Genomic DNA, 72,089 nt, shown 5'->3' with positions numbered 1-72,089 from the left:
ACAGGAGACCACAGCCACAGCTCCAGTAACATTACTTCCTCTCTCAGTTTCTCCCGTCGAGGGTGACAGTGGCTTCCTACTGTTAATCATCTCTGGGTTTTCTCTCCATCCCTTATTTGGTATCTCAGCTTTTCCATAACTAATTTTCTAAATTAAATTCCCTCCCGTTTTAAATACTTGGAGATATTTCTATTTTCCTGCTTGTACCGTGATAAATACAGTCTCTAACAGAACAGAATTTAGAGACATGGGTGGGGGTAGTAAAACTTTCAAGGTCAGAATGTGGTTTTCCTGATATATTTTCAAGTGAAAATTACATGTTTCCTTAAAGACTATCATGATTCTACATAATTCATTTCAATCATGTTGTCTGCAATTATTACTAGTAATCTGCGTACAAATTTAAATAACAAATGGGCATAGACATAATTAATGGACAAGATGGTTACAATTAGATGCACATAATCACCAGCATAGCTTCTTACTGTGTCAATTTGCCATCAGCTTTCAACTACAGAGCCAGTGTTAGCTCATAAATCTAGAAGCCTATCTTCATTTGTTACATGGAACCTAATTGTCATTACTTAGATGTTATTTTCCATGTTTGTAGCTATATTTAATATACCTGGCCCACATTTAATAGGTAGTTAATTCATTTTTAAAAATCAATAACATTCCTTGGAAATTGAAAAAAATCCTGTTCCATTACTTAAAAAACAAAAATTTGTTACTAAAAAGTTATCATGTTACAAAGCATGTTGTCTGTAACTGTGAGTTATTCTAAAGTATTGGGAGTTGGATAATAGCAATGACAGATTCATCAGAATTTCAACTACCAATAATACTTATCCAGCAAAACATTTATTGAATTTAGGTGACATCAATAATTAAATTCATTTTTCTTACAATGTTGGTCCTGTGAAATACAGTGAATAGGCATGTCTATATAAAATACATACTTCTTGTTAAGCTGGTAGGGTACAGTGAACATAATATACTCAATGTTCCTAATTTCTTAGTAATGACTAGCAATGTATTTTCGATCCTAGACAGCATTTGTAAAAGCACACACACACTCACAAACACACTCGTATATGTACAAGAGAAATCTTCCAAAGTCACAAACCAATCTTCCTTAGTTCCATATTAAATTATTCACCATTATGAAAAAGACTAAATTTACGTGCTATTGGTAATATACTTTGAAATATTGGGAGATTTGCAATAGTTTAAAGAAACTTTATATATTTTAATAATAAATAAATAAAGTACATTTTAGTAATATTCCCAAAATATAAAACTAGAAGAATTGACCCTGGATTGAACAGGAATGCAATTTAACCATCAGTTTTAGTTAAATGAATTAAAAGACCATGAAGCTTATTAGAGTATCATTGCATGAAAAATTTTCCTCATACTTTCAAACCAATGCCCTCAGTTTAAAGTTTGGTACCATGAAGCATGGAAAAAAAGAGGATTTTTCCAGATAAAACCCCAAGTGTTTACAAGATAAAACAATATGAACAGGACGTGGGAGAAGTTAATGTGCCAGGTACTCTGTGCAGGACCTCCATTTTCACACATTCTAGTAAGAATCTGACTTTTATGCCATTTTGAGGAATGTTTGTGATTATTGTCCTTCTAGTACTAAGTTTCTTTTTCTTTGGAGGAAATATCTATCTGTGGTGGTGTTGGCACTGCTGTTAAGTAAACGGAAAACGAAGACAAAGAGTGAGGAATAGAAAAGAAAGAAAATAAAATGGAGGGGAAAGTTTCTTCTCGCTAAGTTGAACTGCCTATGCGCTGATCGGGACATTGTTTTTCACATTTGTTTGTATCATCTCTTCCTAGAATACCTATTTCTCCCTTCCTAATTGGCTAAACCTTAGATTTATTTCAACGCTAACTGTAGTGCCATCTCTGGGAAACCTTCCTTGATCCCACCCACTGACATGAGCCTGAATTAAGCAGCCTTCCTTTGTGCTGACTGGACTGGGCTGGTCAGCAGCACTGGCAGTTTTTACCAACCTGTATAATAATCATGCACACACCTATTTCCCCCATTAAACTGAGAGCTCCCTGATTTCAAAGATGTTCTAACCCACTCCTTGTCACTCGCACCTGCCCCAGCACCATGTAGCACTAACATTAATTTTGTACATTAATTGAACAACAACAACAAATTGACCATCTACTATATATCAGGCACTATGACAGGCACTGATGACGCAACGTTGACCAATATCAGCCGCATGAGTGCCTACTACCATCATGACCTGTGCAGACTGAGGAAGGGCTCCTGGAAGCAATGACAAACACACGTAGCACCTACACCAGCAACACCACCGGGCGCAGTCGTGAAAAGGCATCTTCAGTTGGCTGCTATAGCCACGTAGAACATCACTAGTGAGTCTGATCTTCTATTATTTGGGCAAAAGTTTCCTTCCATTTTAGTAGCTCTTAATATGACAAATGACAGTGGCCCCAACCTGGAGTTCTGCAGTGAATCAATCATCCTGAAACTTAAAGCCCTTTCTCAGAGTACGAGTGAGGAGAATAAATTCATTTAGGGCAAATTTTCTGCTACATACAACTCATGTATAATTTTTAGATTTCAGAAATGGTCAATGATAAATGGAATAAATGCCAACCAAAGCTTTAAAACAATTATAACTAATGGTGTTCTTTGGAAACTTCACAAAGAAGAGAGAAGTCTGCCTGTCACTGGCAGCTCATCTTTACCAGAATCTGCCTGGGGCACGAGAGACGTGTTTTCAAAGTTATTTTCTGCCTCTCATCTCCTGGATGATATTCATGACCCAATGCAGTCTTAGAACCAGTGTTTACTCTGAGACTCACAAAATCCCTCTATGAATTATCTAGGAGGATTCTGTGAGTCTAACTTTGCCAAGTGTCTCTATCTTAGAAACAAAGTCCTTTCAAGGTTTCTCATACTAAGATGTCAATTCTTCTGAACTTTCTCCCTTTTCCCCAGAACTCTATTTCAGTTATTTGGAGATTTATTACTTTTAAAGCATTTATGAATGTATTGACACACTATTTATTGAGCACCTACTGTACACCAGGCACTCTTCTAGGCACTGAAACTACAACTTTGAGCAAAACTTCGTATTCCTGCTCAAATGGAGCTACGTTATGACAATAAAAAGTTTGTGAATTTTTCTAAGGGCTAAGTTACTGCTTATTATTATAAAGTTGACTTTCACATACATAAAAGTTAAGATGGACACAAGCACAGAAACAAACAACGTACAACAGGACAAACCTAATTTATCTGTGATATTTTATATTATCAAGAGCTGCAGAAATCTTTCTCTTTCACAGTACATATGAGAAAGTGCAGAGGCAACACACTAAAAATAAAATGCTTGATTTTACCCCAAACCTCATATCAAAAATGTTTATCATTAATAATTTGTCATGTGATTGCCTTTATACCTAGACATTACATTTATAGTAAGTTTATGTTAAGAAATCTTTATATTTCAATACAAACGTTGTGAAAGCTATAACCTAAAAAAATATTTCTCTGGTTCCTCAATCTCCTTTATTCCACTCTTAGTACAACAGGTAATTTTATAAATAATCCTTCGTTCATATTTTTGCCAACTGCTCCAAAAATATTACTATCAGGTAAGAGGATACAAAACATTTATCGGGTACAATCACTATAACTCTCCATAATGTTATCTTATTTCTTTAAAAATATGGAGGAGAAATCTATTTTCAACGTTCAGCAGGAGTTAGATCAGAGGTATTGTTCCAGCAGACACCAGTTAAATTGGGCAATTTCTCACCTTTCTGCTACCCAAAATAATTCTTTTGTGTATCATTACATGCTTTTACTTCCAGCATTTCTACTATGGAAATATCTTGAGAGCAGAAGCTTCCACTTACCCCGATTGTCTCTACGGGATTGAGTGGGTGTGTTTTATTTCACTTCATTATTTCTCTGTGATTATTTGACACTTAATCCTTGTAAAAATGCTAAAATGGAAAATCAGAATAGAAACTATTTTGGGATGCTAAAAAAGCAATCTGTGAATGACTAAGAGCCCAGTAAACATTCAATGCAGTTTGGATGAAGAGGATTCACTGGAGAATAGAGAAAAGATCTAGAATCTAGGGAAAATATCTTAAATTTCAGAAAAGGAAGAAGAGTGATCCAGCATTTCTAGAGTACCTATTTTGTACCATTCACTGCCCTGTGCAATGACAATATTTAACTGAACCACACTCACCACCCCGCAAAAAAACCTTTGGAAAGAGTATCTGACTTTTATTTTTTAAAGTGCAGAAATTGAGATCAAGATCAACTAATATTTCATCCAAGGTCACCTAGCAATCGGTTACACACTGATCTGGGATTTGAAACAGTTGTTTCTGACTCCAAAAGTAGCCTATTTGCTTTCCTTTTCTACCTTAATGAAATAGACAGTGGCAATGCCTAATCTCTGAAAGTTCAAACTGAGGAATATTCCTCTAAAAAGTTGGCTCTGGGAAGGTTTAATTATTTTTTTGTCAACTTACATCTGAAACATTAAGCCATAGCGCAATATTTCGTGCAAGATATTTTTGGTTTTGATTATTGTTTTACTGTTATTTTTTAATAGTAATAGCTAAAGTTTATTGAACAACAGTATTTTATATATATAATATATATAGTATATATTATAGTGGTTCCTGGAATATAACAGTATAATTGATTCTGGAATTAAATAAATTATATCTTTAATCCCAATACACACAGCCCTACAAGATAGTAAGGTAGGTATTATCTCCACGTGATGTATGAGGGAACCAAGGCTCAGAGAGATGAAGTGTTTTACCCAAGGTCACACAGCTGATGAGTGGAAAAGCCAGGTTCTGTGTGGTGTATCCTACTGACTTTTTTAAGTTTGTTTTTAGGTACCTCTCAGGATGCATAAGAGGTGGGCTGGGCACAGACCTAGTACGGTGCAGAGGCACCTGGACCTCTTCCCAGTATAATGCGCTGCCAGGGTGTTTTCACACAAGTGTTTTAACTCTCTAAAATCAGAGCCTTGCAATTTACACTTGACAAAAGTGAAAAGCGTGGACAGCAACTTATGTTTGTTTGGGGGTAAATCAATTTCAGACATAGTTAAAAGAGACTGAACTTCAGGATCAGAAAAATCTGTTTAAATATCAGTTCAACCACTTGCTAGCTAAACAATCCTGAGAAAGTTACTTGCCCTCTCTGAACTTTAGTTTCCACATGTATAACGCAGAAGAGCAGACTTTATACCGTGGGATTGTCTTGGAAACTGTAAGAAATAATGTACGTAAACCCCGAAGTATAGTGTCAGTTATAGTCCAAATAATTATTCGTGCAACGGCTTCTTCTCGTGGTCCTTCCAGCTTATTGCCTTGGCACATGTTTTCCTTCTGGGCTCAGCATATATTTTTACCTTTTCATCTTAAGCATCAACATTTTAATATCTACTTTAGGGAAATCTTTTCTTACTTTTCCTCCTTCCAATATTTTTTATTTCCTTTGATTGGAACAAAAAAAATAAAGGCCAAAGCAGGCAACAGAGTAGTTAGTAGACTGAGATTCTTTCCAGATTTGATGTTACCTTCTTCATTCATTCATTCATCAAACATCTAATGAGAAACTCCTGTTTTGCCAAACTTTGTACCAGATATACAAATCAGAAAGTGAATAAATATAAGCCCTAACCTCTAAGAGTTCACGGTCTAGTCAGAGAAGGCAGTTACACTATGGGGTGCTAATTATCTGGCTTGATAAGTAAACCAAGTACTCTGAGCAAATACAAGGCCCCATCCAAACCAAGGACATAGAGAGGAGCCGTGTAGAGGATAGCATAGAGCTATGTAATGAAACACCTTGAAACATGTGCTAAGGAAAGAAATAAATTTATGGGAAATAGAGGTCATATGAAATGACATGGAAATATGAGAATTAAAAAATAACGTATAGAGAATTCCTCGTAGGTCAATAGGACTGGTGTGTGAACAGAACAGGGAGGAGTGAGAAGTAAGAGGTGAAGCGGGCCAGGCAGGTGAATGTTCATTCATGGAGGGATTTATACAACAAAGTAAGGAGTCAATATTTTATTCTGAATGTGATGGTATTTAAATTTTCAAACACTACGCTGATGGCAGGGTTGGAAATGGATTTCAAGGGAATAAGAATGTTTAAAGGAAGACCATAGAAGGAGGTGTCCCAGCAATTCCACCGAGAAGCTGAATGCACATAAGCCAGCCTGAGAGCAACCTCTTGTCTCTTTTAGACTTGTCGTCTAAGTCTGCAGCTAAATCCACCAGGTAAATATTCTTTGAAGTGGATGTGTACCCGCCGGGGAGGAGCTGGCAGACACAGGTAGGTCAAATTCATTGCTATACCTAAAAAAAAAAAAGACATCACAACCCAAAAAGGACTTATTAAACTTTTTAAAAAGTTAATTAATATGATATCAGCTATAATTATATACAGAATCATTACCATGGGAGGGATGCAATTATTAAACAGGTTAAAATAAAACTTTATAGATATATCCACAAACTGAGAAGAATAAATCACTGTCACATATCATTTTGTTACTTCACTTCAAAAATTTATGTTGCTTTTCCTTCAATTCCTTTCAAAGTATTTTACACAGCCTGGGAAAATCCTTGCAGCCCTCTTGCAGAGTGATTTAGAAAAGGGGAATGAAACTAAAAATTACTGAGCATCTATTATATACTACATACTTAACGGGCCCTAAAAATCTTCTGTGTTCTGTCTATTCATCCCTCCCTCTCCCCTAACCCCTTAGCAATCACTGATCTTTTACTGTCTCCATAGTTTTGCCTTTTCCAGCATGTCACATACTTGGAATCATATGTTATTTAGCCTTTCAGACTAGCTTCTTTCACTTAGTAATGTACATTAAAGTTTCTCCGTGTCTTTTTATGGTTTGATAGCTCTTTTCTTCTTAGAGCTGAATTATATTCCATTTCTGGATATACCATCATTCGCTTCCTGAAAAACATCTTGGCTGCTCCCAAGTTTTGGTAATTATAAATAAAAGTGTTATAAACATCCATGTCCATGTTTTTATGTGGACATAAGTTTTCAATTCTTTTGGGTTAATGTTAAGAAGTGTGATTTAGGTTAATAGCAAGAATCACATAGTAAGAATATGTTTAGTTTTATAAGAAACCCCCAAACTGTCTTCCAAAGTGGCTGTACCATTTTGCATTCCCACCAGCAATGAATGAGAGTTTCCGTTGCTCCACATCCCTGCCAACATTTGGTGTTGTCAGTGTTTTGGCTTTCAGCCCTTCTAATAGGTGTATCTAGTGGTATCTCACTGCTGTTTAATTTTCAATTCCCTAATGACATATGATGTTGAGCATCTTTTCATATGCTTATTTATTACTATTTTTTAGTTACGATTTTTCTATTAGATTTTTCTCCATTTATTCTAGTCTCCTTAATCATGAATAACAAGAATAAGTAGGTTAGAATATAACCCACTTTTACATTCTAGATTAAATTTTCTTTTTCTTTTAATATACTTTTACCTCTTATTCATTTCCATTTATTTTTCCTCATTTCTTCAATCCTACATTCCATGTATTTGTGGGTGTTCATTTCTAAATTTAGCCTCCTCTAATGAAGATTTCATTTCTGAAGCTTTAAATTTTCTTTTACATTTTTTTTCCCAATTAATGATGAACCACTCATGTTTCACCACTACTTATTTTTTATAATCATTTCTTTTATATGAATTAAAATTAAAATAATTTTAAAAGTAAAGTCAAGCACACATCATAAAGATGAAAAATAAGTAAAAGTGTCTGTATTTTCAGATGACATGATTGTCACACACCTAGTGAAACTATGAAATAACCACTAGAAATAATAAGTAAATTTAATAAGAACATACAATATGAGGCGAATATTCAAGAATAAATTGTATATTTCTATATTACAAGCAAGCTATTAGAAAATGAATTTTAACAATTCATATTTACCATACTATCAAAAAGACAGAATTCATAGGAATAAATTTAATAATAAATATGCAGGAGTCTACACTGAAAACTGCAGAAGATTGCAGTTTAACGGAAATTAAAGAAGACATAAATAATGGATGAATGAGAAATAGTCATGTTATGGATTGTAAGACTCAATATTTTTAAAATGAGAATTTGCCCAATAAACATATAACACACACACCAAAATCTCATTTAAAGTCAGTAAGGTTTTTTTTTCGGTAGAAAAGTACAAATTGATTCTAAAATTTATATGGAAATACGAAAGACCTAGCCTAAATTTTCAAATCGATCATAAAATGAAAGACATTGGAGACTCACACTATCTGACTTTAAGACTCTCTAAAGTTTTAATCACGAAGAGGATGCTATGCTTGCATTAGGATGGATGGATGGATGGCTAGATCAAGGAAGAGCACACGGAACCCAGAAGAGATCCACACTTTAAAAGGCCAATTAATCTTTGACAATTGGCAGAGCAATTGATTGCTTATCAACATCCACCAATGAAAACATAAGTAAGCAATCCATAGACTGAGAAAAAATATTCACAATGTGTGTGTATGAATTTACACTCACATATGTTTCACAAACAATGTGTGGGTGTGTGTATGTGTGTTTGTGACAAAGAACTGGTATCCAGAATATATAATTTCTGTAATTTAATAAGTAAAAGACAACTACCGAACAAAAATATGGTCAAAAAGGGTTGAATACTTCATAAAGGAAGTTATACAAATGACTAAAAAGCACGTTAAAATACACTCGACCTCATTAGTCGTCAGTGACTTGCAACAATCCAACACCAACAATAGAAAGGCTTAAATTAAAAAGATTGACAACATCAAATGTCAGTATGGATATGGAGCAACAGGAAATTTCTCACATGGTTTGTGGGTGGGGGTACAAACTATTACAGCCACTTCGAAAACATTCTGGTAGTTTCTTATAAAACTAAACGTACGACTTCTCAGTGACTCATACTTGAAAAAATATGTATATCCACAAAGAGAAATCCATGAGAATGTTCATAAGAGCTTTATTCATGACAGCTGACAATTTTAAGGAGCAAAACAAACAAACCAACCTCTGTGGAGTTCTGATTTGGGAATCAATGTTAGTTGACAATATTGTGTACCACCCAAGGACATTCCTGGTAGCTTTCTAGCAAATAAAGCACATTATGTTTTTCAAAAGTTAGATATCTCAAGGAATCATTTTAAATGGCCACTTTTAGTTTTCGGTGTACAGATCTTTCACCTCTTTGGTTAAGTTTATTCCTAGGTTTTATTCTTTTTGTTGCAATTGTAAATGGGATGGTATTTTTAATATCTCTTTCTGCTACTTCGTTGTTAGTGTACAGAAATGCAACTGATTTTTGTATGTTGATTTTGTATCCTGCAACTTTACCATATTCGTTTATTACTTCTAAAAGTTTTCTGGTGGATTCTTTAGGGTTTTCTATATATAAAATCATGTCATCTGCAAATAGTGACAGTTTCACTTCTTCCTTTCCAATTTGGATCCCTTTTATTTCTTTCTCTTGCCTGATTGCTCTGGCTAGGACTTCCAATACTATGTTAAATAGGAGTGGTGACAGTGGGCATCCTTGTCTGGTTCCTGTTCTTAGAGGGATAGCTTTCAGTTTTTCACCATTGAGGATGATATTAGCTGTGGGTTTCTCATATATGGTCTTTATTATGTTGAGGTACTTTCCTTCTATACCCATTTTATTCAGAGTTTTTATCATAAATGGATGCTGGATCTTGTCAGATGCTTTCTCTGCATCTATTGAGATGATATGTGATTTTTGTTCTTCACTTTATTAATGTGGTGTATTACGTTGATTGATTTGCGAATGTTAAACCATCCCTGCATACCTGGAATGAATCCCGCTTGATCATGGTGTATAATCTTTTTAACGTATTGTTGTATGCGATTTGCTAGTATTTTGTTGAGGATTTTTGCATCGATGTTCATCAGTGATATTGGCCTGTAATTTTCTTTTTTTGTGTTGTCCTTGTCTGGTTTTGGTATCAGGGTAATGTCAGCTTCGTAGAATGAGTTAGGGAGCTTCCCCCCCTCCTCAATTTTTTGGAAGAGTTTGAGAAGGATAGGTATTAAGTCTTCTTTGAATGTTGGGTAGAATTCACCAGGGAAGTCGTCTGGTCCTGGACTTTTATTTTTGGGGAGGTTTTTGATTACTGTTTCGATCTCCTTACTGGTGATTGGTCTATTCAAATTCTCTACTTCTTCTTGATCCAGTTTTGGAAGGTTGTATGATTCTAAGAATTTATCCATTTCTTCCAGATTGTCGAATTGGTTGGCATATAGCTTTTCATAGTATTCTCTTATAATCTTTTGTATTTCTGAGGTGTCTGTTGTAACCTCTCCTCTTTCATTTCTGATTTTACTTATTTGTGTCTTCTCTCTTTTTTTCTTGGTGAGTCTAGCTAAAGGTTTGTCTATTTTGTTGATCTTTTCAAAGAACCAGCTCTTGGTTTTATTAATTTTTTCTATTGTTTTTTTGGTCTCTATTTCATTTATTTCTGCTCTGATTTTTATTATTTCCCTTCTTCTACTGATTTTGGGCTTTTCTGAAAGAAATTGAAGAAGACACAAAGAAATGGAAAGATATTCCGTGCTCTTGGATTGGAAGAATTAACATAGTTAAGATGTCCATACTTCCTAAAGCCATCTATAGATTCAATGCAATCCCTATCAAAGTTCCAACAACATTTTTCACAGAAATAGAACAAAGAATCCTAAAACTTATATGGAACAACAAAAGACCCCGAATAGCTAAAGGAATCCTGAGAAAAAAGAACCAAGCTGGAGGCATCACACTCCCTGATTTCAAAATATACTACAAAGCTATAGTAACCAAAACAGCATGGTACTGGCACAAAAACAGACACACAGATCAATGGAATAGAATCGAAAGCCCAGAAATAAACCCACACATCTAAGGACAGCTAATCTTTGACAAAGGAGCCAAGAACATACAATGGGGAAAAGAAAGTCTCTTCAACAAATGGTGTTGGGAAAACTGGATAGCCACATGCAAAAAAATGAAAGTAGACCCTTACCTTACACCATACACAAAAATTAACTCCAAATGGATTAAAGACTTGAATGTAAGACCTGAAACTATGAAACTTCTAGAAGAAAACATAGGCAGTACGCTCTTTGACATCGGTCTTAGCAACATCTTTTCAAACACCATGTCTGACCGGGCAAGAGAAACAATAGAAAAAATAAACAAATGGGACTACATCAAACTAAAAAGCTTCTGCACAGCAAAGGAAACCATCAACAAAACAAAAAGACAACCTAACAATTGGGAGAAGATATTTGCAAATCATACATCTGATAAGGGCTTCATCTCCAAAATATATAAAGAACTCATGCATCTCAACAACAAAAAAGCTAACAACCCAATTAAAAAATGGGCAAAAGACCTGAACAGACATTTCTCCAATGAAGATATACAGATGGCCAACAGACACATGAAAAGATGTTCAAAATCACTAACTATCAGGGAAATGCAAATCAAAACTACAATGAGATATCACCTCACGCCCGTCAGAATGGCTATAATTAACAAGCCAGGAAACAACATGTGTTGGAGAGGATGTGGAGAGAAGGGAACTCTCATACACTGCTGGTGGGAATGCAAACTGGTGCAGCCACTATGGAAAACAGTATGCAGATTTCTCAAAAAATCAAGGATAGAACTACCATATGATCCAGCTATTCCACTGTTGGGTATTTATCCAAAGAACTTGAAAACACCAATTTGCAAAGGTACATGCACCCCTGTGTTCATTGCAGCGTTATTCACAATAGCCAAGACTTGGAAGCAACCTAAGTGCCCATCAAGGGACGAATGGATAAAGAAGCTGTGGTATATATACACAATGAAATTCTACTCAGCCATAAGAAACGATGAAATCCAGTCATTTGTGACAACATGGATGGACATTGAGGGTATAATGCAAAGTGAAATAAGTCAGAGGGAGAAGTTCAAATACCGTATGATTTCCTTCATTAAGTAGTAGATAATAACAACAATAAACAAACACATAGAGACAGAGATTGGATTGGTGGTTACCAGAGGGGAAGGGGGGAGGGAGGAGGGTGAAAGGGATAATTCGGTAAATGTGTGTGGTGATGGGTTGTAATTAGTATTTTGGTGGTGAACATGATGTAATCTATGCAGAAATAGAAGTACAATGATGTACACCTGAAATTTTTACAATGTTATAAACCAATGTTACTGCAATAAACAAAAAATTAAAAAAAAAAAATAAATAAATAAAAAATAAATAAATAAAAAAATAAATGGCCACTTTTCCAGTTCAGAGTTTCATTAGTTAATGTATATCAGGCACTGACTCACAGTTTGTTTCCTGAAATTGTGATCAACGCTCTGTCTGCACCAGAATCACCTGGGTGCCTTTGAGAAATGAAGGTTGCTGCATGGCAGCGAAGTATGTTGAGAGATAGTGGAAGTGAAGTGATAGAGGCGGTATGGCACAGGGCTGAGGAAGAGCAAATAATTCAGGATATAGAGGGTCAGGGTGGCAGAAGATTAGATTAGACATTTAGATTGGGGGTCAACCAGTTGCGTCTGAAATACTAGCGTAATCAATTGTTACATTATTTGCAGGGCTTGGGGGTGGAGATTAAGGGTTTTGCATATTTTCAATCTAGTCATCGCTCGTCATATTCTGGGAAAGAGCAGTACACCCAGAGGCCACCATGCAGTCTTGTACCCTCTCTGTCCTCAAAGATATTTATTCCAGCCACTTGCCAAAGACAAGCACAACTTTGGTAACTCTTTCTACACTTCTGTTCAATCTCTTCTCTTTGACTGAAATCTTCTTCCTCTAAGTTTCTGCCTGGAAACTCCTATGCATTTTGAGATCCAGTTCAAATGTCACATATCTTTTTGTTGTTTTCCCTGAAACCTCTCTATTTGCATTTCTTTTAACTATATAACTAAATCTGCCCCATCTCTGTTATCAGGGTATTATATTAACTCTTGATTTTGGCATATTAGTTAAGGGAATGGGTCTAAAATACCTCATTCGTACAATGAGGTTTTTTACAGTGTCCATGCTCTACAAGTCTTGGGTAGATTAATTGGAATAATCTGTATAAAGTGTTAAAACAGTACCTGGCAGGTAGTAAGTGTTCTGTAAATACCAGCCATTAACTGCTACTCTATGGCACTTATTACCTTGAACTAACGGCATTGGTCTACATCTGCCTTGCTAACTAAACAGCAATTTTTTTTTTTTTTTTTTTGGTGAGGAAGATTGTCCCTGAGCTAACATCTGTGCCAATCTTCCTCTATTTTGTATGCAGGACACCACCACAACTTGGCTTAGTGAGCAGTGTGTAGGTCCACACCCGGGATCCAAACCTGCAAACCCTGGGCCACTAAAGCGGAGTGGGAGAACTTAACCACTACTCCACCTGGTCGTTCCCTAAACAGCAATTTTATAATGGAAGGAGACGGGCCTGAATATAAATGAAGAAAGTACCTAGAGCAGTAACTTGTGTGTAGTTGTTATTCAGCAAATGTTGGCTAGACTTGAAGTTAATAGTAGAGTAAAAATTCCAGAGCAATGCTTTATAGTCTAGAATTAATCAGTGATGTGAGGAATCAGTCATGATAAAGAAGAAGTTTTTTTGTGAAGGGGTCTTTCTAGTACCTACGCCACAGAGAAGTAGCTTTCTGTCTAAAGCTAGAACAGTTGCTGAATCTCGTATTTCATGCATATTTCATTAGGCTAACATATTATTTGGCTAGGGTTTCTGTAACAGAGCACCACAAACTGAGCAGTTTAAACAGAAATTTCTTGTCTCATAGTATTGGATGCTAGAAGTCCAAGATCAAGGTGTCAGCAGGGTTGGTTTCTTCTGAGGGCTGTGAGGAATCTGTTCCACGCCTCTCTCCTAGCTTCTGATGGTTGTTGGCAATCTTTGGTATTCCTTGGCTTGTAGAAACTTCCCCCTGATCTCTGCTTTCAGCTTCACATGGCCTTCTCCTGTTTGTGTGTGTCTGTGTCCAAATTTCCCCTTTTCAGAAGAGCACCGTTGATTTAGGGCCCACTGGAAGGGGCTCATCTTAACTAATTACAACTGCAACAACAAGATTTCCAAATAAGGTCACATTTTGGAGTTTAGGACTTCACATGTGAATTTGGGGGGGGGACTCCATTCAAGCTACAACAGATGGACTGGAAATTTTAACACAGGATATCCTACACGAATGATTGTCTCTTCACATAATGTTGCATTGGAAAAATACATCAACTTCCAAGACAATTTTACCCAAGAGTTATTAGAATTTCTCAGGTCTAGAAGAACATACCCAATTTTTCTGATGCATTTTCTCCTGAATCTTCATATTTTCGTGGTAGTTTTGAGTCTGATCTCTGCTTTAACGAGAAGACTTAATGGACACAGTTGGCTCTCAAGGAATTTTGCACAAGTATAATGTGAATATTTATTTGTGTATAATGAGAAAATTTATTTTCACAAAGCGGCATTAGTTTAACATAAACTCTGCTGAAGCCAAGAGAATTATTAAGTTGCTATAACATACCATGTATAGATAAAATTTAACTCACAATTTTTATCCAGGTAGCAAAAACATTTTTCTTAATAAACTTGGACGAAAGAAGAGAAAGCACACTGAAAGTATGTATTGTAGAAAGCCTTGATTTCGACATTTGATGTCTCTAGGGACACAATGCAGACCTGAGGAACATCAGATCAAAGTGCATTGCAGAAACTCTAGATAATTTCCAAGGAACACGGATGTCAGTAGCCACGTACTCAGCAGCTTTGACATGACTCATCTGTATGCAATCTTTCTTTATTTCTTTTTTCTTTTTTTCCTGTAAAGCACCAACTTTAACGAGTCTCTGAATACAGCTATACCATAGAAGACAAAGCTGGTTTGGTTGGAGATGTGAGCAATTATGGCATATTTGTTCTTGTGTTCCTTTTATAATATTCACAGGTGCAATCACAAAGATGAGAATTACAGTCAGTCTATTAAATTTAAGTTGAGTATTAAAATTATCCCCATTTTACAAATAAAGAAACAGAGGCGGAGAGAATTTATGTAAATTCCTCAAACATGTAAGTTGAATGAGTGACAAAGCCAGAACTTTGACTCCTGAACCCGTTCACTTAACCACTAAACTACACCAGTTTTTACTTGTACCAAGAGTTAATTTCTTTAATTTCATTTAATCTTTAACTATAATTTAACTAACATGTAAATTCTAATTTAGATGGGAAAAATAAACTTATCTGGAAATTTTAACCATGAACAATTAGAGGAGTTCATCAGTCATTCAACCATTGTTTACTGAGCATCTACCCTGTGCTGCACTCGGGTTATACCTGTGATGAGACAGACAGGAGATGAGCTCTCGGGGAGCTGGATCTGAGCTCAAGGAGGGAGAGGAGCAAGAAAAAGGAAACGAAGGAAAAAAACAAAACAAAACAAAACAACGTAGCTTCAGTGCTAAAAAGAAAGTAAAAGAGGGCACATGAAACAAAGTGCCTGGGCAGAGAGATAGCTTTAAATAGAGGCGCAGAAAGTTGTCTTCGACAAAGTGGCACATTTGGGGTGAAACTTTGGTTATAAAACGTTGGCTATGAGAGAGACCTAGGGGAAGAGTGCTCCAGGCAGCGAGAAAAGCTAGTAAAGAGGTAGCTTGCTTGGTGTTTGCAACACATGTTAGAGAACCCTGTGCTGCACCCAAGTCTCAGGATCAATTCCCAGAGATTTTACGATGGAGGACACAAGTTATCTCTGCTTGTTCTCCCAGTGCCATGACAAATCCCAACATGCATGAATGGATGGTCACCAGTTTGCTATTCCATATCAACTAGAATTTGGGGCTTGTAGGTCTCTGAGAGTAGAGGTCAAACTCCCCTTGAAAATCATTAAGATTATTTCTAAGAATTGATAAAGGATAATCTTTCTTATTTAAAAATATTTTAGATTTTTTCCGCTTATAAAGCAATGCATTATTATATGTAGTCACACAGTCTCTTTTTGCATATACCAATATATAACATAATTTTATGTTAAATAAACTGACATCTGCACTTTTAATCTTCCTTGTTCTGTTCTATTTATTATTTTTCTTATAACATTTATCACTTTCTAACATTCAATATAATTTGCATATTTTTGGCATTATTGTTTATAAATTTCCACCCTCTACAGAATGTGAGATTCACAAGTGCAGAGATTATCATCTATTTTGTTCAGTAGTGTAGAGCCCAGAAAAGTGCTTGATACATAGTAGGCACTTAATAGATATCAAATAAGTGAATGGATTAATGAATAAATGAATTTAAAATTGTTTTTAGTGGCTGCATATTCAAAATTCAAAATTATATATATTTTTTTCTTTTTTTCTGGAGGTTGTAGGACAACAGAAAGGATGAATATTTTAGAGAGAGTCCTATGGTTGAAACAGTTCACCTCTTAAGCTCTTTCAAACCTTGACAATCCATGATTCTATGTCACAACCATTTAGTTTAAAATCTACTTATGAACACACTAAATAAATACATATAAATACATACATATATGATACACTAAGTAGATATTTTGTGAATTATTTTTTAGTTTTATATTAAAATAGTATTTTTTCTTTTCCTGAATCTCTGAGATGTGTACAGGCAAAATGTCTGAGCTTTACCTCTTTGGCAGTGATTTCTTCTTTCAGATTTCTAAAATCCTATGGGAATTTAGACTTCTAAAAACTAGTTTAATTGGGTTGAATATATTCGCTTGTGAATATGCAAATATACACCCAGACACCCAACACGTGATTTAAGAAAGCCTGGTACAACAGAGGAAGAAGCAAGTCTTCAACATGTTTAAACTCAGAAACTTTAGTTTATAAGGTTTATAGCCAGTCTATGTAACTGTCCATATAAAACAAGACCGTTCTTGCCCTTCATAACAGTACACAAGATAAATTTTATTTATTTCAGAATTCAAATCACCCCTACTAATATCTGACATTCATAAACACTTTCATTTAAACTTAGCAGATTTTTTAAGTAAAGATAAATCATCTACAGTCAATGTGCTAAATCATTAACTTGGTGTGGGTCTGCACCCGGGAACCGAACCCTGGCTGCCAAAGTGGAGCTCGCCAAACTTAACCACTAAGCCACTGGGCTGGCCCCATCATTAACTTTTTAATGCAGCATAGAAATAGAGACTGAAACCTAAACCTCAATTCACACCTTTGGAATATTTTTTTTCCCTTTCTTAATTTTTCTATTTACAAAGATAATAAATTTATCTTAAAGAACTTTTACAGCATGCTTTACCCTCAGAATAAATGTTACCCCCCAGAAACACATATTATCATATTTGTAGATAACTTTCAATGACTCATGCTATTTTGAAAGGAAAAATATTCATAATTGAGAACATATTTTAGAAAAGTCCTTTCTAAAATAAAGATTTGGTTAAGATTGATTTATCATGATTGTAGTCAGCCTTATTTTTAGAGAGAAATTTTGAAAAAATAAAATACTTTTATAGAATCTTATTGATTCAGCAAGCAAAAGAAAAAGGCATAACTGTGACCTAATTCATGACAGTATATATGAATATCGTTGATAAAACAGAAACATGGACATGTTTATTTCAAACTGTGGTCCAATCTGAATTGTCCAAAATAACTTGAGGAAGGAATTAGCATAAGTTGAAGTTTTCTCTTGTCCAGTCCTATGCACAGACTTATGGCAGTTAGAGATTTTACATAGATCATTGCATTTAATCCTCAAGTTATCTGGTAAAGATAGCATAAAAACTTGAGTCTCACTAGTGACAAGATTGAGACTCAGGGAAAATGAACAAACTCTGCATAATTCCACAGTGAGAAATATAGGATGCAAAGTTTTGATTGACTCAGAGTTATTAATCCGACAGGCATTCTCCTTTGTGTGTCACTAGGGTGAGGTGGGGGCCAGGAGGAAGGAAGAGAACTTCGGTTATATAAAATTTTTGATTATGTGCATCTTTGACCTAAAATGTTGTTTTTATACAAACTTATAAATCCTTTAGAAATATCCTTTTCCCTTATAGAAATACAAGGTTCACAAAGTAAAGCAATCAATGAATATAATATTTATTTAATGGCTGGGGATTTTGCAGAGCCTTATGTGATTCTTTGAGACTATTAACTCTCACGTGTCAGCACGAGAAAACCACCAAAGTATTTCTGTTTAAAAATCTTTTTGTTCAGTTTATATATTTAGACTCCTTAGAGGCAAACAAACAAACATACCATTTAAAACACTGCCAGAAAGGAACCATGGGCAACCTTACTCATTTTAAGCCAAATAGATTTTGATACTAGTTTCCTAAGTCCAACGCCAAAAAACAGAGAGGTGATGGGTAAAATCCTGCTCTTACAGCAGAGTGATTAGAAGCACAGTTTCTGGAGCGGGACTCTCTGAATTTTAATTCCGGATCACTCATTTCATAGCTACACAATTTTAGGCAACTTAATATTCTTCTCAGTTTCCCCATCTGTAAAATGAAGTTAACAATAGTACCCACCTCTTGGTGTTTTGCTTGGGGTTAAATAAATTAAAGAAGGCTTCATTTAGAAACATACCCAGGCTTTCATGATCAGGATGCAGACCCAGAGAAAGTTTGTTAATTCATTTCCGTAATTCCAGACACACCCCTCAGTTCTCTGTTTTTGAGATTCTTGATCTGCAAAAAGAGAACACTCGGAACCCTCTTTTGAAGTGAGCTGATGATTCTCTCTCAACCAAAGCAGCTTTCAGGGGTCCAGTTCTTGTGCATTCAAATAGCTCTGGGGCAATATTAAAACTGGATTAAAAATATATAATACATAAAATATTTAATGATAAATGTACACACTACTGTGGTATTTTAAAAACTTTGGAAAGAGAATATACAAAGAACTGTGTGTCCCAATATCAGAGACAGGTATTCATATCTGAAGGAAAATCACCGAGGCTGTGAAAATTGCCATCATTACCAAATTAACCTCTCTAATAAGAAGAAAAGCTGGTGTTTTCTGTGATGTAGGGGATGGTGAGACATGCTCTTTAAACTATTTTATTTTATACCAGCTTGAATATAAGATATGGCTAAGCATGTTTCGGCCTATTCAGAAAAATCAATTCTCAAATAAGAATAACAGCATTATTTGAGACCTCATTTTTCTCTTTCTCTATAAAACCGAATGCTTATTACTCAAGAAGGCTGTCCACAATGACCCCCTTGAGACATATCTGTGCCAGAATAGAAAACCCCATTCCCTAAAAATACCAGTGGAAGCTATATGCTGTTACTGTTGGAAGTACAACAGATGTTATGCAGGAAGAAACAGTATCCATGACCAGGTGAAGTTGGAAAAGACAGCATCAGTCAAAATTAAGCAGGTCTCTTTACTGAAACACTTACCAGGACCTTCCGTACATGCAACTACAGTACACAGTGAATCCTGCATTCATGGGAAGAAGAAACATCTCACAGATGCGATCACACTGTGGAAGATGAGTACACAAAAAGCCATTTGGCTTTTTTGGAATATGCACAAGGTGGATTGAAGATCTGCTTCTTTCTCTTGTAACCATGGGCAAATTAACACTCTGAGCCTCCATTTTCTCATCTATAAATAAGAGAGATAGATACATACCTTGAAGTCCTTTGTCATCATTTTATCTCTTTTATGCAAGTGACTCACAAAGATATTGTTAACATTCAGAACAGACTTACAGAAGATATTTTATGAACTTTAAATAAACACTGCACCTGAATATATAGTCTAAGATGAGTTTTTAAAATTTCACCTGAGTTCTCTCCTCTCTGCATTTCTTGACTTTTTTCACAGTTTCTGGCACAAATTGATTCTCTCCATTTTTGCTTCTCTTCAGATGACTCATAAATCCACATCTAGAACTTTATCCACTCTCTCCATCCAGCCTCATATTTCTAGCAGTCTACTCCACATTTATTCCTAGATGTTTAGCTAAATCTCTAAATCATTTCAACTTTTTTATTTGTTGTGTATTTCACAACCTTCTGTAGATTGTAATTACTTTCAACACATCACATCTTCCCTGAGATTTATTTATTCTTTTAACACATATTTACTAAGAACCATGCTCAGCCATTAAAAAAACCCACTACTATTATAGGTAAGGTAAATTCAGTTAAATGGACTAAACAGATATGAAACAAAATATATGTCTATGTAAAGGGCATAACAGAGTGCTGAAGACATAGAAAGGAATAAATTGATATAAATCAATTAATATCAGTAATAAGTATACAAAAAGAATTAAAATGATTGGTGATCATTATTTATTAATATAGGATTTCATTAATTATAATTATGTTAACTGTATAACAATAAAAATGCTGTAGAACATTCAATGGGGAACTTAACATGGTCTGACCATCTCGTTGACTGTTTCCACTCTTTTTCTCTTCTAATATCTTCGTGCAACAAACAAAATCATTTAAAATATTTATATCTAATTCTGCTGCCCCTGCCTCACTGCTGAAAACTTTCCCGTAGCTCATCCTCATAATTCAAAATGCACACTCTTACAATAGATATGACCTGGACACTGCCTGTCTCTTGACTCCATCTTACACGTCTCTCTCAGTGGGTTTCTAACCTCCGGCTACCCTACCTCTTTCTGTTCCTGACGTTGCTCTTCCTTGAAAGCCTTTTCGTTTGTTGACTTTGCTTGTTTGGATGAATATGAGATTAATAATGCCATCATATTATAGTACTTTCAGCCTTCTAAATTGACACCCTGATTGCATCCAGGTATAGCTACATAATTTGCAAATCTCGGTGCAAAACGAAAATGTGAGACTTTTTATTCAAAAATTTTTTAAAAAGTTGTTTTTTTTAAAGCTTTTGCCTCTCTTCTGTGGTCTTTGTCTCCGCTTATAGGTAATCACAATGTTATAAGTGAATGGAATGGCAAGGAACAATAGACACACATATTGTACCTATCTCCCTGCTCACGTGCCTGGTCTATTTTCTCATCAGACTTCACTTACACAACAAAGTCAAAGACAAAATTATAAAGAATTTCAAGACAATGAAAGCAGAGCATTACACTAAGTATGGAGCCTTCTGAGAGCAAAGCTTTGTGCAATTATAAGAGCCCCATGGCCCTGAAGCTGGCCCCCCACCCAGCCATACTTCAGATTGTCACAATCTGAAGTGATTCCTTTAAAATATAATTCAGGTCATGGAATGACCTTCAATAACCTTCCGTAATCCTAAAAATATTTTGTTCACCTTTTTATTGCTAACATCCATAAGACTGGCCAGCATGATAAGAGTTTAATAAATATGTGATGAGTATTTTAAAAGATTACAAATCTGGATTAATATAACAGATGAGGTTAAATGAACCATACTTGTTGGGTTTATTTGGCCTCTGTATTGGTCGGAACTCCTGCTTACAAATGACAGAATCCAAACTTAAATTGACTTAAAGAAATAAAAATATTATTCACCCATGTAACTATGAAGTCATGGGCTAATTTGTTTGCAAGAATAGCTGGCTTAAAGGACCCAAATTACGTAATCAGAATAGGATCTCTTTCTCTTGAGTCTGCTTTCTATTGTGTTGGCTTCATGCTCAAGAAAGATATATCCACCGAATAGCCATGTTTGTTCCTGTTAGTTCCAGGTTTTCATCCTACCATTTTTTCCTCACTTAAATGAGAACTTTTCCATCTCAATCTTTTGAGCAGAACTAGTAAACCTAACTCTAGTTGTCCCAAATTAAATCACATGACCTGAACAAGTGACTTTGATTCTACTCGACTAAGTCTAGACCACCACAAGCGGAGAAGCGTTCCTTAAAAAGAAGTCTGGGCACTTTTCCAGAATAGTGATGGATATTGAGCAGGGAGTATGTGTATCTTCAACTTGCTAGATAAAGCCAAATTATTCTCGGTGATGGTTGTACCAATATATCACACTAGTAACTTAATTTGGGAAAGCTGTTAAACAAATTTTTATGAGTATATTTTAGTAAATATACATTACTACCTACCTCCTTAGGAAGCTATACATTTTAGTTATAGAGTTATTAAATTTCCATCATAAAAAAATAAGCTCCTTGCATTTGAGAATATCTGGAAAATCAGGGATATGTGACAATTATGTATATAGGCTACAAAGTCTGTCTTCATACATAACGGGAAAGTGGTAAACTAAGTGGCTGTTAGCTATTCAGTAAACAGGGACACTTGGTCTATTTCTCCAGATTTTTCCACTGGAGGAATATGGGTTTATTACAGAGTTTACAACTAACGTGATATAGAACAGGGAGTTGAAACTTGATTACTACAAACGATTTAATCATTTCATTGTCCCCAAAAAACTGAGATAATGATATTGGGCTTTGGGTTTAGCAAGTAACATTTAATAAATATTTACTATGTACCAAGCCATATGTTCATTCCTGTAATCTCCTCAACTCTATGAGATAACAATAGTAATCAGCCACAAATTATAGTCGAGAAACTTATCTCTTAGAGAAGTTAAGGAATTTAAGTTAGGTCAAATTAAGATAACTACAAAGATAAATACATGTATCTATCCTTTGCTTCCAGGATGATGATGAGGGTCATCTTATTTCCACCTTTAGAATTTGCCCAAGACAATGTTTATTTATTTATTTATTTATTTATTTAGTGAGGAAGAATAGCTCTGAGCTAACATCCGATGCCAATCCTCCTCTTTCTGCTGAGGAAGACTGGCCCTGGGCTAACATCCGTGCCCATCTTCCTCTACTTAATATGGGACGCCACCACAGTATGACTTGACAAGTGGTGTGTCAGTGCGCACCTGGGATCCGAGCCTGCAAACCCCAGGCTGCCACAGCAGAGCATGTGCACTTAACCGCTGCACCACCGGGCTGGCCCCAGGGACAACATTTAAAGTTGGCAGAAGATTGTATTTGAGGCTTGACATTTTTTTATAATGCTCATTCTAGAAGCTTCGTTTTCCCTTCTATTCCGCAGGCCTAGCATGCTCATGATGCCATGCCCACTCTCCTCGTTATACACACAGGAGGAAAAGTACACAGCGTGGTATTAGTATTCTCTGGTATGTTTGTGTTTAAAAATAGAGGATATCATAATTCAAAGGAAAAATTGCCAGTAGCAGAAATGGGACATCATACAAAGTCAGCAGGGAAGACATTTGGGTGGTATTAGGCCATACCCTGCAAGCTTCAACTTAAAGTTGGCTCTGCTCATCGGTACTTGGTAGCGTGGCTGATGATTTTTCCACAGAGAAAGGCTTTTCTGCCAAAAATGCCTTCTTTTGCCTTACATCTTTAACCTGCTTCAAGATGCCAGCTCATATCTTGTGACCATAGTGCACATGGGTGCATTCTACCCGTGTAAATGTCATTCAATGGTTTAAGTTGTTCCTACGAGGCTTTAGAGGAGAATATCTTTAATCATAGTTTACTACCTATGCTCCTATCTTAAGCAATGATTTTGAGTCTTAAACATTCATATACCTGATACTCAAACTCAAAACAAGTGTTAGAGTTGGGCTTTATAGTTAGAGGTTCTGTTTTCAAGGAAAGGCTTTACTACATACTGGCGTGGAATCATGTGTAAATCACGTAGTCTCCCTGAATCTCAGCTTCTTCTTCTGCAGTTAGGATGTCATCATAGCTGCCACTTAGGATCGTTATGAAAGTAAAATGTAAAGAAGACATGAACGTGCTGTGAACACTTTAAGGAGTTGGAGAAATGTTAGATGCCTTTCCTGAATTAGGGGCTATGTATTCTCAGGTTTTGTGTCTAGAATTTGGTATTGTGATTAAGAGATCCTCTAGGTTTTGGAGGCTGACTGCCTGAATTCAAGCTCCAGAAACATCATTTATATTCTATGATGGTGGGCAAACCAGTTTCATCTGTAAAAGAGATTAATAATAGCCCAGCGCATAGGCTTGTCATGTGGATCAAATGAAATATGTGGGTATAGCACTTAGCAAAAGGCCTGGGACATAATAAGTAGTAAATGGATGTTAGATGATGATGATGACGGATGAAACTGCTGAAAGATTTCTTTTCCAAGTTCTATGATCATCAAGTATTACTTTGTTAGTTATAGAACACTATTTCTAATAGTTATGAATCATTAGCCGTGCACAACAAATGCTTAGAGTATGAAAAATATTCCAACATTCTGCCAACTTTTATCTTTGAATCGTTCTTATTTAACTCCATGAAGATATACAAAAGTATCCCTTCTCTGCTAAGCAAAATACAAACCCCAAAGTCTCCGACATACAGCTAAGACCAAATACCTGGGGGCTCAATATGTTACAATGTATTGTGGCTGACTTGCTAAAGAGATGAGTTATGTTCATCACCAAAGATCTCATCTGTATTTAATCCAGATAATTAGAATTTTATGACATTTTGTTTTGTTTTAAAACTATTAGGTCAATTTCCCTTCCTTCTGGACTGACTTACCAGCAAAACTAATCTAAACTCCATTTCCTAAGCAGTAGGATAAGGAAATTAAAATCATGCTAAAAGGATTCACCACTTTTGCACTGACGTCAAACAGGTTTCAACTCATTAGTCGATCACAATTGGGACCGCCTGCCTGGATTGCTCTACTGCAAAGAAATCTGAAATCTCAGAGACATCGAGTGCCATGATTGAAGAGAGATGTCTGCCATGGGAACATGGAAATCACAAGTGGAACCATCTAATCAAAGATTTGTCATCTCTGATTTTTATAGCATAGAATGAATAAATGGAGGTTTAGAGCTTGTCATAACATATGGGAAAAATAGCTTCTTGATATCATCCACAGAGATACCCTCTATAAATGGGTTTTTCACAGTATTTGTCAATATTAAACTTATTTCCCAAGGAAGAACAGAAAGATGTAGAGATGCACATTCGACATTGGTAAATGGCTCTATTACAGGGAAATTCTAGCTGCGACTTTCAGTTTAGGAAAGTTTTTTTTGTGTCTTTTTGTTTTGTTTTTATTTTAAATAGACTTATTTTTTAGAGCAGTTTTAGGTTCACAGCAAAATTGAGAAGGTACAGAGATTTCTCATTTTCCATATACTCATGCTTCCCTCACACATTCTCCTACATTATCAACTTCCCACACCAGAGTGGTACCCATGTTACAAAACATGACCCTCCATTAATAAATCATTATCATCCAATGTCCATAGTTTACACACACATTAAGCTTCACTTTTAGTGAACTACAAAATTACACAATTTTTATTTTTCTGCTTCTACATACATATGTATTTTATTCACATCACAACATTGGAAACGCCGCACAAAACTATTTTGACTTTTCAAAAATCTGCATTTGGATTTGCACACATTCTACTAACTTGTTCTACTTTCTGCTCGCTAATAGGGAAGGAAGGACTGAAAAGAAAAAGAACTGCAAGTTGCCTTACTTTCTCTTTCCTTTTATGGCATCATTTTGAGCATAAGTGGTTTATCTTAGTCTGTTTGGGCTACTGTAACAAAAATACTATAGACTGTTCACGGCCTAAATACAGGCATAGCGGATTATTTATTTTCTGTGCCCTGTACACACAATCTTCATTTGTGTTTCTACGCCTTGTGTGTCACATGCTGCTCCTTCTACTGAAAATGCCTTGCCATTTTTTCTGAAAGAGAAATCAAGATAAAAATATTGAAAATAATGAATAGAACCTCAGGGATCTGTGAGACGATATCAAAACTTCTAACATATTAGTAACCGGAGTGCCAGAAGGAGAGACATGAGATTATGGAAAAAATGATATATGTTTGATGACATTATAGCTCAACACTTCCCCAATATGGAGAAAGGTATACACTCACAGGTTCTAGAAGACCTACAAACTATAAGAAGGATAAATATGAAGGAAACAATGTCTAGATGTGTTACAGTCAAAGTGCTGAAGATCAAAGACAAAGACAGAGCCTCATATTTCGTTTTGCACCGAGACTTGCAGATTACATAGCTATACCTGGATGCAATCAGGGTGTCAATTTAGAAGGCTAAAAGTACTGAAATATGATGGCATTATTAATCTCATATTCATCCAAACAAGCAAAGTCGACAAACAAAAAGGCTTTCAAGGAAGAACAACTTCAGGAGCAGAAAGAAGGCTAGTGTAGCTGGAGTTTAGAAATCCACTGAGAGAGACATGTAACACGGATTCAAGAGACAGGCAGTGTCCAGGTCACATCTATTGTAAGAGTGTGCATTTTGAATTATGATGATGAGCTATAGGAAAGTTTTCAGCAGTGAGGGAGGGGCAACAGAATTAGATATAAATATTTTAAATGATTTCGTTAGTTGCATGAAGATATTTGAAAAGAAAAAGAGTGGAAATAGTCAACCAGATGGTCAGACCATGTTAAGTTCCCCATTGAATGTTCTATAACATCTTTATTAATATATAGTTAACATAATTATAATTAATGAAATCCTATATTAATAAATAATGATCACTAATCATTTTAATTCTTTTTGCATACTTATTACTGATATTAATTGATTTATATCAATTTATTCCTTTCTATGTCTTCGGACCCTATCCAACCAGTCTGTTTTCACTTTCAGTATAGTATTCAATCAATTACGTGAGATATTCAATACTTTATTATAAAATAGGATTTGTGTTAGAGGATTTTGCCCAACTATAGGCTAATGTCAGTGTTCTGAGCACATTTAAGGTAGAAGAGGTTAAACTAGAATGTTCAGTAGGTACATTAAACGCATTTTCAACTTACAGTATTTTCAATTTACTGTGGATTTATTGGGCTATAACCCCATCATGAGTTGAAGAAGATCTGTAGTAACTGGTAGATCATATTGAGTAACAAATAGAATCATCTTGTCTCAACGACACATGATGGTATAAAAAATAAATCTACTTTCTCTAAAATAAATCACCTTTATTGCTAGAGGCAATATGTTTGCTATGTTACCTATTCTTATAGATAATCAGACCTGACAAATCTGTATTGTCCCTTCCAGTTTAGGTTAAGGAGGCTAAAGAATTAGTAATTCAAGCTAAAAATATATTTCTTTCCAAGAGCCACTGAGAACTTCTTAGGGAAAAGCAGATTTTGAAAAGGGAATAAATTTGACCTGTATACACTTTATACCTTTATAATATACTTTATACCTTTATAATATTGGCCACTGGCCCACCTGCCTATCTCGAGGCATGCTCTCTGACAGTATCTGATTATGATGGCAGTGGTTTTGGTGAGCAGAACCATGTTTCTGCTTTCTCTGATGAACTAGCAAGCCATTTACAGCACAGTGACACCTGGATGAGACCCTATTAAAATAGAATGTGTGTGTACCTGGGAATTCCGTGGTTGAGAAGCACGAGCACAATGGCTTCTCTACAGAGCATTTATTCCCTGGTGACCTAGTGCTTTTCTGTTCATGTGTGTAGAAGTCTGAATGTCATTAATGGATAAAATCAGGTTATAGGCCTCTTTACAAACAGCAGCTATTTGAGGATAATAAACTCCTGAGCTGGTCAGTTCAACTGATGAAGTCTTTTTATTTTGGACCCTAAAGAGGACTTTGGCTCAAATTCATCCTTCCTGAGGAGCATTGCAAAGCTATTTTCTCGTCATAGACATTTCACATCTGAACTTCAACATCAGCTTGTGACCTTGTCAAGACTATAACAACTACACTGTGAATTATAAAAAGAATAGACTGTTGGCAATAAAATTGAAGTTATTCTCCGGTTAAAATAGAGCAGTACTGAAGGTCTGTATACAAAATTAGACATTTTTGTGTTAAGCATTGAGAAGCTGCTGATAGAGCTGGTTTCATGAATACTTCTATAATTACTACTGCTGATAATGAGGCACTTAGGGTGGCCAATACTTCACAGTATATCAAGTAAATTTTAATCAGTTAACTAACTTAATGTTCACAACAAACTTCTAGAAACAAACTTGTTCCCATTGTATATTTAAGACTTTAACTTTATTAATGTTTTATCAGTTTATTAATTTTATTAACCATGCCTCAGTTTGTTAACTGTGCTTCCGTTCTTATTTCTATAGAATATATCCAAATTGGTTCATCATGAAGATTAAATGAATTGAAACTATGGCAGGCACAAAGTAATTGTTTAATAGATAATTATTATTATTTATTATTTTACTATTATTTATAAAGATAAGAAACAGATAAAAATAATTGGAAGGATTTTTTTTCATTCAAGGAGCTGAGTAGAGGTATATGAATCCAAAAATTTTGTCAGAATGGTAAAGTTACCTACCTTTGTCATCTGTATTGGAGGATTTTGATACTAATAGTACCTACTTAGTTTACTGTGAAGACTAAATAAAATGATACATATAAAGCAAATAAAAACTGTTTGTCACAGAGTAAGTATTCAAAAATTGTTGGCTATTGTTGTTGTGGTTAGTAGTATTGTCATCAACAAATGAAATATACTTTATAGCATCATTATATATAAAGAGGGTGTATATATAATGGACATATTTCAATTCACCAGGAAGATGTAGAATTCTAAACATGTTAATACTATATGAGTATGCTGGAATTTTCTGCAACATATAGTTGCTGAAATAAATATACTTTCAGCTGTTAGTATTCTCTAGAAATTGGTTTGTGACACCAATATGTTACATTGTAAAATTATTTCCTAAAGTTGAATTTTTACCTCCATTATACAGTGAGCAGAACCAGTATATGACATTAGTGACTTGGATCCAGGCCTTGAGTGGAAACAGACCTTAAATATATATATAAAGCCATCTTTAAAATTCACAACGTCTCACCTGCTTTCTGCATTCATATTAACAGAATACCTATTATTTAAAATGTTGTCATATACTTTAAGAACATAATGTATGTTCTTCACTCATAATAGCAAAAATGGTACCTATGTTTGTTTCTGAATCTTGTATTTTAACAAAATATTAAACTTTCCAGACTATTCACTTTAAAAAATAAATGAAACAGAGGAAATAAAATTATCTCTTGCATATCAAGTTTTTGCATCCAAAATTTTGACTACTATTAAATAATATCTTTCTCAGGAATAAATGCCCCCAACAAATGTTTGCCAAATATTCTTAAGGAAAAAAGACTGAAGAATCATGAAAGAATGGAGAATGAACACCAAAAATCTCAGAACTCTGAAGACGTGACACAAACGAAGTCCAATTGTTTGTTTATTGTTCTATTAATTCTGAAGTTTTATCTTATTCTTTCTAATTCTCTGACTGCAAGGTGTTTAATTTTTATAAACCTCATTTTATTTAATAGTAAAGCATGAGCAGTCATAGGTTTATAGTGAGGATTCAATATGATAATGCCCGTAAAACATTCAGTGTACTGGCTGTTATACAGGAATGGCTCAGTAAGTAGTAAATAAGCATGACAACAGCAAACACAGTATCAATAACAAGAAGCCGAGAAGAGGAGGCCAAGCAGGAGGAGAAGAATGGCAATTTTTGCCCATCCTGCATTGCTTGGTGAGTTCCTATTATATCCTTCGGAACTCAGTTTCGATACGCTATCCTTTGTGAAGTCCTCATCAAGTACACTGGAGAAAGCCAATCTTCACTTTAAGAACTACACTCTTCTCTGTGCATATTACCTATTTTGTTGTTTATTGATTTGTGTGTGTGTGTGTGAGGAACATTAGCCCTGAGCTAACATCTGATGCCAATCCTCTTTTTGCTGAGGAATATTGGCCCTGGGCTAACATCTGTGCCCATCTGCCTCTACTTTGTATGGGACACCGCCACAGCATGGCTTGACAAGCAGTGCCTCGGTTCGCACCTAGGATCCAAACCTGTGAACCCCAGGCCACTGAAGTGGAGCGTGGGCACTTAACCACTAGGCCATGGGGCCAGCCCCTGTTTATTGATCTTTTAAAAAATTTTTCACATTATCCTATGATTATTTGTAGATGTTTTAGTTTTATTCAATAGGCTAAATTATAGGAAGCTGGATACTTTTATTAAATAATGTTGGGGCCAGCCCTGTGGCACAAGCGGTTAAATAAGTGCACTCTACTGTGGCAGCCCGGGGTTCACCGGTTCAGATCCTGGGCACGTACCGACACATCGCTTGGCAAGCCATGCTGTGGCGGCATCCCATATAAAATGGAGGAAGATGGGCACGGATGTTAGCCCAGGGCCAGTCTTCCTCAGCAATAAAAGAGAAGGATTGGCAGATGTTAGCTCAGGGCTGATTTTCCTCACAAAAATAAATAAATAAATAAATTTAAAAAATGGATAAATAAATAATGTTTGATCTCCAACACATAGCATGTTGCCTATTACATTTAATGCCCAGTAAGTGTAGGTTTGTCCCCCTCTCTTCTTCTAGTGAGTTTCATTTGATTAAAAGGAAAATTACCATAAATAAAATAATTATCAAGGATAGTGCCATTGGATCAGACCAGTGTATGACTTTGGATCTGGAATATATTAAATGTAACGTTAGAGTTCAACTCACTTCTACTTGCATTTTGTCAAAGACTGAGAACAATAATGGAATAACTGGGAACAAAAGTATAACGAGGACTTGACTTGAGATGTGAAGTATTCTTCGTCTCCCAGGCCCGCCTCCACATCACACACCCCACCTCTCAGGTCAGTTATAGTCTGATACCTCCTTGAGTTATACTGAGCTCACATAATTTCGAAATCCAGGGTTGCCTTCATTTTGAACACTCTCCTCACTTTTACCTCTCAACATCCTTCATCTTCATGAAATGTGTCCTGGCACACCAGTTAAAATCACTAATAAGTGACATTTGTATAGCACTTTGCAGTTTATATACGTAATGTTTATTATTTGCATATATTATTTTACTTGATTCTCACTCTTACTGAAATAGACCAAAGATGTTACAATCATCCATACCTAATGGAAAAAGAAAAAGAAAAGTTCAGAGATAGTAAAAAAGAAAACACATACAACTTGCCTTACATCAGAAAAGAAGTAATCCTAGACCAAGTGCATCTGGTCTTCTGGAGCCAAATTTTATTTGTGTTTATGAATACCAGTTACTCTAGCTTCTATTTCCATGATAAATTTCACATATGGCATAACAATTAGGATGCTCTATTTTGTTTTATTATTGAATCATTCTTATGTTCAGCAAAGACATGTATCTTTAACTTATAAACAGTATGAGGAAAGGCATATGTTGTTTCCATCACAGTTGGTTGAATTAAAATTGTTGACTTCTTTTCAAGAGAACATTTTCATGCTCAAAAGCATTTAGTCATAATTGGTAACATATGATAAGCTTTATGAAGTTAAAAGATCAAAAACCATGTACAAGACACAGACTTCCCTTTAACAAACTGGGAAAAACACTTAAAACACACTTCGATAACAACTGCAGGAATTTATGGCTAACTGCAAAAAAAAATACTGTGATGGGAGTTCAGAAAAGCGAGACCACGGTATGCTGAAATACTTGAAATCATAGAAATGAACTAGAATCAAAGACGGTTAGAAAAGAATGGGGGAGACATTTTGTTTTGACTCAGAAGGATGGAAGAATTGATATGTGTTTTTGAACAGAAAAGATGGTTTTCTCTGATGAGTAATGTTCAAAGAAACTACTTAATGTCAGAATTTCCTTGATAATTAATTATAGAAGAATCTAATTGTGGAGATGTCTCAACACCTGCCAGAGAAGTTTGGAGACGTAACAGAGTTTGATCTGCACGTTTTTCAGTCCCACTATATCAAGGACTATAATTTTTTCTGTCCATTTATTGCATCTCTTCTGTGTCTTTGAAAAAAAATTTCACTATTAGATTTATCTCCACTAGAATCTAAATATATTCAGGCTTCTTCCATCTTAAAAAACAAAGCAAAACAAGCACAAATCTCTGACATCTGCCGTTGGATATCATGAGGCATTTTAGATTCAGCAGACTCAACGTTCGAAGGTACTTTTCTACCTCATCTTCTCAAACCTCTTCCTACAGTACTCATTTTTTTCAGTCAGTTTTACTAAAAACAACCAGTTGGTTAAACTAGAAATTTGAGTATCACCTTTGGACACTCTCTTTCCCTCAACAACTTCCTCTCTGTTCCACCAGTAACCAAATCCCCTCTCCTTTATCTATCGAATATTTATCAAATCCGTCTACTTTTCCCCATGTTCGCTGCTAGCACATTTGCACAAGCTCCATTGTTTCTCACCTGACTGCTGATGTAATCTCTTAATTGACATATTGCATGCATTTTTGCTTTCTCTGGTCTATTTGCCACATAGCTACTAGAGTGATATTGTAATATGCCAAGCTTATTTTAATTTTATCTTACTTTTGTGTCCATGATTTATCCATTTATTCCTCCTTTGCTTGGAGCGCTCATTTGTGCTTATTTATCCCATTTGCCAAGCTAACTCCTATTTATAATTCAGGACTTATTTTATATGCAACTTCTTCCAGAGAACAAATTCTAGTTTCTTAACACAATTAACAAAACATATCACTTGTTCAATGCCTGTTGTTTTGTTAGGATTGTCTATATATTGTGACAATATTTAATATCATCAAATTGCAGTGTCTGTAAAAACCACAGTTTATTTCTCACTCACGTTACATATTCATTGTGGCTTGAGGGAGTTAGAGTAGAGACCTGTTCCTGAAGATGAGTTAGAGACCCAGTGATGCAGACTCTACCATATTATGGAGGTAAAATTTGTAGCAAAAGTCCCTTAGGTCACCTTGGCAGGAAAAGCGAGAGCCTGTAGAATCGTTGAAGCTTATTCCTGCCTAAGAATACATGTGACACTTCCCTTTTGCTGCTATTTCCTTGGCCAAAACCAGTCACATATTTGATCTCACTTCAAAACCAATTGGGCAGTGCAGACTTCCAGGTGCCAGGAAGGGAGAAGACCTGATATTGTTGCATACTGGTAATGTCCACAGCTCCTTCCTTCTCTGTTAGATTGTAAGCTACATGAGGGCAGTGACCTGTCTATTTTACTCACTGCTATATCTGGTACAGTGCAATGTACCATAAGAGGTTAAACCATAAACATATGTTGGACAAATAAAAACAATATAATATGTTTCAGTTAATAGAATTGACTCTTGGTTCCAAACGCCAAGCCTATAACTTACCAGCTGAGTGACGAAGACAAAATTAATCTTTCTTTGTCTCAGCTTTCATCTATAAAATGGAGATAATTTAGTACCTACTTACGAGAGTTTTTATAATGGTACTGTGCTTAAAAGAGTGTATGGATTATTATAGGCTTATGTGTGTTAGCCATTGTTATTGTTTTTATTTTTTTAATTGAAATATAAATCATTAGTGTACAAATAAAGAAATATTCAAAATGTAAACATATCCAAGTAACCAACACTCTCCTTATCATTGGTATTTACCACTTTGAAACAATAATTTACATAGAATATTAGAACTGGTGCAAGCCTAATGTCTTTGTATTGCATATTGGGACACTAAAGCTAAAAGAAGTGCATTGATATTCCAGTGCTCACTCTACAAGTTAGTGGCAAGGCCCAAACAAATATTTAAATCCCTTTTCTCTTATTCTCAGTCTTCCTTTTTGGCGAGTCAGAAAGTCAAGGAATTCTTCTTCATCTCATGCTTTATGTTCGCTAGTAGCTTAATTGATAAATTTTTTCTGGAAATCCACAAATCTAAACAATTTTATTGTGGACAAATTGTTGAAGTGGCAAAGAAAAGTACTAAGAAAAATAATACAATTCTGATACATAATTATAAATACAAAAATTTAGTCAATGAGACTAGGATATTGAAATTTAAATTTATGCTCACTTTTAAATCAAGTATTCATTGTACCTATATTTTACTCAGGAGCATTGAGACACATGTGATCATCCTGGAATTAGATTTTGTTTACCACAGTTTAAAGAACCTTGAAAATTCTAACCCTCCTAAAAGTGGATTTCATCATGTTGTTTGTTTTCTTTATGAAATAGTTTTGCTATAGTTGATTCAGCAAAATAATCGCCCAGTGTCCGATCCTAAGCTTGCCCTAGCTCTAAACCAAGCCTAAAACAAAATGCTATCATCAAATATTGGTCGTCATTAATAGCTTTTTGTATTGTACACAATAAAACAGCACTCAATAACTTTCAAGTTTTGTTTTTTGGTGAGAAAGATTGGCCCTGAGCTAATATCTGTGTCAATCTTCCTCTATTTTGTATGTGGGTCGCTGCCACAGCTTGACTTGATAAGCAGCATATAGGTCCACACCAGGGATCTGGCCTGTGAACCCTGGGCTGCCAAAGTGGAGTACACAAACTTAACCACTATGACACAGGGCCAGCCCAACTTTCAAGTTTCAAAATAAATAAAGCATACTAATGGGCAAACAGCTCAGTGAAAATTGTCTTGATTATTTCCTTGGTGAGATAATTTTATATTTTCCATCTAATGTACTCATCAATGCCCTTCCAGAAACCTAGTACCCAATCTGTTCTATTAAGAATAACTATGTAAAAAAAAGAATAGGCAGCATTTTTAATCATTTTCATTCTACTTTTATGTTACTCTACATGGACAACGCAGAAGCAAACACAAGTCAGTTAATATAACCCAGAAGCTCAAATTGGTACTTAAGAAACTTTTAAAACATTACAGTCATAATATAAGACTATATTTTAACAGCAAAAAAAAAGAAATGACCAAACCTACTTTTCAGGTATATCATCATATTTGATTTGTTAATTTCTTTACCTCACTCAGAAATGGCCTAAGATAAATTTTCATGGTGATAGTCAAGCTGATCATAGCAGAAGAAAAAAAAGGGGGGAAATATTTTGAAGAACTACAGTTTCTACTAAAATATTTTTAGTTTTTAAAAAAACATACAAAGAAATCAAGATTAAAAGCAGATGACAGAAAGGGAAATCAACTCTTCACTTTGGTCTTGGATTACGCTTCTTAGGTGCATGATTGGTAAATTTAATCCAAACACATTATTACCTTAAGTTGTTTCTATAAAAAATATGACGACACAATTTTATAGATTTTGTTAGTGTTTGAGATTTTTTAAAAACTGAAATAAATAGCAAGATATGCTAATGGAACAAAAGGCCCAAGGCAATGTTTGCTTAGTGGTACTATATGGAAGCCAGAGAAGTCCACTGAATAATCCCTGAGTGGTGAAAATCCATACAAAATTTTTGGGGAGGAGATTTCCATGCAGAGAAAGTGGTGAGCGCCAGAGCCTAAGGCAGAGCTAAATTTGATATGCCTTAGATAGGAAAAGAAGGCCAATGGAACTGAACTCAGAAGCAAGTAGAGAATGTGTCAGGAGATAAGAGGTGACAGATAGGCAGATGCCATATTAATTAGGGTCTTGTAGGCCAAAATAAGGAAGGAGATTGCATTTTAAGTGCAATTGGAAGCCATTGTAAAGTTTAAAAACTGTACATGACATGAATAATTTAGATCGCTCAGATTGCCATGTGTAAGAAAGCCAATTCTAAAAGCTTGAGGAGTGTCCTCATAAACATTATAAATTATAAGTAAATTAAATAACTGAACATTATCCTAAACAATATGATCACACACCAGAAATTTTTAGGGAAAAAAGTTAAAAGGACTTGATTTTATTCCACTTGAATTCCATTTGTTCGTTCTATTGTGGGCCTAGCAGAATGCCTACTTCGGAATGGTGTCAAACAGCCACACAGTCTGTAGATAGGGGAAAGATAGATTTATTGCTCACAGGGAAAAACACCACCTCAGCAGAGCTTTGGTAGGATCTCTGAGCTGGAAAGTAAGATCTGAATTTATTGAGAATTTGAAGTTTGGTTTAAGGCAGGCCTTTCAGTATAGGGTTTGTGGGTGTTGAGCAGGAAAGGTGCAATGTGGGGGGTAGGAGGTGGCTGGAGCTAGATTAAGGTTGGGTAAGGATCATGATATAACAATGTCAAAGTCTTCCACACAAGGAAGAGCAAGAACAAATTATACAAGTTGGGTTGATTACTTGTTGAAGAGAGGTAGAATGCACATCACGGGGATCCAGGAGGCCTCTCAGTAACGGTATTAGGAATGATTGTTTTATAGGATTTGGGCTTGTGTTAGGTGATTTGAAGAAGGGTCCAAGGAAGAGTGGCTTTGCACTGGATTGGATGCTTTTGGGAAGTGGGAATAATTGTGTGATTGAGTATCTCAATAATCTTATCTAGAAAGGGGAAAGACTAGATTGAGGTTAAATTTGTAATTGGTAAAAGAATAGCAGTTATTAATTTTATCTGAAAGAGGGAAATATATGATACTTTGTAGTTTGAGCAATGTCCATGTTTTTGTCTCTCTACAGACTCATTACAAGTTGGTTCTATTTTGTCGTGATCCATCATGGTCACAGAATGGCCTTGTCTGAAATTGATCTGCTGTGAAGTTGCTTATGTTCAATAGGAGAACATCAAGTTCTAGCTGACAGTACCAGGACAGACTCTCAAGTTCAGCGGCTGCTTTTCTGTTTCTCAACAGATTAGGATCAGTGGAAACACCAAAGTGAGGCTTTTGAAGTGTTAGTTTCAGTAGAGTCTTAGGTCACCACTATCTGGTAAGGCTCCATTGAGGAATTATGGATCTTTTTTAGGATTCATCTTAATTTGGAGGAAAATTCTATAATGAGCAATCAAGACATTTACCTGGGCAGGAGTCTCCTGGAATGCTAAAGTTATGGTAATGAAGACAATGGGATATGAAAATCATCCTAATTTATACACTAAGCTGTATGAGGAGGGTTGGGGGAAGGAGTACCTAGTTTTCATCCTTAAGTGTTCAGTGATCGATACATATTAAATAGAGAAACACCTGTGCACTTACCTTATGGAATAGTTTTTATTTTACAAATGAAAAAGCCAAGCCTGGATTAGGTTATGTAATTGGTAGTGTGTATCATGGAGGAGGTGGGTGGAGTGGTAAGATAGCAGCCCCAAAGCCCTTTATGCCTCTGAGACTCTGGAAATGCCATACTACCAGAAGCTTTGTTATTTAAGTTTATTTTTTAATCAACCTGTGGTGTTAATAAAAATCAATCTTTAGTTATTTCCTTTGAGTAGAAAAGTAATGAATGGAAGACACAATAAAATAATTGGCCTGTGTCTTTTGTCTCAAGTATAGTTCCTCAGGGGCAGACTGCTAAAGAATTTGTATCTAGGGATACATAATCAAAGTTTCTCACTTAGCCAAAAGCAATGCAATCCTTCACAGGGTTTAAACAAAACAAAACAAAAATCATGAACATGTTTTTATTGTCTATCTCCAGCCAAGTCAATTTTTAGCTAAATTATACATACTAGAAATTATTAGGACCTATGCTTAACAACCAGACATATTTAACATGTTGGCACAGCAATTAAATCCTCTGAGTTTTCTGAGGAAAGTTCTGAAATGTAGATCCTTCTTTTGAGAGTGATTTCTCCAGCAGGTTCAAACCACACATCCAAATTTCTGTTCTTCAGATAAGTATCCCTTAGTCCCCAGCCGATGTCGGTTCTGTCAATAGCCTCCTTGCAAGGACTTGCAAGTCAGACATGTCTATATTTACCTCCCAATTCCACCAGCATGTTTTACCTGTAAAATATCATGCTAATTATATGCTCCCTCTGGTTGTGAATTTCTATATCTGTAAAATGGCTGTCTTGGAAGCTCCCTGATGCAAAACACAAAACAAAAAAAAATAAAAACAAAAAAAAAGGGGTTTTGGTTTTGTTCCAGCTTTTCCCATTGGTCTTTGGAAAAAATTGGTCTGCAGCAAGCTAATCCATCATTACTAGAAGTAAAACTTCTAGTAAATAATATTTTTAACGAGAATATACTCTCTCTGTGGGTACTAATAAAAGTGGTAAACTCAAAGTAAATTCTGTTAAAAAAGAAATTTTCAGTAATACATTTTATGCTAAAGGGTATAAATACTTAGTCCAAATATTTTCACAAGTACTACCATTTTGCATTCCCTTCAGAATATATTTTCTTCAGCAAATAACCTACAAAAACTTATGTTATTTATATTTATGATACTCTAAATGTTTTATAAAATTCAGCTGCTTCAAAATTGCAGGCATTCATTCTCCATTCTATTTAAGTCCATAAAACAAATTTAACCAATTAAAGTTGTCTCCTTAAAATACTGTTTTCCCAAGTCAAAACGTTCCAATGTGTAATAATGGAATTTCAAACTTCAATCTTGTGCTCTTGTTACCGAACCAAGCCGGCTTGCCTCCTGGTGAGTTAAATAAGACTACACCAGCGGAAGTTGTCTCACACAGTAAAGTGTATTTGCAGCAAATAGGAGGCCATAAGGAATCATTTCCAAAATCATGGCGTCCCTGAACAAAGGGAAGCAGGCACTTTTATTTGGTTGGGGAATGAACATTCAAAAGGGAGAGGCAGGTATTTGCTTGCACAGGCTCAGTTGGAGAACATGCTTCCACATAATGAGGCGTAAGCTCTTCCTGGAGAGATCTTTCTGTTAAAAATATGGCAAAGGTCATGGGCATAGTTCCTGTGGTGAGGCTTGGTGGGTTTCAGGATGGCCGGTGGTTACATCTCTTTAACACATAAAAGGTAAAGAAACAACATGGAAAAACAGTTTGTTGCTTCGAAACCCACCTTTGAGTTTCTCAAGGCGCCTAGTTGGTGACAGTATCTGAGAGAACCGGAGAGACAAGCTCGGGAATGGTGGGAACGGACTGAAACAAAGGTTGTTCCAGAAGCCTGGAAGGCAAGAATAAAATTAAAATCTTATAGCTGGAAAACAACGTGGGCAGTACCACCGACTGGAATGAATGTACCCAACCATTTGTAGGTGCTCCATACTGTGTTCAATACTCAAATTCCAGAGAAGGAGTGTCCAATTGACTTAGCTTGGTTCACATATCTGTAAGCTGAGAGGGCAAGACATGTATTATGCCAAATATACGTGGGATGCACCCGGCTTACCTCATGAGAAAGCAATAAGCCTCCGGAAAGGCACCAGTGACTGATGGGAAGGAAGAAGGAAAATGGCAATTATTATTTTTTTTAAAATTTCTAGCTCCTAGCATCATGTTATCACATAATTACTGTTAAATGTTTTTTTGACTCATATTGTGTGTAGTAAATTAAATCGCCACATTTTGCCCCTATTCTGCTATCCATAAAAACATTCATTTCCCTTTCATTCAGTATTTATTCTTCATTCTCCTCTTCTCCCTCCTCTAATGAATGATGAAAAGAAAAAAACACATTATATGCACATGTATTAGAGGCATAATATATGCAAGTTTTAGCAGACGCCATGGAGAGTAAGGCAAGATGTCTTCCCACCAGGAGTTGACAGCCTCCCATGAAAGACAGAGGGAAATGCCTGGGATCAAGTGACATGATTTAGAGCAGCGGCTTATAATATGCAGACAGATGCTCATCACAATATTAACTTTAATAATCAAAAACCTAGAAAGAGCCTAACACTTCAACCACTGAAGAAAAATTCTACATTTCTTGACAAATTTAATCAATAGAATATTGTTCAGAATCTTAAAATATAAATATATAACCCACAAAGCAACATGAAAAACATTTATGTGTATAAAAAATAGAATGTAAGAGAGTATAGTCATTGTAATTTTAATTGTGTAAAAAATGAACACATAACGATTTGGACAAGGAATTTGAGAACCCAGAGAAACAAAAATAACTAATGCTAAAATAATAGATGAGCTTTATTTTTAATTTCTTTTAATGCAGTTATGGTACTATTATACAATAAATATAATTTAAAGAAATTTCGGGCTATATATTCAGTTTTGTGGTAATTCAACAAGAATAAAACACGCTAAAATTGCTATCTTTCCTGTTAATGTGATTTAATTCCATTCTTTAACTTAGCCTCTTTATAGCTAGGTTTTGTTGTGAATGTCAGGAGAGATTGTTCTAGCATTAGTGTTTACCTAAGCTCCTTCAGTTTTTAGTCGCTGTATACCCTAGACGGACCTACAGTTTTTCAGCCATAGGAAAAAAAGCGTTGAAAGTTAAATACATTTTAGTTAGAATAATGCTTGCTTTTGACCCTTTCTCAGGCTCTGCTTTTTACTGCTATTTTTTCTGGAAGTTGCAAATGCTTTAAACTCTTTTTATTCAAACTGAACACATGCCCCTTTCCTTTTGTCTCTATTCTACTTGACTCTACCAAATTATGCAGGTTCTAACTTTTTTCCTCCAAATAAAAGAAATGTACTTTTGTCGCATCACCACTGTTGACACCTTAGTTCAGCCCTTTGATGTCCCAAGCTGATCTTAAGTAGCCCTTTAACTGGAGTTGCCCACCAGACTCTTTCCCATTCCCAGTCTTTATACTGACCACTGCCACACCATTCCGCCAGGGACATAACGATGATACTCCTCCTTTAAAAGGGTGTAAGTGGCTCGCCACGAATTATTGAATTTAAATACACACTCCTGGCTAAGTATTGGAACCTTCATCTTTCCTCTCAAGCATTATCTTCCCTGTCTACACTCCTTTGACCCTACAACCAGCCAAACTGACTGAGGTACTGTGTCTTGATTATAATTCCCACTGTCTCCCCTCCAGGTCTTTGCTCCTGTTATTTCATTCGCCTGCAATGCCCTCTCTCATTGTTGCCATAATCTGTCAAACGTCTTCCTATTCTTCAAAGTCCATCTCAAAAATATACTCCTTTCAAGTTGTCTTTTCTTCTTATTCCAAGCAGATTTGCTCTCAACCTTTTCAATCAAAACACAACTCTGCTTATTTCCCTTTTATAATATTTAATCTGCTTTATATTGGAGTCATTTGTGTAAGTAACAGATTTTGCAACCTCTCTGAGGACAAGGGCTGCTCATTTCTCGTCTTGTGTTCCACCGTTAGCATATCTCTCAGTGCGCTGGCCTGCGTGTCGGCTTAAAGGCCAACTCTAAAGCTTGATTTCCAGCTTAATCAGCTTAATTGTTTTCATGGTTCAGAGGGAATATTCAGAGTGGATAACAGAAAGCATAAACTCGCAGGAGGAGGACAAAAACAGAAAGAGTGAGAAAACGGAGGAAAAACAGTACACCTATTAGTACCCACAACTAAATGAAGCTTGGTTAAATGTAAAGGAAGAGGGATACTTTTCTTTCTTCCTTCTTTCCTTCCTTCCTGTCTTTCTTTCCTGCCAGGTGGGTAAGGTTAGCATATTTAGGTACAATTTTAGTGAAATGGGTGCCTTATTCTATGTGAAGCTCATAAGATGTCCTGCTTGCCACTACACTGTTCCTCTGATCCTGGAGTCTCTAACCATTTGTCTTCCTTTTCCCACCTGTCAGACTTCTCCTTTAATGGCATCTTACACTGCATTCAAAGACTGCAGTTGTGCTTTATGGAGATGGGTCTCCACCACCTTGTCCAGTCAGAAGTCCTCTAACAGAATTTTACCTACCTCTAAAGGTTCTCTTTTGCTTTTGATTGAAAGGAATTTGAGAACATGGCCTACAAAACTGTATTCCCTTCAGCCATCTACCAAAATACTTGTCATAGCAAATGTTTAATATTATTTATCAAATGGAATTACATATGTTTAAAGCTAGAGGGAATGTATATCTCAAAAAAATAATAATTTGAGTACAAATCTGAGACAAGAGGACATGTGACTGCCTCGAATCACTTGGTCAGGTAGTGGAGAATCAGCATGGAGACCCCGATTATTCTCTCTCAGTCTAAAACTCGTATTATTGGCTTTGTCAACTGGCCTCAGATTTATTGCTTTGATTCAGAATCTTATTTTCCCTTTGCAACTTGTTTCTCCCTATTGTGTTCCAACATCTGAGGATTTTTGAACAGCTAAATAGTCCTCAAGTGCCACTTTGTGATCAATGCAGCCAGTGGTGGGAGTGTCACAGATAAATTGTCCCAAAATGTACACATTTCTAAACTGCTTAGAACGAAATTGCACTTTTCTTCTCCTTGGTAATATTCTAGAAAAAAAAAATGCTTAATTTCGGCTTCTAGGCCCATCTATCTCTTAATTAAATAGGCAAGGGTTTTGGACTTTGTTTGGTCGTAGATAATTCTAGTTGCTACAGTTTCTGTTTGCCAGTTAGGCATTTGCTTTTGATTTTGCTTTGTTCTTTAGGAAATTTACTGAAAAAAGACTTAGGAGACTCAGTGTAATGAGCCTGTCTTGCGACAGAACCAAAGTAACACAGACTGAGAGCACAGGTACAAACTCAACCAAGACTTATCAATGAATTATTACAGAGCCTGAACCCCTTATTGACTTTACTTATGTTTTCTTCTCTTTTTAAATTCCATATAATTAAGTCATTGTCAGAAAAACAAGCAAGCAAACAAGAAATTCCATGCCTCATTTAAAAGCTTTTCAAAAACTAAGCAGCTAGCCTCAGTTACAGTGTTCCTTGGAAGATGTCCTTTTTCATACAAATTTGATTCAACAAAAATTTCCAAATGGGATCTCTGCATTGAAACCAAACATGTGCATATACAATAATGAAAAATTTCCAAATGGTGGATCAAATGGTCTAGTCTGACGATCTAATAGCTATGCTCTAGCCAATGTGATGACACCAAAAATAGCAAAATTAAAATAAATATTGCTGTTTTCACCTTCATAGGACACATATGTTTATTGTTAAGATACACACATTTCACAAAAGAAAAGAAGGCCGAGAAAAGAAGAGGAATGGCACAAACAAACAAAACTTAATTGAGTACCTACTGTGGGCAATATATTCTATTAGAAATCTGCGTATATTTTATTTAATCTAATCTTTCAACAACTTTAAATATGACTTGTTTTATCTGATTTACAGAAGAAGAATCAGAATATCAGTGAGATAAAGAAACTTTCCCAAGGTCATACAGCTAATAAGTAGTAAAGGAAATTGAACCTGGGGTGGGCAAACTTCACGCTTTTCACTACATTACGTTACCTCCAGAAATGGACCAAGAATTAACTCAGGTTTGTTTTGTACCTACTTTGCATTTCCCAGATGTGTGTTGCATCCATTATTATATTTTCAATCCATTGTCAACATTTTAAGAATATGCATCATTATATCCATTTTTACAAAGAGGAAAGAGACCAATAGAGATTAAGTCTGTATTTCCCAAATATTAATCCATAAAAAAGGAATAGTTTTATTAGTGTTGTCAAAAGCCCAAAGATATAGAAAAATAACCTGTAAGAATGAGAAAACAGTGCAAAACCTGTGACTTTTCCCTAAATGAACTTATTCTTTCTTAATTTAAAGTTTGCTAATTTATTTTGTCATTGGGTATTTCTTATGTTTTTGGTGTTAAGATGTAAAAGGTGGTAGTTGGATTTGTTTTTTGACTTATTTGTTTTAATGTCAAATTTTGCAGTTAGTAATCTCAATTTTTGTTATTGGTCTTAATTTCACTGTGTTATACAATACGAAATTTTAGGAATCCATATGTTTATTAACTGACTCATATTTTCATAGCTAGTCCTAGGTGGAGTTGGGACTCAAATCCAGATCAAAGCTTGTTCTCTCCTTCCTACCATGGAGTTCTGCTGATTATTTGGGAACACACCAGTATATCACCCATCCCGTCAGGGATAGTGTGCTGCTTGCATGCAAAGAGGTAAGTAATTAGGGAGATTCACTTACCTATCCAGTTTTGGTGTTATCTTGCACGCTTTTGTTGCTAGATTATCACGTTGCCAGATGGTAGTTTGTTATCAAACAGCACAGAAATAAACCGATTGTTGTGATAGTGTTGGTGGAGATTTGTATGTGAGAGCGATGATGTGTAACCACTTTAATAAAGATGCATTCGTAGCTCATCTCATTTCATAATTTACAGACTCAGCTGTGCTCCTCCCTGGGTCTTCTGTCTAATTAAATCGGCAAGCTACATATTGAAGCAGCTGAGTTTGTGCATGATTTCCTGATCAAACTGCATATTTTATTACTTGAGTTTCCAAAGGCAGGTACTTTTTCTAATCAGGCTGAATTTTTAATGAATTAAGATAATGTAAGTGTTTTGAAGACTTGTGCCTCGCCTTTCATTGGTCTCCTTTGTTCGATTCTTAACAATACTGCTTTCATTGTTTCCTTTAATATAGAAAGTGGCTCTTCCATAATTTTAGTCAATTATCTGCTATATCTCAATACATGTATATCCATTTCCAAATTATATTGCTTAATTTAATGTGGATGAAAAGAATTGAGATATGAAATTTTAATTTATTCAAGAAAGGTAATCTTTGATTCAAATTGATGCAAAATGTAGAGCCTATGTTCTTAAGGACTATACTGGTTTAAATATATTTATGAGTAAGTATATGGGTCACCTATACACAGATACTCTGTTTTTATAAATGCAGTGCTTCTTTTTAAAGTGACAGAAGAATTATGTCCCCGTGGGAATAATTTTTAAAAATGATAGCTGGACTGGTAGATTGAAAGGTACTAGTTTAAAAATAACTTAATTGTAAAAACATAAAATAAGAAAAAGAGCAGAAGGGAAAGAGGAAGGGAGGATTTAGAAATGAGAGAGAGATTGAACTATTAAATTATTAAATATTTGGTATTTTAAATGCGTATCTGGATAGATCATTTACAATAATTATGTGAGTCATATATTATTAGCCTGCTTTTTCTGAGGATGACAGATTGAGTACTTAGGTAGTTTTCCCAAGGTCATACATCATTAAGTAAGTAGCAGACCTGAAATTTAAGTCAGGTCTGCCTCATGTGAAAGCTCATATATTTACCCCACCCCAACTGATGCTGTATTTTCCCTAAGAGTATGGTCACTGCTGATGGGAAATAGCGCAAAATTTCAAGTCAGATCAATCCAGTTGAATTTTCATTCTAATACATATTAGAAGTTTGATCTGCTGCCTGCCTCCCTCCACATCTTGTATGATTATTCGAAAATATATCCATTAAGAAGAGTTTATTGTCCTTGACTTGTAGGTCTGTGATGAGTGATGAAGAGGAAACTTTCCAGTAGATGTTTTTCCAAAATGCAGAATTTCTATGTTGAGTGATCAATGCACATTCAGTTCAGTTCCCTCATCTCCCATTTAGCAGCATCCAAAGACCTGTGCTTCGTTTCATTGCATTCAGAAAGCTCATCTGCAGAAGCACAAAGATTCTCAATTATGAACGATTTCATTACATGTTCTTAGAAGTTTTGCAGAAATGATAAGCAGTAGAGGTTTCTACCTAAGAAACATCACCTCTAATCCCTCCTCCTAAATATAACTATATTAACAATTTCATCTTTTTATTTTGATCTTTTTATATGAACAGCTTGTTTTGCATAGCCATAATAATCATCTAAATAGTTTGCATTTTATCCTTTTACTATAAACATTTTTCACATTACTAAATATTCTTGAGAAATGCTATCTCCATGACTAAAAATATTCCACATTATTGTTGTACCATTATTTAATTAACTATCCTACTTATAGTCAACCATTTATTTGTCTTTATCTTTCTTACATAAAGTTTTTGGTACAATTGAAGATTATTTACTTCAAAGAGGAAATTCCAAAGCAAAAAAAAATTGGATCAATTTTTGATGCAATTGGATCTACATATTTAAGATATTTTTATCTTAAAATTGTGTCCAAAATGTCTTCATCAATTTATTATCAAAAACATTGAAAGAAAAATAACAGAATGATTTAATTTCATCATGTTCTGCCAGCAGTGAACATATTTGTTGTGTTTATTTGTTTGACAAGCAAAAGTATTGAGGATGGCATCAGATAGATATAAATGTGTCTGAAAAGATTAATGCAAAACTAAATTTCTTATGAATCAGGTGGGTCATAATAATCAAAATAAACGACTACCATTTAGTGAATACGTGTGTGTCTAAGGAAAACTGCTATAATAATGACAGTAGGTAAGGTTTATTGAGAATATAGCATGTTCCAGGTACCATGTAAGTACTTTACATTGTTACTTCATTTAATCCTTACATCAACCCCATGAAGTGAGTTCTATTTTATGTCCTTTCCTTCATAATGTTAGAAATGTGGACAATAAAGCACAAGACTCGAGGGAATTAAGTACCAGCCCAACGTTATACAGATAAGCAGTGGTAGCTTGCAATAAGCATTATCACACTAATTCTACACATAAGGAAACTCGAAACAAAATTCATGCCCAGGTCTTCCTATTCCAAAATCCACTGTGCTGAATTATTGTAAATCTCACTGGGTTCTTTTCAGATCTGAACTTCCATATCAGTTTTAGTTTATACCACACCAAATACTGTTTTTGAATCTTTCTCAATTTTACTATCTCTACTGATTTTCTTTGAGGAAAAGAGACATTTTATGCGTTCGTCATTTACCTATAATGTTTAACTCAATTATCAATTCTAAAATAGTGTTGATATCCATTTTACAGAGTTTTGGTTAGAATAATATATATAATGTGTATTAAATTGCCTAGCAGTTTGATTGTTGAATCTAAATCTCCTTTGTAATTACTTTCCTTATCATTTTTATTCGTTCGTTGTATAAGATAAATCACTTAAGAAATGTGAGTAGGATGTAATTTACTATACATGAACAAACCAAATTTCAACAACTTGATGCCAATATTTTTTCTTAACAAAGTATGATTATCAAATGTTGGGAGACACATTTGGGCTATGACACCCAGGAGATCCACATGGAAGTCTTGTTTTCTTTCATATCATTTCATGGGGTCTCAAAGTTAGGTCGGGGGATCTTAGATATGACTGAATCCAGCCCTGCATGAATCCAATGATATGATAGCCTTAGGAAGGAGCTATTCTGGTTTGGCATAAACAATTACAGAACCCAGGACTATAGTTTGCCTTAAGATAGTTCATTCCATTTGGGGATATATCTAAATTGAAGAAATGATTCTTTGGTATAGGTTTCACTCCAGCTCCTTTATATTGCTGGCTTCATTATTCCAGGTAAATCTATTGGGGAACACCTACTATGTCTATCCCTTCTTCCCTCATGACCACCACTTTAAACGTTTGAGATATTTTTCATGACATTGATAGCATTTTTGTGACTAGAATTGTCTAATATTAGCCAACTGTTTAAATGATAGTGACAAGAGATTTTCACATATTGAGGTATATGGGGTAGATATTTTAGTTTAAGACTGATTCAGCTTGAACTAAAGAAGCCTGTCTTATGGCCTATCAAACATGCATTATACATCTGCTTTATCCATTAAAGTAAAGAATGCATTAAACATTATCTCAAGGTAAAAGAAGGCACTCTCTTAAGATAAGAGTGCATACTTCCGCTCCTAAGACGCCAGTATTGGTAATACCCATATCAGTACTCCTGAAGATAAGTTCCCCTTCCTGGACATGAAGGTCATGTTGACCTGCAAATTTGCAACTGAATATCTCCTTGAAACTTTAATGCATATGTATCCTGGGTGTGTTTAATGTATGTTCTTTGTTCTAAAAATGTGTAAAACTGTACCGAAAACCGTGCTTCTTGGAACACTTTCTTCCTTTGTGGAGACTGTTTTCCTGGATTATAGTCCTCAGCCTGGCTCAAGTACAGGTCACCTTGCCTCTCTTTTCTATAGAATAGTTCAATAGCAATTATCTTCTACTTTCTATGAGAGATCATGATACCTTCAGACAAAACAGCAGCACTAACCAAATACCCAGGCCAGTAGAATTGTTCACTTTATTTTATAAATAAGAAAAGGAGAGAAAGAAGTTAAGTGATTTGTCCAAGCCACAAATTTAGCTCTCAGTGGATTTAAGAACTTGAACACTGGATTAGCCAGTATGTTTAATACTATATACTAGTTCTGTCGTAAGATATTTTCTATGAGACGTTCTCTGTCTCTTTCCAAGAGTTACATTTTTTAAAAGACTGCATTAGGCAGAAGTTAAGGAATGGAAATCCAATAATTACTCTAGTCAGTGTTGGTGAATGAAACAAAGAATACATTAGGGGGAATTAAGTGTCTTGTTTGTGCTTTATTATACTGTATTTAACAGTATAGTAAAAAGTAAGCCTGTGTTTCTGAACAGGTGAGGTCAGATTTTCTTTTATTTTTTTAATGCAGAGGCATTAGTCTCATGGTGCCTTTTCTATGATTTATCAAGGTGAGGATGTTGGCCACAATTCTGAATCTCATCTCACTCTAATAAAACAGACTCATCCATCTTTTTTATTCTTACCTTGCCTTTCTCCTTTCTCATCACTCCAGGTGCAAACAGGAAGACAATCTGCATGGAGAATTTGGGAAAACATGTTTTTACACTAGCGATAAACAGCAGGTAGATTTCCAAATGTAGGTTTGCTCAAATATGGAAAGCTAGAAATGCCAGTTTGGGATGTTTTCTCGATAGGAAAGCATTTTCATTTTTTGAGTTGTTTATTCTTTCCTTCACTTTGGATCTGTTGGGACTCAAGAATCGCCTACTATTTCTTGATGTTATATGCACAAGAATGTTTAAGGAGGAGGTAAATTTAGACTTAGTTACTCTGAAGTTCTGTGATGATGTTTTCTGATGGAGGAGCGGGAGAAACAGCAGGATAGAAAGGATACCTCCAACCTTTCAACTCCACAGAAGTTCTCAGCCTTGGGGATTTATCTTTTAAACTGCTCATCAAAATATAGGTAGTCATTAACCCTGCGGAACACCTTAGGGCGTGCCTGAGCAAAGTCCTGGAAATGTGAACTTGCAGGGCAGGAGAGGAGAAGAACAACTAACGTGCTGAGTCTACAGCATTTAGAGCGCTGTGGTTATCGGGACTGGGAGCAATAGTGTTCCTGGATAAAGAGGCTCTACATGTAGACAGGAGGCTGCATTATGAAGTCTGGATGTTATCCTACAGGGAAGTGGGGAGTCATAATTTTTTGCAGGAAATGACTACTTTTTGTCTTATTTTGATTTAACTTTTGTGTATATTTCATAATATGATAAAATCTCTTATTTAGGAAAACACCTTTTTAGGCTGACTATGGATAGATTACAGAAATATGCAGCTAAAGAGAGTTAGAGGGTTTAATGTGACAGTTTGGGAAAGAGATGCTGGAGGCCAACCCAAGATGTTTGAAGGTGACAGGAGAAGCAGAACCTAAAAGAAACACTGGCTGAGAGTACATTAATATCTAATCTTCTCCAATCCCAACCCCACCCCCATTTTTATTGGGACTCTCTAGGGCCTTCATTTATAAAACTGTCCCCAAAACCTATAGCAGGATTGAAGGTGACCCACGTTGTGGGAAGCTAGAAAAAACTCGAGCGCAAAGTAAAACGCTCCTAGGATAGGAGTTCCTGACACACTCATTGGATCCGGTTAGATTTGTGACGTTCTAATGAGAATAACTTTACTTACACTGATGATCTTGGGCCCATCTATCCAGAGCCAGAGAATAGAGGCGGTAGCTCAGGGTTTTTGAATTAATTTCCTGAGAAATAGCTTACAGTCTTGCCCACTGAAGGCAGCCTCCTGCAGTCACCAGCAACGCTCATTTTCTCTCTTCAAGACAAAGCTTTCTTTTAGGATATTGCAACAGTAAATCTAGATGTGGCAACTAAACTGGATAAAGTTTGTTGTGTGGTTTTCATTTGGTTTTGTTTCTCTCTCTTAGGGTCTAGTCAGTGAGTTTAATAAAACATACAAGGTTGACTGTCTCCTGGCTTGTGATAAGTGAACATTAAAATTATAAGATAATATGGTATCTTGCTTGTGCAAGTCCCTTGTACTATGCAAAAGAGGGAGGAGGAAAAGAAAATTGAAAGAAAAGATGGAGAATAAATCAAGCTTCAAATATATGAGTTTCAGTCACAGAAATATGGTAATTTATTTGGGAAAGGGATTTTGTTCTTGTTACTACGTCAGTTGTAGAATGGAACTTATAAAGGAATTCATTAATAATGATTCATTACATTAAATAGGTACCATTAATACCAAGAATTTACTACTTAAAACTGCCATATTTTTCTATCATATAGTATATACTATATAAAATGCTAACATACTACTATATACGGTTTTTCTTTTTTGACTACATGTTATCTAAAATATACTTTTAGTTGTTTCACATCTAGTGGGGCTTTGTCGCTGGACTGTGAACTTCACAGGAGTTGCTCCATTTTTTCCTCCGCTCTGAGGTGGACCAGGATGGCTAGAGTGGGCTGCAGTAGGGCATTTCCTTTCCCCAGCTCAGCCAGCCTCTGACAACACCCCAGCAGGTCAGGCTGTCCTTAACTCTTTTCTCCTGAAGGCAGGCTTTGTTAAGAAGAACAAAATGCTCTGTGATTCCTCTTTCCCTCTCTCTGCTGGAAGCAGGGGGCGGATATTTCTCTGATATTTACTGTGGGAATCTTTTTGAGCTCCTGGAGGTAAATCTCACAATATTGTGCCCTGCGGGCCCCCCCACACCCCCCACACACCACCCCCCCGCATGTGACTGGGCCCCCTGGAGCTTTTCACCCTGAGAGTTGTGTGCACGGAGTCCCAGGCAATTCCTCAAATGCAGTTCAGGCTTTCCTTCCCCTTCACTGCTTCTCCGGGGGTTCTATACACCAGTCCTGGAGCAGCTAAGCTTCAACTCCCTGTGTCGGCCTGGCCGTTTCTCCAGTACTGGGGGCAGCTGACTGCCCTGTGTCCTCCCCTCTCTTATGGATCAACAAGAGTTGTTGGTTTTTCACCCACTTGAGCTTTTCACTTGTTTTTGATGGAGTGGTGATTCCCAAGCTCCTTACATGCGGAAACAGATTTTTTTAAATCATGAATGGGTGTGGAATTTTGTCAAGTGATGTGATCATGTGATTTTTCTTCTTTAACTTGACTTTTATATAACAGGTATTGCTTTATAACTTCTTTTCTAAGAAAATACTGAGGCTTTTAATTATTTCATTTTTTTCAAGAGAATTTTAAATTGATATTTGAAGCATTTTTGTGGCAGCTACTTTAAAATTACTTTACAATTCTTGTCAGGTAATTCTAACATTGGATGCTTGTCTCTCATTCAAATTGTGGTTTTCCTGGATTTTGGTATGAATAGTGATCATACTTAGGATTCTAGGAGGAATCTAGAGGTGTCGGTTTTTACGTTAGCAGAGTTTCTAATACTAAGTCTTCTATTTCAGCAGACAGTTGCCCTGAATAGGTTTTCACGTAGGATGTGGCCCACTTACTGGGCTTTAGTTCCAATGACAGTTCCGTTTTATGCTGTGTTGACCCTCTGGTGCTGCTGCAGTTGCCATTAAACCCCGCTGGTGCCCTACTCGGGGGAAGTTGTTTCCCTGGGCATCATGCTGTTCCTGGGGCAGTTTCTCAAGCCAAGTTCTATTTTTAATACGATAATGCTGCCTTTTTACCATAATATAGGAAAAGGGGCAACTCTCCTTGATTTCAGTGTTTGCAATCATCTGGGGCATTTTTCGTGGTTATTTTTTTTTCCCACGACAGGGTGTTCTGTTCGCAATGAGAATGAAGTGGAGAGAATTGCATATCTCATTGTATTCTCACAAAGTGAGAGTCGCCTTCAACAATAGCTACACTGCTGATAAGATAGTTAAGACATGATACTTGCAAGTTATAATTATTTTGGACTTATCTCTTGCCTTCTCCTTGAGAAACACTGAAATTTTTATGAACACTATCTTCCTAATTTTTCATAATGTCTGAGGAGCACAAAGATAACAAATTTGAAGAAAACAAATTTTATCAATAAGATCAAGGCATCAGACAAGGTTGCTGCCGACATCCAGCCACCATTTTCTTTAATTTTCAAATTTAATAAATGAGGTTTAATTGTTTGGATGATCAAATAATTTTATCCTCATAATTATCTATGCTTACATTAATGAAGGAACCCACACTACAGCCTATCCTAAAGTGTCTTTTTGATGACTGTGGCTTCAAGAGGCATGGTTCACCAAAAGGATTTCAGGGTAAAAGAATAGATTCAGAAAAGTTTTCATACTATATCTACCTGTTAGAATTCATATTATGTTTGACAGTTATCAAATAGTAGAATTCAAACTTCACTGAGCCTCTGAACTGCCTAGGATGTTGACCAAAAATTTAGATTCAAATAATGAATGCCTGGTATACTTTTAGAATAAAAGTACTCAATCTTATTGAAAAATACTGAAGTTAATACATGAGATGTGATTTCCTGATGAACAAAAGATTATATTTTAGTTTACAACGATGTTACTATCTTTTAAAAGACGTTGAGGTTTCTTCCTAGACAGATTGATGTTGTGTTTTTAAATTACTTCATGTTTTCCATTATTGATGTATTTGAAAGCATACAGATCATTGCCATTTTTAAATTTTAGTGTCTAGACACATGAAGGATTCAATGCTTTTTAAATTCTATTATATTAAAAATATTTTATTTATTACAAAGACCTTTCCAGTGCAATTGAACTTGTTTGTACTAACTGAATGCCTTAATATCAACTGAAAGCCACTGTGAATAGTTGATTTGTTCTTGTAGATCCCACTAACATTTGTGATTTTGTCTCTATCTTGTCCTTTGTATATGTATTAAAGCGATGAGACCTTCTCAAATGTGAAGAATTCAAGAGAGGTTTTTCGTTCCCTCCCCTCCTTCCAATTTAACTTCTTTGGTCTGTTCCCAATTGGCACACTTACAGGATCCTTTCAGTGAGGCCCAAAGACACCTTCCCAGGCAGCACTACTGCCCGGAGCTGTTTTTGGGTTTGAGTATGTCAGAAAGCACTTCCTGGATCCTCTAGAGTAAATCCCTTCCTGTGAACTTCTAGTGGGCGAGTCATGCTACAATGTCAGTTTCTTCCCCCGACACCCTCCGCCTGCGAGAGGCTGAGGGCTGGACTTCACTTGTTTGTGGAAGGCCCACAAAATTTTGAATGAGGAAGTGCCTTCCTCCAACCCCTCCTCCCCAAAAAGTAAAACAAAACCAAAACAAAGCTTGCACACAATTTTTCTTTAAGAAACAAAATAGATAAATAGAATATTTGGAGAGGTGGAGAAAGGGAGAAACTCTTAAACACCCCCCCTCAAAAAAAAGGCAACTTAGAAGATTATTTGCAAACTTCAATTATCACTGTTCTGAGTTTGACAAAATTTGTTGCATCATGGAAAGACACAGCTTTTATTTCTTTCATTGCAACATTTCTGATCCCTATGTTTAGAAAAATCAGAGTTGGGTGGTTAAATTATATTTATTTTGATTCTTCTATTTTTGCAAATTTTTTTTAACAGAAATTCTTGCTCTTAAAATGAGATACACACACACACACACAGAAAAACAATTGCTTTTGAGGAATAGAAAATAGAGAAGAAAAACAATAAATAAATAAACAGAACTAAGAGTGAGATAATACACTCAGTTGCTAGTTACTTCCTGCTCTTTTAGACTGTAATCTTGGTAAAAAAAAAAAAAAGTGTGCAATTTTTAAAATAATTTTATATATCTTTATAAACTAGTCAATTTTTTCCCAAAAATTAGAATAATTTCAATCCTTCAACAATAATCTGTTTGAAATAGATATCCGTAGACATAATTTCATAAAGACTATTTTGTCGTTTTCAGAGGCAGAGTCAAGATGGCGGCGTAGGCAGACTCTGAACTCACCTCCTCCCGTGGACACAGCCAATTTACAACTACTCGTGGAAAAATTACCCCTGAGACAGAACTGAAAACTGGATGAGAGGAACTCTTGCAACAACGGACAATCCTAACTGGGGTAGAAGAGGCAGAGACTCCCTTCTGGAGAGGAAAAACGACGCCTTCACCAGCCGCCAGCTTCACGGCCGCCGGGAGCAGCTCACAGGTACGCAGCCTCCCTGGAGGCGCGGGGCCCTGAGCCGGGGAGCGCCCCCGCTGTGGGCATTTTGTGGACCCAGCACAATCGACACCAGTGGCATAATATCTGACCTTGCCTGCTACTAAAGCATTGGGGAGCACCCCCAGAAAACCCGGTTCACAAAGAAACTAAAACTGGCTCTTAAAGGGCCCGCGCACAAACTCACCTGTTCCAGAAAGCATCCTAAAATCACCAGAAAGAAAGGTGCACACTGCTTTGGTGACAAGAGACTCACCTAATAGGCCCTGAGTGCATCTCGGTGAGGGGTGAGACCTCTCCAGGGACTGGGACATTGGCGGCGGCCATTGTTGTGGCCTGGTGTGAGCGTGCTGACACAGACGCCATTGGAGTTTTCCCTGAGACCTGCTAGCCCAGGGTCTGCCCCACCGGCTAGAGCACCAATTTAATCCAGCTCAGCCAAGGCAGGCAGCCCACCCTAGAGACTAGCCCCACCCAACAACAAGCCCTCAGGCAACGTGTGGGCCTGCATAGATTGGTGACTGGATTCTCTGCAGCCTGGCAACTGAGCCGACTTGAGCGGGGCAGGGTGTGCACAAGGAGCGGGTGGAGAGTGTGGGGTGGTGGCAGAGTGTGTGGGGCTCCCGCCGTGGAGAGACTGGGTCCGCTTGGGGAGGTCGGGGCGCTCACACGGGGCAGGACTGTGTTGACTGTGTGTGTGGACCTCTGGGCGGCAGGGTTTGTCAGCTGCAGAAGACTTGTGCTTCTCAAAGACCCACATAGGAGGTTTGCCCCACCTTCGAAAGCCTGAAACAATTGGGTGCTCCTGTGCCTGAGGCCAGCCCCACCCAGCTGCAATCCTCAGAGAGCTGACAAGAGACCTAATAGGCTAGAGGATTACAGCAATTCTAAGGTCCTGAGCCTAACAACCTGCCACACTGGGGGCCTACTCACTTAAAAGAAATACTGCAACACAAATGTGGTATTAGAACTTACAGCCAACTGTGCTGGGGCTCCCCACACCTGATAAAGAGACTGAAGGGCCCACAACAACTACAAGCAGCTGAGCATTACAACAGCTGGCCAGGAGCATAACTCAGCCTCCCTGGGCGCCTATAGGGAGAGCTAACAGGCCACAATAGAAGGACACACGTAGCCCACATAGGGGCCACCCCTGGAACATTGAGAACTGAGGGAAGCACACTGGAAGCCTCCTAAGGCATCACTTACATAAGGTCATCTATCCAAGAGCAGGAGACGTAGCTGACCTACCTAATATGTAGACACAAGCACAGGGAAAGAGGCAAAATGAGGAGGCAAAAGAATACATTCCAAGTAAGGGAACAGGACAAAACCCCAGAAAAGGAACTAAGTGAAACAGAAATGAGCAACCTACCTGACAGAGAGTTCAAACTAAGAGTGTTAAGGATGCTCACTGATCTGGGGAGAAGAATAGATGAACTCAGTGAGAATGTCAACAAAGAAATGGAAGATATAAAAAACAACCAATCAGAAATGAAGAATACAATACTGGAAATGAAAAACTCATTAGAGGGACTCAAAAGCAGAGTAGAGGATACAGAAGAACGGATCAGTGAGCTGGAAGAAAGACTAGAAGAAATTACCCAAGGTGAACAGGTAAAAGAGAAAAGAATTAAAAAGAGTGAGGACAGTCTAAGGGACCTCTGGGAAACATCAAGCGCACTAACATCCGTGTTATAGGTGTCCCGGAAGGAGAAGAGCGAGACAAGGGGGCAGAGAATCTATTTCAAGAAATAATAGATGAAAACTTCCCTAACCTAAGGAAGGAAACAGACATCCAGGTACAGGAGGCACAGAGAGCCCCAAACAAGATAAACCCAAAGAGGCCCACACCAAGACACATCATAATCAAAACGTCCAGAATTAAAGATAAAGAGAGAATCCTAAAAGCCGCAAGAGAATGTCAAGTTACATACAAAGGAAACCCCATAAGGCTATCAGCTGACTTCTCAGCAGAAACCTTACAGGCTAGAAGAGAATGGCACGATATATTTAAAGTGCTAAAAGGAAAAAACTTACAGCCAAGAATACTCTACCCGGCAAGGTTATCGTTCAAAATGGAAGGAGAGATCAAAATTTTCCCAGATAAGCAAAAATTAAAGGAGTTTGTCACCAAGAAACCAGTGTTACAAGAAATGTTAAAGGGACTGATTTAAGGGGAAAAGAGAAGACCACAAATAGGAAAAATTATCTATTTCCACGATTAGAACGTAATGGATACAAATGCACAAAAAAGAGGTTAGATACGATATCAAAAACATAAAAGGAGGGAGGAGGGTAGTTAAAGAGTACAGCTTTCAGACAGAGGTCAAACTAAAGTGACCATCAATTCTGTATAGAAGAAGTAAGGAACAGAGAAGGACTACTTAAACACTGAGGAAAAAAAAATAAAAAAGTTAAAAAATGGCAGTAAGTACATACTTATCAATAGCTACTTTAAACGTCAATGGACTAAATGCCCCAAGTAAAAGGCGTAGGGTGGCTGACTGGATAAAAAAACAAGACCCATATATATGCTGCATACAAGAGACACACTTCAGACCTAAAGACACTCACAAACTGAAAGTGAAGGGATGGAAAAAGATACTCCACGCAAATGGCAATGAAAAGAAAGCTGGGGTAGCAGTACTTATATCAGACAAAATAGACTTTAAAACAAAAACTGTAAAAAGAGACAAAGAAGGGCATTACATAATGATCAAGGGAACAATCCAACAAGAGGATATAACACTTGTAAATATCTACGCACCCAATGTAGGTGCACCTAAATATATAAAGCAATTATTAACAGACATAAAAACAGAAATAGACAGTAACACAATAATAGTAGGGGACTTTAACACTCCACTTACACCAACAGATAGATCATCCACACAGAAGATCAATAAGGAAACATTGGCCTTAAACGACACCTTAGAACAGATGGACCTAGTAGATATATACAGAGCATTCCATCCAAAAACCGAAGAATACACGTTCTTTTCAAATGCACATGGAACATTCTCCAAGATTGATCACATATTAGGCCACAAAACAAGTCTCCATAAATTTAAGAAGATTGAAATAATACCAAGCATCTTTTCTGACCACAACGGTATGAAACTAGAAATCAACTATAGGAAGAAAATCAGAAAAGCCACAAATACATGGAGATTAAACAAAATGCTACTGAACAACGACTGGGTTAATGAAGAAATCAAAGAAGAAATCAAAAAATACCTGGAGACAAATGAAAATGAAAATACGACATGCCAGAATTTATGGGATACAGCAAAAGCGGTTCTAAGAGGGAAGTTTATAGCGATACAGGCCTATCTCAACAAACAAGAAAAATCTCAAATAAACAATCTAAAAATGCACCTAAAGGAACTGGAAAAAGAAGAACAAACAAAGCCCAAAATCAGTAGAAGAAGGGAAATAGTAAAAATCAGAGCAGAAATAAATGAAATAGAGACCAAAAAAACAATAGAAAAAATTAATAAAACCAAGAGCTGGTTTTTTGAAAAGATCAACAAAATAGACAAACCTTTAGCTAGACTCACCAAGAAAAAAAGAGAGAAGGCACAAATAAGTAAAATCAGAAATGAAAGAGGAGAGGTTACAACAGACACCTCAGAAATACAAAAGATTATAAGAGAATACTATGAAAAACTATATGCCAACCAATTCGACAATCTGGAAGAAATGGATAAATTCTTAGAATCATACAACCTTCCAAAACTGGATCAAGAAGAAGTGGAGAATTTGAATAGGAAATCACCAGTAAGGAGATCGAAACAGTAATCACAAACCTCCCCAAAAATAAAAGTCCAGGACCAGACGGCTTCCCTGGTGAATTCTACCAAACATTCAAAGAAGACTTAATACCTATCCTTCTCAAACTCTTCCAAAAAATTGAGGAGGGGGGGAAGCTCCCTAACTCATTCTACGAAGCTGACATTACCCTGATACCAAAACGAGACAAGGACAACACAAAAAAAGAAAATTACAGGCCAATATCACTGATGAACATCGATGAGAAAATCCTCAACAAAATACTAGCAAATCGCATACAACAATACGTTAAAAAGATTATACACCATGATCAAGTGGGATTTATTCCAGGGATGCAGGGATGGTTTAACATTCGCAAATCAATCAACGTAATACACCACATTAATAAAGTGAAGAACAAAAATCACATGATCATCTCAATAGATGCAGAGAAAGCATTTGACAAGATACAGCATCCATTTATGATAAAAACTCTGAATAAAATGGGTATAGAAGGAAAGTACCTCAACATAATAAAGACCATATATGAGAAACCCACAGCTAATATCATCCTCAATGGTGAAACACTGAAAGCTATCCCTCTAAGAACAGGAACCAGACAAGGATGCCCACTGTCACCACTCCTATTTAACATAGTATTGGAAGTCCTAGCCAGAGCAATCAGGCAAGAGAAAGAAATAAAAGGGATCCAAATTGGAAAGGAAGAAGTGAAACTGTCACTATTTGCAGATGACATGATTTTATATATAGAAAACCCTAAAGAATCCACCAGAAAACTTTTAGAAGTAATAAACGAATATGGTAAAGTTGCAGGATACAAAATCAACATACAAAAATCAGTTGCATTTCTGTACACTAACAACGAAGTAGCAGAAAGAGAAATTAAGAATACCATCCCATTTACAATTGCAACAAAAAGAATAAAATACCTAGGAATAAATTTAACCAAAGAGGTGAAAGATCTGTACACTGAAAACTATAAAACATTTCTGAAAGAAATTGAAGAAGACACAAAGAAATGGAAAGATATTCCGTGCTCTTGGATTGGAAGAATTAACATAGTTAAGATGTCCATACTTCCTAAAGCCATCTATAGATTCAATGCAATCCCTATCAAAGTTCCAACAACATTTTTCACAGAAATAGAACAAAGAATCCTAAAATTCATATGGAACAACAAAAGACCCGAATAGCTAAAGGAATCCTGAGAAAAAGAACAAAGCTGGAGGTATCACACTCCCTGATATCAAAATATACTACAAAGCTATAGTAACCAAAACAGCATGGTACTGGCACAAAAACAGACACACAGATCAATGGAATAGAATCGAAAGCCCAGAAATAAACCCACACATCTATGGAGAGCTAATCTTTGACAAAGGAGCCAAGAACATACAATGGGGAAAAGAAAGTCTCTTCAACAAATGGTGTTGGGAAAACTGGATAGCCATATGCAAAAAATGAAAGTAGATCCTTACCTTACACCATACACAAAAATTAACTCCAAATGGATTAAAGACTTGAATGTAAGACCTGAAACTGTGAAAGTTCTAGAAGAAAACATAGGCAGTACGCTCTTCGACATCGGTCTTAGCAACATCTTTTCAAACACCACATCTGACCGGGCAAGAGAAACAATAGAAAAAATAAACAAATGGGACTACATCAAACTAAAAAGCTTCTGCACAGCAAAGGAAACCATCAACAAAATGAAAAGACAACCTAACAATTGGGAGAAGATATTTGCAAACCATACATCTGATAAGGGCTTAATCTCCAAAATATATAAAGAACTCATGCATCTCAACAACAAAAACTACCAACCCAATTAAAAAATGGGCAAAAGACCTGAACAGACATTTCTCCAAAGAAGATATACAGATGGCCAACAGACACATGAAAAGATGTTCAAAATCACTAACTATCAGGGAAATGCAAATCAAAACTACAATGAGATATCACCTCACGCCTGTCAGAATGGCTATAATTAACAAGACAGGAAACAACATGTGTTGGAGAGGATGTGGAGAGAAGGGAACTCTCATACACTGCTGGTGGGAGTGCAAACTGGTGCAGCCACTATGGAAAACAGTATGGAGATTCCTCAAAATCAAGGATAGAACTACCATATGATCCAGCTATTCCACTGTTGGGTATTTATCCAAAGAACTTGAAAACACCAATTTGCAAAGGTACATGCACCCCTGTGTTCATTGCAGCCTTATTCACAATAGCCAAGACTTGGAAGCAACCTAAGTGCCCATCAAGGGACAAATGGATAAAGAAGCTGTGGTATATATACACAATGGAATACTACTCAGCCATAAGAAACGACGAAATCCAGCCATTTGTGACAACATGGATGGACATTGAGGGTATAATGCAAAGTGAAATATGTCAGAGGGAGAAGGCCAAATACCGTATGATTTCCTTCATTAAGTAGTAGATAATAACAACAATAAACAAACACATAGGGACAGAGATTGGATTGGTGGTTACCAGAGGGGAAGGGGGGAGGGAGGAGGGTGAAAGGGATAATTCGGTACATGTGTGTGGTGATGGGTTGTAATTAGTATTTTGGTGGTGAACATGATGTAGTCCATGCAGAAATAGAAGTACAATGATGTACACCTGAAATTTTTGCAATGTTATAAACCAATGTTACTGCAATAAAAAAAAAAAAGAGAAAAAAAAAAGACTATTTTGTCGTTTTCAGTAACTTGCCAATTTAAAGTTGTCTGTTTTGAACCCAGTGTTATGTAACATTTAGTGCTTCTAGTTTATTCTATTTTCTAGTCCTTCTATGATCCAGTAGTTGAAATCCCTTTGTGGATTATGAAATTCTATAGATCCTCAGTATCGTTAGAATCAAATTTGCAACCATCCCATAAGTGTTTGGTCCACAGCAACCATTTAGATCTACTTTCCAAAGTCTGGATTCTGTTCTAGCTTGCATGTATCATGTATTGTGGGTTTTATTTGTATTCTTGTTAGTGTTTTGGACTATGTCTATGTCATGTTAAGAAAAGTCATTAAACAATTTAGTAGTTGGCTAAAGAATTCATTACAGCTGATATTTGGCAGGCTATTGGAAAAAAAATTTGGATGAATGACTCAATTAATTAGGTTATATAGCATTCTAGAGATAATTCTCCTATGTATGTCTCATGGAATTATACCAACTTAGGAAAATCATTGACTTACTAGAAATGCTTACCATAATTTTATGTGTAAGTTAAATAGTAGAATGTGGACTTGGGAGAGCAGTTCTAGAAAAAAAATGCACACATGCAGATAACATACCATATTTAGAAGAGAAGTTTAAGAAAGGAGGATTTGATGAAAGAAAAATATTCATACATAACCAATAATTTTTAACCCCAAAATAACCCATACTTCTTAATCACAAAGATATTATTAAAAATTTAATTGCTTTAATGATAACTAAAAGTTGGATTCTTGCTATGACCAGAGCATATTAAATAACTGCATTACTGAACGTTCTGGAAATGGCTCCCAGGTTTAAGGAAATGGGCATTTGTATAATTACCTGATTGATAGGATCAACAGGGCCTTGAACTTGTGGATTCAAGTTAATGAGCTAAATGAAGCAACTGAGTTTTCCGCCGTGAATAAATTCTTGTTTTTCTGGCTAGATGTCTAATTTTACAAACACAAAAAGCATGAACAAATTATTGGTTTTACAAAATGAATCTACAAAGACACAATAAACACATTCAAAGTAATTTAACTGGCAGGACTTGTCTCACGTAAACTGTCTCAAAATGACTTTCAAGTGTGGGAGACAGGACACTGTTAGAGTGGTATAGAACTTTGTTTATAAAAGAATATTAAATAAAAGCTCCAATCAATAGATAACCTTCAATTTTAGAATGCACAGCTTTGGTTATAATGACATAGCAAAGCAATTTAGTGATTTGGAGAATTGGAAAACTATTATTAGCACTAAATTTTTGTTTTAAAATATAGAAACTTTACTTGCAGAGTGATTTAGTGCCTTTTATGATCTATTTTTCACATTTTTCATAGCACAGCTAATGAGAAGAGTGAGAGAGAGAAAAGGAGAGAGAACCAATTTCACAGATGGTGCCTAGAGTTTCCACATGAAGTGATGAGGGTCAAATATGGGATCGGGGTCCAAGGTTTCTGCTGGCTCCCTAAGGTCCCTTCTCAGCTCTTAAAAATATTTGATTCTATGAGTGAATGTTTCCAGTCTCGTGAGTCCCATTACTTTTAATTTCTACCATACTCAGGTGAGAGGCTTAACTCTCTCTATAGGTTTATGAAAGGGCATCAGGGAATTTAGTTTCAATTTTAGGTCCACCCCCTCATCCCACCCCACTCCACCCTATGTGATGTCAAGCAAAATTTGTCATCACTTCACATTTCCACACATATTTCTAAAGTATTTGTAAGACTACACAGGGAGAAGCAGGCTGATTTTGCCAGGAATTATATGGGATGTCATAGGTTGGCAAAAAAAGACATTTTGGCCTAATATTTTTCTGTATGGAGAATCAAATTTGACTTTTACATTTTATTGTTTGTTTTCTTTAACTCTGTTCGAAATTTTCATTCCAAGATGTGACAAGATATTCAAATCTGTGTCTTTTAATTTCCGACACGATCAAGTGGGCATTATAGCATTAGGTCTTCTTTTGCTTCAAAGCTACACAAAACCGTGTGTTGTTAAGTGTTATAGGAATCATTGCATTATTTGTCCTACAACAAAAATATTTGATAAGAGGAGTGGGTTTTTAAAGATTTTTAAAAAATATTGTAGTTCTCCCTAGTATAGTTGAGCACTAGATTATTATCACTATATTCTATGGCATTAAATTTAATAAATGCATTTATTTTTTACATTCTTTTACTTGCTTAAATTAGCACTAGTAAGGTTTAGAATGATTTATTTTATGTGTGTAGCTTTTGACTAGAACACTGGTATCATATATCTTTTAAAAAAATATAGCCATGTATCTAGATGATCTTTTAACATTGTTAACGTATAGAGCTCTATTAATTTAATGTAGAATAAAACTTTAAACTCAATGTTAAATATTAATAGTCAGATGTTGTGGTATACCTATAATGACAAGCAGTGAAAGACTGTCTATCTTGCATGTAACATGAACTGATTCTTATTGAGAAACAAACATAGTGTCCTATGAAATAGTGTGCTTTTATAAAGGTCTTAACAAACAAAAATAAGTAGTTCAGTTCTTTCCAGTTTTTTAAAAATATTATTTATTGATATGTATTTATGCAGATTTGTTCTGGAATAAAGCACTTCTCTTGTACTTTGGTTTCATTTTACACTCCAACTGCATGTAAATTGAATAGGTATACAATTTGTATCATGCAGAGAGAGAGAGAGACAGAGAGAGAGCGTGCACGAGCCTGGGTCTACTCGGTGCCCAGTGCAAACATGTTTGGAAGAAATGAGAGAACAAAATATAGTCAGTGGATAGGAAGTCAGAAGGCTTGAGCTGGTAAAGAATAGGGCTCTGGGCTCCACAAACTTTCTCTCCTCCACATTTAATCATAGTGTCTTCTCTTTTATTTCAGATAATATTGGGCTTACATGTTGGTATCCTATATGTGACTGATTAAAAAATGCCAGACCAGCCTGGTGGTCTGGAGGTTAAGTTCCCATGCTCTGCTTTGGCGGCCTGGGGTTTGCAGGTTCGGATCCTGGGCATGGACCTACACACGGCTCATCAAGCCATGCTGTGGCAGCATCCCACATACAAAACGGAGGAAGATGGGCACAGATATTAGCTCAGGGACAATCTTCCTCAAGCAAACAGAGGAAGATTGGCAACAGATGTTAGCTCAGGGACAATCTTTCTCATCAAAAATATATATATATATGTATATAAATGGGGTCCATGGATAAAATGGTTTGAAAATTACCAAAGAAGAGATCTATGATGTCTTCCACATCATTTATTCATTAAATCATTTGGTAATCACACTATTCTAGAATCATCTTTTGTATACTCACAATGTGCCAGGAATTGTATAAGCTCTTGGGAATACTGCCATAAAGAAAAAATGGTAATAAAATGCTAATATTATTCTGATCCAGGTACTGTTATAAATGTTTCTTCATATATTAACTTATTAAATCCTCACAACAACCTAGGAAGTAGATATTATATTTTTCCTTATTTTATAGAGGAGAAAACCGAGTTACAAAGATGTTGCATAACTTGTTTGTGTTATACTTGTAGTAAGAGGATGAGCTGGGACATTGGCTTGGTAATATGTTGCTAGAGTTTATGTGCTTAATCAGTATCTCATACTGCTTCTGCAGAAAAATCAGAGCCCTGTCTTAACACAGCTTAAATTCTGGTGGAAGAGACAACCATTAAACAACATGGCATGCAATTAAACCCATAATTACAACAGTGACAACTACTACTAGGAAAAACATTAAGATCCTAACACAACGGGGTCAGAACTTGTTGGAGTTGTCTGATGATTTCACTGAGGAAGTATCGCTTGAGTTAAGCTTAACTAACATATTCTTCTATAAGATTTCCAAAACCTCCAAAATGAAATTTTGTATTTTTTTAAAAAATATGTCTTGAAATTTTTGAAAGTACAGCTGGGATTCAAGTAACCAAATAATTTTTGAAATGCAGTGAGCAGAGGTGAGAGCAACATTTGAAACAAATGCTGTTGCTTTTTGTTTTTTTTGTTTTTTTGGTTTTTTTTTGTGAGGTAGATCAGCCCTGAGCTAACATCTGTGCTAATCCTCCTCTTTTTGCTGAGGAAGAGGCTCTGAACTAACATCCATTGCCAATCCTCCTCCTTTTTTTCCCCCAAAGCCCCCATAGATAGTTCTATGTCATAGCTGCACATCCTTCTGGTTGCTGTATGTGGGATGCAGCCTCAGCATGGCCGGAGAAGCGGTGCGTCGGTGCGCGCCAGGGATCCAAACCCGGGCGGCCAGTAGTGGAGCGCGCGCACTTAACCGCTAAGCCACGGGGCCGGCCCCAAATGCCATTGCTTTTTATTCTGTGCAAGCTAAGACTTCTGAAGTTCAACCGATTAGTTGCCTTTTAAACTTATTCCATAGACAATTTACATTCTCAATCTCTCTCTTTCTCTCTCTCCCCTCCCAATCTCTTTCTTTCTCTCTCTCTCTGTCTCCCCTCCCCATTTCTCTAGAGTGTATGTGCATATCAAAAGACCAGAGTTTAATATTAAAATTATTGATCCAAAGTTATTTTTAGCTGGAGTGGTTCCCAATTACTATGACAGCATGAAAATGTTGTGTGCATGTGTTTTCCCATCATCTGTCTTAGCTCAAACCCACTCCTTAATTCCTTTGGGTGCACCACTCTACTTCCTGCCACTTAGACACGGTAGTGTCTTGAGAAGAACAGGTAAAACAGTACACTTATCCCCAGCACCCGCCACCCTCCACCCTCACAGGGCCAGTAACTCTGCTCCTGGTTACACAGTGAGCAGATCTCCAGCTTCGATGCGCAGTATCTCTACCAAGAAAGAGAAGAGAGAGCAAGGGCATGTGTCCCTTTTCTCTGATCTAGCTGGTCTTTAACATGTAAAATCTGGCTATTAGAAGAATATTCCATCTGCGTAAGTATAGTGACATACATTTAGCAGGTTGGTCCTCTCAAGTTTAAAAGATACAGCAAAATTAAGTAGAGCAATTTTACCGCTGCCTAGGCTCTACTCTTATCCCTTGTTAAATGAGCAGAACATCTAAGAGGATAAGCATCCATCTTGTACATTTCAGGTCATCTCCTCTTAGGCTGTTTCAATATGTATTGTTCCCTGGTGGTCATATTTCCAGTATAAGCCAAATGCACTGTAGACTCTTCATTCAGGAGCCACAGGGCATGTTGTTTTTGAGAAAGAGTGACAGAAGTGTAGGAGAGGCATTGGTAAGTGGGGGGATGGTAAACACACCAGCAAACTCAATATTTACTCTTAATTCCTGAAGTCAGTGTTGCTGGGGATTCTTGCTATTATGATTTAAGATATTTAAATAAAATTTACTTACTATATTTGGGTCCAACCAGTGAATTACCTACATGCTTACATTAGCCAGGGAATGTTTAAAAGATTGAGTGGGTTTGAAAGAAAGAAATTTTGCTTTTTACTTTTTGACGTGGTAGCACCCACTGTACTTTTATTACTTTCCCTTACTTGAATGAGCAGAACTTGAGAATAGCTGGGTGTGTCCAGGAAAGTGAGTTAGGTGATCATGAAGGCAATGAATTCTAGAATCCTGGGAAAAAAAAGAATCTTCTCAAAATTTAGTCTTCTGCTAATAAATTGACAGGTTCATTTATGTATTTTCAGACTAACTTGAATACATAGATTAAGAGATTAAAGAACTGATTGCAGTTTGGGGAAATCAGAACTCTGGGAAAAAATCTGCTCACACCTCCTGGGGAGAAACAGAACAGCATTTTGAATGAACACTTAGGACAGATCTTTCTACCTCACAACGTTATGCCCACTGTCTATCATTTCTCTTTTCATTATCATTTATGTGGGAGAGTAAAAATTTAAAGGCTTTTGCTGTTTGAGCTCCCTAATAAATTTCACATCTTTCTCAAACGCACCCATTTTATTCCTTGAGAGCTCATCTATTAACTGAACATTATTAATCTCACTTGTATATATATTTATATAAATATATGCCTCCTTTTGTGAGTATATATTTCTCCACATTGTCCCATTGTGGGCATTCTCATAGGCATGTGTTTATATATTCCTTTGTGGTTTCTGGCATGTTGGCACATATATTAGGCATGTGTATATGTATATATACATACATCCCTGTCATGCACGTGCATGTGTATCCATGCACGTGTTTATGCCTAATAATATGATCCAGCAAAATGTATGAATAGCAGTTGAATATCGTTTTGTGATTTTATTTTTGTTTAAATTCTTCCCAGGATTATATACACAAGACTCCTAAAAGCACTAGATATTAAGATCCTAAAAGCGTTAGATACTGTTGTGTGAAGTTCCAAAGTAGCTGCAATGACCCAATATTTTAATACCGGCTTTCCACAGCTTCCAAAGCTGCCATTTGATCTAGAGAACCATACTTGCCTCACATACACAGGCTTGGTCTACGTACATCTTCATGTCTCCTCATTTGCCCATAGTTGGACCTAGACTAAGGACTTACATTTGGAGCTATCCACGGAATGCCCAAAGAGTGGATCGTTTCAGCAGGGCTGTGTATGCAGAAAGCCCTAAAGGAATTTTATAAATTATCCTGATTTACTTCCAATGCATTTTTAATTAGATGCAAATGAAGGAAGCAAGCATGTCAGATGACACACATTGTGACTATGCTAAAAAAACGTGTACTTTAGAGAGATCATAACTTAGTTATAACATCAAGGAAAATGGAGTACTTCATTTGTCTCCAATACCAGTAGGTGGATTGTTCTTATGATTGGAACAAGCTTCGGATGTTTCTGGGAATGGAATATTTTTTGAAACCAACCTGCTTTTGAAACCAGTTGCTGTTTATGAATAAAGACAGTATTTAGTTTTTTTTAAAACAAACAAACAAAACATTAAAACTTTGCCTGTTCTCTCTGTGTTTATTTGAAGTTTCAGTTAATGTTAGTCAAATTTATTCTAATAACTTGAAGAACAAAATGCTGACTCTCCTGGTGTAAGCCACCAAGGTTTCTTAGATTTTATCTAAGATTTTGTGTGTACTGTATAATCTCCACAGATAATCTGTGGACTACAGCTAGGAAACCAAGAAGTTATTATTTCTTTCCATCTCATCATATATTATAACATCTCCAGTTGTTCCCCAAGATATGCATAAATCATGGAAGCTTACCAATGCTCATCTCTGAAGCTTGACCTATGTACTTTGTCTGGGCTAAGGGATGGCATATGTGGCAGAGGTTTTATCAGATGGCTGCAGAGACCTTCTTGAGCATGGGTGTCTACTCGCTGTCTAGTAACAAACTGCTCAGAATGTCTCACATCTGCTTCTCCAACAGTCACTTCCCTGCATGCTGAGGTCCACACATTTAGGAGACTTGTGTATATACTAGAAGTGGTAAAGCATAATGGTCAACAACAAAGCCTTTGGATTTGGACTTCTTGGGGATTCTCAGTTCAGCTACTCAGTAACTGGGTGATCTCAGGCACATTGTTTATCCACTATGTGCCTCGTTTTTACCATTTTTAAATTGAGAACAATAAGAATGCATATCTAATAATTATAATAAGTATCCATTTGAATATTAAATAAGAATATAAACAAAATACTTGGGTCATAATGTCTTTTATAAGTGTTAGCTATTGTTACATATGCAGTGTATATAGCATGTTTACATACCTACATGCATGGGAACATAATCACATGTAGAATTTTACACAAGTAATGGTTTTAGTGCACTAAACCGTTTAGTGTACCCTCTCGTGACAATAACACCATGTATAGGAATAAACGAACATATTGCCATGTGTCCTTGTATTCAAGATGATCATATGTACATACGTGTAAAAGCCGTCTCTGAATGTATATACACAGGCTTTCATGCATTAAGCATATTCAGCAAATATCAGTGTATGTGTAGAGAGCAGGCATTGTAATTTTCTCACTCCAAAGGAATACTCTTGTGTTAATTATCTAGGGGAAAAAAGACTGAATTACTAAAGATAGTTCGCATTATACTTATAGTCTGTAAGATGCCTGAGTCAGAGATATTGTGACCACCCCTGTAAAACCTCTAGAATGGTGGCATCAAGTGACTCTACATTTATTCATTTGCTTTGTCACGTAATATTTATTTACACAAATTTACTTCTGTCTCTGTTGTAAATCACGAAGTTTAATACAGTCTGTATGATTTTGTTTATTTATATTGCAAGAATTATAAAATAATGTAATTTTGTTCCCTTTTGAGATAATTTATTTTCTAGATCTTTTTCCTTACTTATGTATATAAGTAACATTGGTAACATTGGAGAGAATAAAAATCAGTCATATATTTATCTTCCAAAACTAAGTATATAATATTTTAATGACAAATCTTAGTCTATAATTGCAATGAGAAACAAGTTTGTTTTTTTAATTGAGTGTCTGAGTAGTATTTTGAAGTTATATGTTCCATTTGATGTTTTTATACAAAAGGTATAAAAATATGCATTTTAGATCATCTTTTTGCTTTCTTAGTTTTAAAATTCTTGCTAAGACCTCAGTGCAATAATACCTGAGATATTTAAGAACACTGATAAAGCATTAATCAAAACAACCACAATTCACATTTTATGGTAGAAAGGATTCACCTCACATTCAATGCATTTTGAACTGAAATTTCTTTTCTGATTTGGGAAACTGAAACAGCAACTTTTCAATCTTTTATCACTACTTCAATGCTCTGAAGCCTCATGAACTCTTTAATCTCCCTTTTTTTAAAAAAAAGAATGTGTGTAAATAGACTCATGTGAATGGAGTTTTTCTTTTACTGAATTCTCCCTGGAATGTTTGAACTTCTTAATAAATCTCACAAACCCCTGAAAATAAAAAAGCTCTCTACCTCCGGAACTACTCTGATGGCCTCCTACATGATCTATATGCTTCCACCACTGCCCCTGCAGACTATTCGCTGTACGGTTCCCATAACAATTCTTTAAAACCCAAATCAGGTCGTGACACTCCTCTACTTAAACCTTCCAATGGCTTCCCTTCTCACTGAGAATTTGAATAAAAATATGTTTTAACATAGAAGATTTTTGTTTTTTGAGGAATAGTGGCCCTGCGCTAACATCTGTTGCCAATCTTCCTCTTTTTCTTCTTTTTTTTTCCCTCCCCAAAGCCCCAGTACATAGTTGTAGAGTTGTAGCTCTTCTATGTGAGACACCTGCTCAGCATGGCTTGATGAGCAGTGAGTAAGTCTGTGCCCAGGATCCGAGTCCAGGATCCCGACCCCCGAACCCAGGCCACTGAAGCGGAACGCGTGAATTTAACCACTAGGCCACCAGGCCAGCCCCCTAACATAGAAGATTTTTACCCTGCCTTCCTTTCTTGGCCTCATCGCATCCATTCTCCTCATGGCTCATCCTGCTCAACCACACTGGCCTCATTTCTGTTTCTTTAATTTGCTGGTAAACCTTTGAGTCAAGACCTTTGCTTTTATTCCTCTCTCTCTCGAACATTCTTACTCCCAGTGTTAATACACCTCACTTCTTTCTAGTCTTTACTCAAGTAGCACATTATAAGAGATTTATTTTTTACAGGACTGCTCTATACAAAAGAGTACCATTAACCCCACACTCTGCTTTCATTATATGTTATACCATCATCTTTTTTTATTTGTCTTCATAATAATAACTAACTAAATTTATATATATATAGACACACACACACACCTCTTACAGAGTAATTACTTTGCCAGATTCTCACCAAATTTTCACATTGGCAAGTGCAGATTTAAAAAATTTATGTCAGTTCTAAGACAACTTAGAAAAGACATCCTTAGAAAGGCCTGTTTGAAAGCCTGGCCATTGGTTGGCATCTGGAAACTTAGACGTCAAGAGGGTTCCCACAATTTCCTGATGAGCAAGAGTGACTCACTATGCCTAAACAGTTTGTACAAACACTATCGTTTATGCTGAACACGTGTTTTTCTTCTGAGGGTGTGGAATTTTGCTACGTGGTAAGCAGGAGCTTCCTATGTGAACACCCCACAGTATAAACCCTGGGCACTGAGATGAGTCTCCAATGAGCTTTGCTGGTAGACAACATTTCACATGTGTTGTTCTTAACTCACAGATGGATGAATTAAGCTCACTCTGTGTGACTCCACTGAGAGAGAACTCAGGATCTGTAAGTTTGTGCTTGGTTTCTTCAGGACTTTGTCTCATGTGCCCTGTTCCTTTTTCAGATTTTGCTTTGTATCCTTTCACTATAACAAATCATAGTCATGAATACAACTGTATGCTGTGTGCTGTGGATCCCCTGGTGAATCACTAAACCTGCGGGTGGTCTTGGGGATCCCTGACACAGCAACTAAATGACTTATTTCCTCTTTTAGTCTGAATATAAAAGCTATCAATGGCTGTTCTGAAGGTGGATAATACCAATAATCATTCTAATAATAATAATCTAATTATCCGGCATGCAGGATGGCTGTGACAGAATCTCAACTTCTTTTGAAATCTGATTCCATTATTTTTTTGCCATTGTAAGTTGTTAGGAACTGTGGTTTTATTTCTCCTACAGTATAAAGAGTTTTGGATGTGACACTGTACTTCAGGCATTACAGGAGTTTCTAGATGCTTTCTTAACAGAGAATGGTGGGTACTACAGATAGAATTGGTCATGAAAAAGGTATCAGAAAAGAAAGCAAACTCTAGGAGCTAAAAGTTTGCTTCCAACAAGTTTGGAGAGGAAATTATGAAGTGACAATTGCATCTTCTCACTGGTTATAATAGAAATAATAAAATGGCGACGGGCAGTGTGCTAGCTGATGGTAAGACATTAACGAACTTGAACTTGGGCCATTTCTTGAATATATTACAGTGTTGGCCTCAGGTCCTTCTATTATACAAGGAAGTTAAGAAAGTGCAGGGAGGCAGGAATTCACTAGAAAAGCTGCTATTTTGTATATCTTAAGAATGAGTAAGTATTCTAAAAGTGACGTTCATTTCAACATCAGAAAGTGCTCTTCTGTAGTAACTTATGTCTCTAAAACCTGAGTTGAGATACAGAACTAAATCTTTAATGAAAGAATGAAAACTAAAGAAAAAAATGCAAATCAGAGCATTTCAATCCTTTGCTCTAGAGTGTCCTGTTCTTTAAGTCCACACTCACCGCCTAGTGCCCTATCGCTCTCCTCTGCCCACAGGGCTCCAGTCACACTGGCCTCCTGATGGTCCTGGATTGCTTCAAGTTCCTTCTGCTTGGGGCCTCTGTGCTTGTGGATCCTCCTGCCAGAAAAGCTCCTCCTCTGTCCATCATTCGTGTCTCTGCTCAGTGTTAGCCCATCAGACCCCTGATCTGAATCAGAGCACACTCTCTCCCGTGCTTCTCAATCCCCTTTCCCTGTATCGTTTAATTCACAAATCCCCCATTCCCTGCTCACTTGACTCATACATGTGTGGCTGCAGTGTTGATTAGAGAAAAGAATGGATTTAACAGAAAACATGAAAAATTACATTTTGAACTTATAAAATCTTTGTAAAACTGTTCTCTGAATCATACTTATGCTGGGGCTGTCTTTACTTTAGTGGAATATTGGGTTACAGAATCA

The 72,089-nt window shown here is 36.3% G+C and overlaps 1 long non-coding RNA gene across 1 annotated transcript; it reads right to left on the bottom strand.

The window, feature by feature from the left end:
• Positions 1-44,354: 44,354 nt before the first annotated feature.
• On the bottom strand, positions 44,355-54,404 carry LOC147916537 (uncharacterized). Its single transcript, XR_015552661.1, has 3 exons — positions 54,245-54,404; positions 48,370-48,417; positions 44,355-45,293 (listed from the first exon to the last, which is right to left on the bottom strand). It is a non-coding gene; the product is annotated as an uncharacterized LOC147916537 (long non-coding RNA).
• Positions 54,405-72,089: the final 17,685 nt, after the last annotated feature.

The sequence above is a fragment of the Ceratotherium simum genome, chromosome 7, assembly GCF_057802395.1.
Source record: "Ceratotherium simum simum isolate JZ-2026a chromosome 7, ASM5780239v1, whole genome shotgun sequence".
Taxonomy (NCBI): Eukaryota; Metazoa; Chordata; class Mammalia; order Perissodactyla; family Rhinocerotidae; genus Ceratotherium; species Ceratotherium simum.
This window is presented reverse-complemented; position numbering and strand designations above follow the sequence as displayed.